Raw genomic sequence first — 72,089 nt, forward strand, 5'->3', positions numbered from 1 at the left:
TTAAAAATTGCCCAAAAGTAGTAACAAAAAAGAGTGACCAGAACTAGAATACATCATAGAGCTGATTTACGGTACACTCCAAATCTGAAATCCACATAAGTTAAAGGCAGAGGAGATTTAGTGTAACTTGGCATTCTGTTCCACACAGACACGGTGGGCCAAAGGGCTTATTACTGCACTCTACTGTTCTCTGTTGCCTTTTAAACCACAGATTATTACCTCATTCCACAACAGAATATGCTGCTGCAGAAATGCTTTTGCATGGGAAGACCCAATTGCAACCTAGTGTTGCAATTTCCATCTTTGAATCTGGAAGGGAAGATACAAGCAAATTAATCAAAGTCAGACAAACATAACTCTTACCAAAAGAGGAAAAGGTTCAAATTACATGATATAGTTTCCATAGTATCACCACCAGGCAAAAAGGAGATGAAAATGGTCTTTGGAAAGATGGTGGAAGTTCAAGATTCAAGAAGTATCTTCAAAGAGTTGAGGAAAGATTCATGTGGTTCACTTAATCTCAGTGCAAAGAGCCTAGCAGAATACTGTGAGTTATATCTTGCAATGAGTCCTACATTATTTAGGAGCCGGCACAAGACATGACTAAACAGAATCAAAAAATAATATCCTTAATGAGTTCAGAGATGGAAATTGCAACAACATTGGTAGTGTCTCCAGGATCAGCAACAGTACAGTAACAGAGTCAAAGAAAACTCAAAGCCCAGCCAATTGGTTAACTAATTCAACGCATTTCATTCTTTTCTTTCGAAAGAAAGCAGCGTAGTCTATGTAAAAAAGTATGAGGTTTTTGCATGACCCATTTAATCTTTTGTGTCGTGTGCAAGAATCTCAAGTAAACTAAGCCTGCCTCTTTGAGCACGCAATGTTTCCTGTTTATACTCTATGTGTTACTTCATAATAGACCCGTAATATGCATCCTGTATCCATTCATGTAGACTAGAGGTGGCAAACTTTTCTGAGAACGTATGCGTCGATTGGCAATAATCTTATAAATAATTTTCTTACATGCCATAGTTGTCTCCAGTAGAGATTATTATTGATTAATGAATTAGTAACAATAATTATGGACTTTTTTATCATCCAACTCATCCATATGAATTATGGATAAGTCATGGGGTAAAAAACTAATTTATTACTCACTTGGCAGTAAAAATAATCATTATGTAGTTTTTTTTAATTATGGGTGGGGGTTTAAAAAATCAAGGGGTGGCAATGTCAACAAAATTTTTGCACGTGTCATCTTGGGCATGCATGCCATAGGTTTGCTACCCCTGAAGCAGAAACTTCTGGAACGTTGGAGACATTAATGGCACAGATCAAAATCCTAGAGGCAGCAGGGTAGCGCAGTAGTTTTCACAACGCTTTACAGTGGCAGCTGTAAGATCAGGATTCAATTCCTGCCACTGTCTGTAAGGAGTCTGTACATTCTCCCCCGTGACTGTGTGGGGTTTCCCCCATGTGCTCCGGTTTCTTCCCACAGTCCAAAGTTCAGGATTAACGGTTAGGGTTTGTGAGTTTTGGGTGTGCTATGTGAGAACTGGAAGCCTGGCAACTCTTACAACGGCCCAGCAAAATTCTTGCTGATTTGATTTAATGCGAAATGATGCATTTCACTGTGCAAGTGACAAGCGTACTTGCTTTTATTATTCGCATGATTTTTTTTCTCTACACATTGGCTGTTTGACTGTCTTTTTTTAATGGGTTCTTTTGAGTTTCTTTGTTATGTGGCTGCCTGGAAGATGAATCTCAAGGTTGTATAATGTATACTTTGAACTTTGAAATAAACCTAATCTTTTTAATCATTAGTGGTTTAGGCTGGTAATGAAAGGGTTACCTTACCAAGGCACTGCTACCCCTCCTCCACTGCCATTCAAGGTTTTATGAATCCCCATAAGATAAACTACAAAAAAGAAAGAAAGCTAGTTAAATGTTTAAGTAAAAGATCCTCCCAATGCTTTCAGTGTGAAGGAATCCATGCAAACTTCCTGTGATGGGTGCGCATGAGACATTCATGCTCAGTCAGTATAATGGGATAAGAGGATTTAAATTCCTGGAGCAGCAAACAGTCTGTTGCATTTGGATAAATTCCCGGCCTGTGTGGATTGTGTGAATTCGTTTCCAGTGCAAATGTCAAGGCCGTTTTTCCCTGAGCTTTGAAAGGACAAGTAGTGAGTGTGAGTGCTCGCTCAAGAAAGGGCAGCCAAAAGAAGTTTTAAGGAAAGGACTTTCAGCGAGAGCTTTCACTTTTCTCCACCTCAACAACAGTGGAATGATCAGGGCATTCCATTCCAGTTAAGGTAGTGTAAAGTGACAGAGGGAACCAGACACCAATGAGCAGACTGGGAAGCAGATCAGGGAAGGTGGATTTTTAAGAAGTTTTCGAAAATGAAAAGCAGTGTGCTGAACACACCCACTCAGCCCCAGGGAACAGAAGGACTGCCTCCAAAACTTCTTACACTTTCCAGTAATCGTTACTCCTTGTTAATCCTGAGCTTTCTTTCGTTTCTTTGGTTTAAGATTTAACACATAATTACGAAGTAGCCCTGCATTTAAAGGGTTGCGAGCTTCATTTCCTGGCCTGCTCTCCACTAACGGGCCACAGGGAAGTGACAGGCTCCGGCTCCTCCCTCAGAGAGGAAGCACTCTCTCCTGTTCAGATTTCACCCTGACCCTGTCTCCTCACAAAGCAGTGGTGCCTCCTTTCCCTTGCTCTCTCCTCTCAGCCGGCATGGCCCCTTGGCTCTGTTGGCCCGTCTTCCTCGCTCTTACCTCAGCCAGAGGGAGCAGGGCTGAACTGCCGGCGGACAGATTCCCACTGGAGCCCTATGACCGCCTGTTCAGTACAGCGGTGGAGGCCTATTACCGCAATGACTGGCAAGGGGTGATCATCAACATGGAGCGGGCTCTGCAGAACAAGGCAGCCCTGCGGCAGGCAAAGGTCCACTGTCAGATCCTCTGCAGCAAGAAGGCAGAATTCAGCATCTCCAACAGCAGCCGGGACTTCTTCTTTGATGCGAACTTCTTCGACACAGTGCTGAAGAAGGCCAACTGCCTGAAGGAGTGTGAGAAGGAAAAACTCGGACCATACTCCATGTACCAAATCTCTGAGGAGCTACAGCTGGAGTTTCAGAAGAGGACCCCCTATAACTACTTGCAAGTGGCATACTTCAAGGTAACATTATCAGTATCACTTGCAACTTCATATGGATAAAACTCATCACCATTCAAACCTATTTTCATCTAGGCTGAGTATATTATTAGTTGTCATCAACAAAAACATTCTTTGTTAATTCAATCCAAGAAAACTACAAGTCTGCTTGATTAATGGGTTTAATAATATTTTATCTATAATGTGTCACTAAAACTGAATATTATCAGCTTTATCTCCTGCCTTGCATTTTTCATACACTTTAAGCAAAAGGCAGTAATTTTATGTGCTTACTTTGTTTGGGGGAGATAGGGTGGAGTACCATTTAAGCAATCTCTTTCTGAGCTGCCCGCCTTCTTTATCAGCAGCAGATGTTGATGTTAAAAATGTTTGGGTAGAAATGGAGAAAGTCAGGATTACAATCAGCTCACCCTTTTAGCATGGCAAGCAAGCAAGCGAAAAGGACCTGCAGGCTACAGGTAAAGAAAATCTCGTAACAATTTGAGCCCAGTTGAAAGTACTTTAACAAAAATGCCAGTTTTAAGAATTCCTCCTGCTCTTCCTTTCTCTTTCAACAATGAGAACACCCCCACACCCACCCTACACTCCACGGAACACATAGCACTGATTTCTGCCATATTGCAAACTATGTAGGAGTCAGATTTGAACATTGACTGTTACGTCTGGGTCCTTGCGGACATTTAGTCCCATTTGACTAATGTTTTCTTAAGTTAGACTCAAAAGGAACTTTCTACAATCCTCTACTGACAAGTTTACTCGATTTTGGTTTGCCTTGGGCTTTTACTGCTGGATTATGCTCACACAACCTGAAGAGACGGAGCTGGGCTACAATCCCCCCCCTTCCCCAGCCAATCCCCCTGCCTCCTAAGTGCCACGTAGGAATCCAGTGTCAGCTGAACTCTCTCTCTCTCTCTCTCTCTCTCTCTCTCTCTCTCTGCATGCAGCCTTCATTGCACAGGCTACAGCAAGAAGGCTGAAAACTCCTGCAGCGATTTGGATAGTTGGGCTTTTGTGCCTTATAATCAAATTTTAACAATCTGCCTATCCATCCCGCGGAAGGAATGCTCCAAGATAATATCTGACTTAAGTGATTTTTTTCATAGAAACTTGTGTCAGACAGTCGAGACATCAATTGTTCTAACTTGTGTTAAACTGTGAATTTTTGTCAGTTCTCAATACTGTATGATATAGTTCCCTCCCATAATGTTTTAGAGTCTTTCAATAATTTTAAATCCCTTAATCTTTAACTCCTTTAATTGCCCCTGTAAGATTAGCAGCAACTACATATTACCTATTATACTCAATAAATCATATGTCTGTGCAGTCACTTTCACAACCTCTGGCTGTCTGGAATGAGCAGCAAGCTAGTTTTGAAATGTAGCAAATGTTTTTATATAAAGAAAATCAAGGAGCTAACGAGCACTCAATATGAAGCAAGAGATAAACAAATCATCTCTATCAGTAAAGTCATCTGTCAGGGGCACAGGAGAGAAAGGATTGCCCTGGAGTTTAAACCTGTTGGCTTCCGATGGGCAACTGTGCTCATACTTCGAGTTATACTGGGCAATGTACATGGGGCCCCTAATGAACTAGGTTCTCCTTTGGACAGTTAATTGCAGGACCAATACTCCCGCAAGTCCCTTGCCTTGACCTGCTGGAGAGAGTTTATTCAAAGCAGACAGAGGGATATTGATTTAAAATCTCAGCCCAATCTCAGTCACTTCCAACAGAGGAACCCACTCTCAGTACTCCATTCTGAACTGATTCAAAGATCTCTAAAGATATAGTTGCTGGGAAGTACTGTGGTGTCCATTTGGGAAGGTTAACTTCCCATCTTGTGGCGACCATGTCCAAACTATAGGACGTACATTGTTTCAGATGTGTGACCTACAGATTTGTGATGAAGCAGACATTGAGACTGTTTCTTGGGTCATTCACTATCCATCATAGAAATTACAGGTCCTCCTTTGGTAACGGACGCCCAATTTAAACACAGCCTTCACATGCGAGCAAGCATTTGATGGATTGATGGAATGGATTTGCCAGCTGGCGGGGTGGTGTGGGTGGTGCGGGGCTGTAAGCACATTCTGTGTGTGAACTTGTTTTGTGACAATATCTGAATGGTTGAGTTAAACACTGGGTTTTGACTACTGGTAACTCGTGGGTCTGTGCAGATTATGAGCAGTTCTCAGGAATAGAATCCTGTTTTATCCCAGGGAGGACCTGTACTTAAATCCAACCCACCTTCTCACTTTTCAACTCATGTCCTGATGTCCATTACAGATTTTGTACAGGTGGCAGGTTCAGACAACCATCAGCAGAAGCCTTAGGGCTGGAACTAACAAGAACAGTTTTACAGAAGTTTGAAGTCTATTCACATGGAATTCCAGACTGCCGTACATTGCACTCTGTAATCAGTCTGGCATCTATAAATAACAAGGTTCATGTAGCAACTTGACTAGCACAAATCTTAGCCTCCTTTTTTGTAATGAATTTTACAATGCAGAATTCTCAGTTGTAGGTGGCAAGCAAAAATTCACCTGAGATTATCTCAGTTCCCTCACTAAAAACTCCCTCCCTCCAAATATTCCTTTCCTTCCATATGTCCCCACCTTTAAGACCCTTCTCAAATTCCACTCCCTCATCCAAGCTTTCCCTTGTCCTACATCCACCATTCTGATAATTCCTTTGTCAATGCTATACTCTAAATGGAAATTAATAAAAACAGCTGCAGATGCTGGAAACCCGAAATAAAAAGAGAAAATGCTCAGCAGGTAAGGTAGCATCTGTAGAAGGAGAAACAGGGTCAGTGTTTCAGGCCAGACCTGAAATGGCTGACCCCTCAATCTAAACCATGGTCTCTGGATCTCAATACAGTGAACTCTGGTTAATTTGGACACATCGGTACCAGTACATTTTAGCCCAATTAGTTGAAGTTTCATGGAAATGCTTAAGAAAGTATAAGAAAGACAAACTATTATTTAACTGAGTTACACATTAAATGAAATACAGAACAAATTTGAATACTACCAAAACTACTGCGGTACTACAAAGTTGCATTATTTCGATGGAATAATACAATAATTGTTATCGGTGAAGGAAATCATCCAGTGTACACTGCCATGTTCTTTAGATTGACTGTAAATTAACAAAATTACTGCAGATATTGGACTGCCTTCACACAATGCTTTCAATGATTGCATCCTCCAAATCTTCATTTTTATTGTAATATTCAAGATGATTGTCGATACCTTCAAATTCTTTGTAGTCCCTAAATTGTTGAAGTAGTGGAATCAGTTCCTTTTCACTCTTGGCTGTTTCTGGCATCTCCAAGCCTAAACGCTTGAAACCGCAGTGAGCAAAACATTTCTGAATTGTCTTACTGCTCATTACTTGTCAACTATCAGTGACAAAAATCCTTGCTTTTTGAACACAAAATGCGCAAGTGACACTATTTAAAACCTGTTCGCTCTAAGCACTGTGTAGTGTCTATCGGCCACATGATCTGCATACGACTGACACTAATTAGAAAATGTTTGGCACATGCTCCTGTCCCAATTAAATGGCATAGTGTCCGGAATAAATTTAGGGAATCCAGAACACAAGAGATCCTGCAAATTCTGGAAATCCAGAGCAACACACACAAAATGTTGGAGGAATTCTATGGATTGAGTTAAGAAATCACAAGGGATGTGGATTACAAATTACAGCAGGAGATAGAAAAGGCGTATCAGAAGGGCAATGTCATGATAATTGTTGGGGATTTTAACATGAAAGTGGATTGGGAAAACCAGACCAGTGCTGGACCTCAAGAGAGAGAATTTGTAGAATGTCTAAGAGATGGCTTTTTAGAACAGCTTGTTGTTGAGCCCACTAGGGGATTGACTGTTCTGGACTGGATGTTGTGCAATAATCTGGAGGTGATAAGAGAGCTTAAGTTTAAGGAACCCTTAGGGAACAGTGATCACAATATGATCAAGTTCACTTTGAAATTTCAGAAGGAGAAACTAAATTCCAATTTGTCAGTATTTCAGTGGAATAAAGGAAATTATAATATCATTAGAAGGGAACTGGCCAAGGTTGACTGGAAAGAGACACTACCAAGAAGGACAGCAGAGCAGCAACGGCTCGAGTTTCTGCGAAAAATGAGGGAGGTGCAAGACAGATATATTCCAAATAAGAAGAAATTTTCGAATAGAAGAAGGACACTACTGTGGCTGACAAGTGAAGTCAGAGCCAATGTGAAAGCAAAAGAGAGGGCATACAAGGAAGCCAAAACAAGTGGGAAGATAGAGGATTGGGAATCTTATAAAAACTTGCAGAAGGAAACTAAGAAGATCATTAGGAAGAAAAAGATGAATTATGAAAGGAAGCTGGTGACTAATATCAAAAAAGATACTAGAAGAATTTTTAAGCATATAAAGGGTAAAAGAGAGTCGCGGGTAGATGTAGGACCAATAAGAAATGATGCTGGAGATATTGTAGTGAGAGACGCAGAGATAGCAGAGGAACTGAATGCGTATTTTCCATCAGTCTTCACAGTGGAAGATATCTGCAGTATACTGGACATTCAAGAGTGTCAGGGAAGTGAAGTATGTGCAGTGAACATTACAACCGAGAAGTTGCTCAGGAAGCTTAATAGTCTGAGGGTGGATAAATCTCCTGGACCTGATAAAATGCACCCTTGGGTTCTGAAGGAAGTAGCTAGAGAGATTCTGGCATTGTACTGGATGACTGTACAATGTCTTTATTCTTTGGAGCTTAGAAGGTTGAGGGGGGCTTGATAGAGGTGTTTAAAATTATGAGGGGGGTTGATAGAGTTGACGTGGATAGGCTTTTTCCATTGAGAATGGGGGAAATTCAAACAAGAGGACATGAGTTGAGAGTTAAAGGGCAAAAGTTTAGGGGTAACATGAGGGGGAGCTTCTTTACTCAGAGAGTGGTAGCTGTGTGGAATGAGCTTCCAGCAGAAGTGGTTGAAGCAGGTTCGATGTTGTCATTTAAGGTTAAATTGGATAGATACATGGACAGGAAAGGAATGGAGGGTTATGGGCTGAGTGCAGGTCAGTGGGACTAGGCGAGAGTAAGAGTTCAGCACGGACTAGAAGGGCCGAGATGGCCTGTTTCCGTGCTGTAATTGTTATATGGTTATAATTTAGCAGGTCAGGCAGCATCTATGGAAATGAATTATCAGTCAACATTTCAGACCAAGACTCTTCTTTGAGACTGAGAAGGAAAAGGGAAGACAGCAAAATAAAAAAGGTGAGGGGAGGGGAAGAAGAACTTGCTAGATGATGATAGGCGAAGCCAGGTGGGTGAGAAGGGTAAAGGGCTGGAGAAGAGGGAATCTGAGAGGGGAAGAGAGTGGACAGTGGGAGAAAGGGAAGAAGGAGGGGCACCCGGGGGAAGTGATAGGCAATTGAGGAGAAGAGACGAGGCCAGAGCGGGGATAAGAAGAAGAGGGAAGGGCGGAGTGAAAAAAATGACCAGAAGTTTAAATCAACGTTCATGTCACCAGGTAGAAGGCTACCTGGACGGGATAAGGGGTTTTTCCCCTCTACCCAAGAGCGGCTTCAGTATGGCAAAAGAGAATGGGGATAGGAATCAAAATGGAAAGCTACCCCTCCAACTTACATCATCGCTCTCACCAATGCAGAGAAGGCTGCATCAGCAGCACTGGATACAAAAGACAGCTCCAACAGATTCACAGCTGACGTCAGCATTGGACTGGTTGGGGCCCTGAAAGGGGGTAAGGGAGGAGGTGAATGGGCAGGTGTAGCATTTCTGTTGCTTGCAGGGAGGGACAAACAGACAATGGAGTCCCTGCAGAAAGTGGAGCATGGGAGAAGGTAGAGATGTGTTTAGTGGTAGGATCCCATTGAAGATGGAGGTTGTGTAGAATGAAATGTTGGATGAGAAGGCCCATGGAGTGGTCTGTGAGGACAAATGGAACTCTATCCCTATTGTCGCCAGGAAGATGGGCTGAGTGTAGATGTCTGGAAAGTTGAGGAGATGGGTGAGGGCAACATCAGTTGTGGAGGAAGATGAAGGACATCTCTTATGTCCAAGAAGGGAAAACCTCACCCTGGCAACAGAAGCAGCAGAGACAAAGGAACTGAGAAAAGGGAACAGAATTTTTACAGGAGACTGGGTGGGAAGGGATATAGTCAAAATAGCCGTGGGAATAGGTAGGTTTATAAAAGATGCCATTAGGCAGTTTGTCTTCAGGGAGATTGAGAAAGGGGAGAGATATGTCAGAAATGGACTAAATGAATGCAAGGGTAGGGTGGATGTTGGAGGCAAAGTTGCAGAAATTGAGGAGCTCAGCATGGGTGCATGAAGCAGCACCAATGCAGTCGTCAATGTAGTGCAGGAGGAGTTGAGGTGCATTACCGGGGAAGGCTTGGAACATGGACTGTTCTACATAGCCAACAAAAAGGCAGGCATAGCTGGGGTGTATGTGGGTGCCAATGACTACCCTTTGGGTTTGGAGAAAGTGGGAGGTACTGAAGGAGGAATTATTGAGGGTGATGACCAGTTCTTTCAGACGGAAGAGGGTGGTGGTGGAGGAGGAATGGTTGGAAAAGAAGTGGAGAGCTGTGAGGCCTTCTTAAAGGGGGATAGAAGTGTATAGGGACTGGACATCTATGGCAAAAATAAAGCAGTCAGGGCCAGGGGATTAAAAATTGCCGAGGAGATCGAGAGCAAATGAAATGTGGTGGATGTAGGTGGGAAGGGACTGAACCAAGGGGGATAGAATGGAGTCATGGTACACAGACAGTGGAGCAGGAGTAGACAGAAACAATGGACAGTCAGGTAGGAGGTAGAAATGAGCAGCATAGGGGAGGGGAACTGAGTTGGTGCCAATAAATGGGAGTTCTCCAGAGCTGCTAAGGTCAGTGATGGTGTCGGAGACAATTTTCTGATGGGCTGGTGTGGGGTCCAAAGGGAAACTAGTCTACTTTGTCAATTTGATTTTGTTCTTCATGAGCTGTCCCAATTAACCAATGGCCCAATTAACCGGAATCTACTGTACCTCCACTAGAGGGAATATCTTCTCAATAATCTCTGTGCTTCATTATCATCTCTCATTCATTTGAATTCTGGTAAGTCCAAACTGCTCGATCTTTCTTCATATTATCAGTCCTGTAACCCAGGATCAACCTGGATAAATTTGTCTGTGCTGCCACCAATACAAATGGATCTTTCCTTAATTATAGACATCAATACTTTCACAGTTCGTCACAGACAGAATTAATAGTGGTCTACACGTTTACGAGATTATTTTCCTACTTTTACATGCCACAAAAGCCAACATTCTCAATAACCTGCTGTACCTGCATCCAGCCCTTTATACATCATGTACTGGAACCCCCAGATCCTTTGTACTGCAGCATTTTATGGTTTTACCTCATAATTTGCTTTTATATCTTTCCTCCCAAGATGAATAACTTCTCATTTTGTCACAATGTCCTGTCTATCAAGTGTCTTCCCACTCACATAACCCTTTGTCCCTTTGCTGACTCTTGAGCCCATCTCACAGTCCGCTAATTCAGCAGTACAATCCTTTGTCCAAGTCAGCCGTGTAAGTTGTAAATAGTTATGGACACAGCATTGAGCATTGTGGCACCCCACTAATTTAATGATTGCCAATCCGAATATGAAGCATCAACAACACACAGAAAATGCTGGAGGAATGCAGCAGGCCAGGCAGCACCAATGGAAAAAAGTATAGTCTACGTTTCCGGCTGAAACCCCATGTAGACAGTACTGTTTTCCATAGATGCTGCCTGGCCTGCTGAGTTCCTCCAGCATTTTGTGTGTGTTGCTCGGATTTCTAGCATCTGCAAGTTATCCTTTGTTTATGAAGCATCAGCATGTGCCATCCATGTGCATTATGGGCAACATAGTGCAGCCATTTGATCTTCCAACTTACACACCTTTGGGACGTGGGAGGAATCCAGAGCACCCAGAGGAAAGCAATGGGTCACAGGGAGAACGTACAAACTCCCTGCAGGCAGCACCAGAGGTCAGGATTGAACCCAGATTTTTAGATCTGTAGAGCTACCGGCTGCACCACTGTGCCACCCTGAGAAATCATGAGTTTGAAGCCCGAAGGATATTTCTGTTCACTGGTGCATGGCAGCTTGGGCATTACTGAGAACTTTAACTCTGAAATCCAAAGGCAATTATCCTAGTTCAGTATCACGTTTATCTTCTCAGCCTTTTGGACAGCCTCTGAAAGGGCTTTTCCCAAACAGTGCCCACTTGCCTCTCTTTCAGTGGTTGACCGCCACCTCTGTGCTCTATCTTCTCTTTATCTACCATGAGACTGCTTAAAATGTGTCCCCTTATGTCTGCGTTTCAGATTAAGATGTTGGACAAGGCAGTGGCTGCAGCTCACACTTTCTACGTGATGAACCCAGATCACCTGGAGATGCGTCAAAATCTGGAGTATTACAAGATGATGGCTGGTGTGAAGGATACTGATTTTAAGGATCTTGAAGCCAAACCCCATATGGTAATGACACACTACTGTTCTACTGAACTAACAGGTCTAATAATGCAAGATTCTGACTGTTAGCTATATCCCAGGAAGGGAGCAGCAATATAGCAGCACTGATATGATGGCTGACAGCAGTATATTTGGCAGAATAGTTTTTTCTTGGCCCCAGTGATCACCCCCCTCCTCCCGTTCTGTCTGCGTGGCACTTACACATGTTCCTCCTGGCTGAGTGGGATTTCCCTGAGGTGCTCCGGTTTTCTTGCTGACCCTTAGAGAAATTCCATCTCAAACCTTCCCCCACTCATTTCCACAAAAGACTAGTTAGGTTAAATGCCACTGTAAATTACCCTTAGTGGAGATGGACAGTGGGAAAAGAGGGTGAAGATATTGGGCATGTGAGAGAGAATAGGTTACAAGGTTCAAGGTACATTTAGTATCAAAGTATACATCTCTGAGATTTGTCTTCTCCAGACAGCCATGAAACGAAGAAAACCATGGAAGCGGGTTTCTGTACCTTCTCTCTGACAGTACCTCCTCTCTTCACCTCCTCCCACGTGCAAAATAAACAAATCGCACAAACAGCAACAGATACATCAACACCCCACCCCTCAACCCATAGAAAAATCATGCAAAGGGCAACAAGAACATCATCTCCCCTCACCCTACCATGCGCAGAATACAGGGAGGTAAGTAAGTGAATCGTTTCAATGAGGTTGCTCTGAGAGCCAGCAGAGACAGGATGGGCCAAATGGCTTTGTTCTACATGCCAAGAAAATAGGAAGTTTCTGTGAGGACTTGGCAGGGTTAATGCTGAGAGACTCACGAGATGGTAGACGCTGAGATCTGGAAAAACATACAAAAAGGTGGAGGAATTAAGCAGGTTAGGCAGCATCTATGAAGGGAAATGGACAGCTGGCATTTCAGATCGAGACCCTTCATCTGGACTGAAACATAGAGGGGAGATAGCCAGTGTAAAAAGGTGAGGGAAAGCGTGAAGCAATAGCTGGCAGGTGATAGGTGGATCCAGGTGAGGAGGGGTGATAGGTAGATGGAGGAGGAATAGTGACAGAAGGTGGGAGGTGATGGGTGGAGGCTACAAAGGGTTGACGAAGAATGAGGAGTAATGACGCAGTGTTCATGGGCAGAAACGGTTCCAGAGAAGAAACGGCAAAGGCGGGTTACTGGCGCCTTAAAACCAGTCACTTTGGGCAGATGGGGGCTTGTCAGCCATTCTTGGCTGTTCATCTAGGGGAAGGAGAACTCTGATCTCAAGCCTCTGCTGCCTTGTGGCTATACCCACCCATGTGTAAGGTTTCGAGAGGGAACTCCAAGGAAAAATCCAGAGCTGGAGTCCCTAAGGCAGACCTATATTGGGTTCAACGCTGACTGGAAACTCCCTCAACACTGCCGATGCCAAACTGTATCAGTCCCCTCTGCTCCTTTGGATCCATCAGCTGCGTGGAGAGGGGGAGCTTGCTGCGTGGGCAACAGCTTGCTCTCATCTTGTACTGCCCGAGCTTGCAAGACAGTGCTAACATAGAGAGCAAGAACACAACATCCATGGTTGACCCCGACCGGCAGAGGGCCTCAATCAGTTCATGGGTTCATAGACCACTCATAAATCTGAAGGCAGAGGGGAAGAAGCTGTTCCTGAATCATTATTGAGTGTGAGTCATCGGGTTCCTGTACTTCCTCCCTGACGGTAGTAATGAGAAGAGGGAATGTCCTGGATGGTGAGGGTCATTAATGACAGATTCCACCTGCTTAAGACACTGGCTTTCGAAGACGTCCTTCCTTGCTGGTGGGGAAACTTGTGCCTGTGACGCAGCTGGTTGGGTCTACAATCTTCTGCAGACTCTTGCAATCCTGTGTATTGCAACCTCCATACTGGGTTGTGATGCAACAGGTCAAAATGCTATAGAGATCTGCAGGAGTCTTTGGTGACATACCAAATCACCTCAAACTCCTAACAAAGTAGAGCTACGGGTTTGCCTTCTTCATGATTGCATAAATGTGTTGGACCAAGGACGACTCTCCAAGAGGTTGACACCCAGTAACTTGAAGCTGCTCATCCTTTCCACCACCAACCGACCCCTCAAGGAGAATGGTGTGTGTTCTCACAACATCCCCTTCTGGAGGTTCACAATTGATTCCTTGGTCTTGCTGACTTGGAGTACAAGCTTGTTGTTGCAACACCACTAAGCCAATTCATGACACTCCTCCATGCCTCCTCGTTGCCATCTGAGATTTTACCAACAATGATATCACCTGCAGACTCGTGGATGGCTTTTCAATCGTGCTCAGCCAGGTTTAGAAGCTTGATGGTTAAAACCAAGGGGAAGATATTGTTGAACACTGAGCTGCCATCGACACACAGCAGCCTGGTGTTTTTGTTTTCCTGTTGTCCAGGTGTTCCAAAGCAGAGTGGAGAGTCAGTGAGATTGTATCTGCTGTAGCCCTGTTGTGGCAGTGGGTGATTTAAGATGGCAGCAGACCATCTGATAAATTTGGGATGTGGACTCTGGGGATAGATATTTAGCATTTAGATTCAATGTGATTTGGAAACTCCTGTCACTGACCACACTTGATGCTCTGAGTTCTACCCTGGGATGTACAAGTTAAAGTCAAAGTCAAGTTTATTATCACACACACAAGTACATAGAAACACAGAAAACATACAGCACAATACAGGCCCTTCGGCCCACAAAGCTGTGCCCTAGAAATTACCTAGGCTTTACCCATAGTCCTCTATTTTTCTAAGCTCCATGTAGCCATCCAGGAGTCTCTTAAAGACTCTATCGTTTCTGCCTCCACCACTGTCACCGGCAGCCCATTCCACGCACTCACCACACTCTGCGTAAAAAACTTAACCCTGACATCTCCTCTGTACCTACTTCCAAGCACTTTAAAACTATGCCCTCTCGTGCTAGCCACTTCAGCCCTGGTGAAAAGCCTCTGACTATTCACAGTACATATATGCACAGGAGCAATGGAAAACTTACTCACAGGCACATACAGTATCATCATATAAGCAGTATTCACAAGAAAAATGTAAATTAAACATAAATTATACACAATTTTTTAACTAATTGTACGAAAACTAAGTCCATTTTACTGCAAAGTGATGGAGGTGGCCACAGTGTTGCTAAACTGTAGTGATTAGGGTTGTGCCATAGTTCAAGAACTGAAAGGTGAAAGGCTTGCAGCTGTTCTTATACCTGGTGGTGAAGGACTTAAGGCTTCTGTACCTCTTGCCTGATAGTAGTTGTGAGAAGGTAGTGGGGGCATAAACACAGATCGCTGAACGAGGTATTTAAGGCAGGTGTGTATTGTGTGTAGTTGACAATGTGGAGAAATTATATGATCACATTTCTGTTTTCTTGTTCTTCAGGAAGCTTTCCGTAAAGGAGTTCGGCTTTATACAGACGAGCAGTTTAAGCATTCAATCAGTTTTTTGGAAAATGCATTGGTGGAGTACTTCAAAGCGGATGCTGAGTGCCGAGCCCTTTGTGAGGGCCCATACAACTTTGATGGGTATAATTACATGGAGTACAATGCAGACCTCTACCAGGCTATTACAGGTACCTCCATTCTTCTTGTCTCCTTTTCTTCCTAAATCCAACGTGCTCCAGGGATCCTTCCTTAGCCTTCGTTGTCGGCTCCAATGAAACACCACTGTGGGAATGCTTCCGTGACCGCAGTGGCATTTTTCAGACAAGATAGCAGGTCATTAATGTAGATTCCCTCAAGAGAACCAACAACCTCCCCTGGCGTCATCCTGAAAATACTACCCAAAGGGTCCTGACCAGTACTTATCCTTCAACCACCATTACAAAGCACAGGTTGTCCACCCGTTCTCACATTGCTCTTTGTGGGATCCAGCTGTGCATGCATTGGTTCCGTGTTTCCTACTTTATAATAATTGTACCTCAAAGTTAGATTTATAAGATCAGCTTTATTTGTCACATGTACATCGAAACACACAGTGAGATGCGCCCTCTGCGTCAGTGAGGATTGAGCTGGGCAGCCCTCATGTATCGCCATGCTTTCTGCACCAACAGCTCACTAACCCTAACCATACGTCTTTGGATTGTGGGAGGAAACTGGAGCACTCGGAGGGAACCCATGCGGTCACCGGGAGGAAGTGCAAACTCCTTACAGGCCCCAGTGGGAATTGAGCCCCCAATATTACAGCTGAGGCTGTGGTAGCGTTACGCTACTGTGCTGCTCAACGGGATCTTCCTCTGCTGATGGGAGAGGGGCAAAGAGCGAACGTCCGAGGTGGGGTTTTGATTTTGCTGGCTGTTTTACTGAGGCAGTGAGAAGTAAAGACGGAGTCCATAGGGGATGGGGGAGGGCCTGGTTTCTGTGATTGAGTACATTGCCGATTGTCTTGCCGATGTGGAAGCTACTCCACAAATACATGACTTTACGGTCATCCTGGAGTCTCAGGGGCTGCTGTTCCTGCTGCCTTTCTCTGAATGAAAGGGAGACGATGAGAAGCTGTCACATGGAATCTGTAGTGGAAGTGGCTTTGCTGTTGGCTTATTACTGCAGCGTGTACCAAGACACAGTGAAACGCTTGTCGTTCATACCTTTCCCACAAACCAAATCGTTACACAGAGCATTGAGGTAGTACAAGGTAAAACAATAATGGAGTGCAGAATGAAGTGAGAAAATGCAGTGCAGTTAAACAAAGTGCAAGATCATGACAAGGTCAATTGTGAGGTCAAGAGTCCATCTTCCCATAGTTCAACAGTCTTATTACAGCAGGGTAGAAGTTATCCTTGAGCCTGCTATTAGGTTTTTATGTCTTTTGCCTGATGGGAGAGGGGAAAAGAGAGCAAGTCTGGCAATGGGTCTTGATTATGCTAGATGTTTTACTGAGGCAGTGAGAAGTGTAGACAGAGTCCATCGAGGGAGGGGAGAATGGTTGCCGTGATGTGTTGCAATGAGTTGCCCTAGCGTGACCGTTTGCCTGGGGCTAAGACGCTCAATGTCTCATTACCGAGCATTCTGCCATCAGCTTTGTCCTGGCTCAGTGACTGCCCACCCAGCAAACACCATGCACAAGATGGGAAACTGTCCCTTTCTGCTCAATGTTCAGCTCTGTTGTGAAATAATGAAAAATCTCTGTGCTTTGGACTTGATAAGTTGGATGCCTCTTTTGTTATCTTCATCGGAGCTCTCTATCCCGGCCAAACGAACCACTGAGCAGCCCCAGATACCCACTCCCACAGCCACTTTAAAAAGAGAGGGAGAGTGATTTCTACAGAATTAGTGCAGATATTCCCAACTCTTGCTGTACAGTTAGTACAATGTGGCCTAACATAGACTCTCATTCAGCAGGAATTTCTTTAGCCAGAGGGTGGCAAATCTGTGGAATTCATTGCCACTCACGGCTGTGGAGACCAGGTCACTATATTTAAAGCAGAGGAGCAGAGGTCGATAGGTTCATTAATTAGTAAGGGCATTAAAGGCTACGGGGAGAAGGCAGGAAAATGGGGTTGAGAGGGATAGTAATCAGCCATGGTGAAATGATGGATCAGGCTTGATGGGCCAAATGGCCTAATTCTGCTCCTATGTATATGGCCTTGTGGAATATCTCTCCTGGCATGGCTGGAACACTGGAACTCACTGCCCCTGCCGGGGACATCATGCAGTGTTAGCACCAATCATCAGGGATTTGGCCACGGATCCTTGCATAAACTTTACCAAATCTCACTGGAGATCTACAGAATTGTACAAACATCTCCAAAGCAGGTAAGTTTTTTACATTGGTATGACATAGATCGGATGTGTAATTGAGCATTGAATTCCACCTTCTGCTGTCTGTCTTCAGATCACTATATTCAAGTGCTGAACTGCAAACAGAACTGTGTGACTGAGCTGGCCACCCGGCCTGACAGGGAAGCACCCGTCGAAGACTTCCTCCCCACCCATTTCGACTACCTTCAATTCGCTTATTACAACTGTAAGTGCTTTGGGGTGTCTGTGACGACCTCACCTCACTTTCTCATTTTGCTCAGGTGCTGAGAATGGTTCGCTTCTTCAGTGAATGACATCGTGGTGACAGATCCCGTAAAGGTGTACTCTTAGTTGTTTCCTTCTCTTCCCTCAGTTCGCACTGAGAAAGAGTTCCACGGTTACTGAGACCCAAAGTGTGAGCAGGAATTTGGAGGGGCATGCAGACAGGTCCTGAATATCAGGGGGCAAATTTTTGTTAGCACGTTCCCAACATCACTTTATATTTCAATGACACATATCCTTTGGGTCCATGCTGGAGTACTAGCCCCATGGACTCATAGAGAGGTAGGCCCTTTGGCTCACTGAGTGTGAGCCGATTAACAGCCACCCATTTATTCAGACTCCACTTAAAAAGAAATTTCCCCACATTTCCATCAACTCTCCCCAGATTCTACCAGTTGTCTACCCTCCAGGGACGGTATACAGTGGTTAATTAACCCACTGAGCAGCATACCTCTGGGATGTGAGAGGAATCTCGAGCACCCGGACTAAAAACCCATTGTAGTCATAGGGGAAAGGAGCAAACTTCAAACGGACAACAGGAGTAAACTGGGGTCTCTGGAGTTGTGAGATAGCAGTTTTACAGCTGCGCTACTGCGCCACAAACTTTAAAGTATTTATTATGTGTTTGTGGGTAAGGGTTGTTGAGGCTTGGCCCTTGTGCACACCCCTGCCTTACCACACATGTGACCTGGAGTGTGAATCTCGTCAGCATATCTAGTTGTTCTGGTACTTCATGGCTGTGTCGTCCCTCGAGCAGCATTGTGAAATGGACAAAGCAGGGTGGTGGTTATGCTCCCATCCATCACCTTCAGCCATTAATTCAGATGACTGAATTAAGCCGCTCTTTGGTGAAGCAAGAGGATCCATTTTCAAATGTTTTCTAAAGACATACACGTGGTTTGCACTGTTTACTGGATATCGAGGTATATTTGTAAAAGGAGCATATCTAGGGCTATGACAAAAGAGTACGAGCGTGGGACTAATTAGATCACAATTCACAAAGACTAGTACAACCACAAGGGGCTGAATGCCCTTCTGTGAAATATGATTAAATGATTAGCACAGATTTGAAAATACTGTAATAAATGTTATGATGTGTTTCTGGTCCCTGGTTGCTCCCTTTTTGTTGCAATTTTGGGTGACTTTGAATCGGGGTGGCCCGTAGGTAATGAACACTGAGCTGAACTGAATATGCCTAGACTCTTTCGACTTTGTGCTTTATGTTCTAGGTTTTTGTTTTGGTTTTCGTTTGCACAATTTGTGTTTTTTATCGCATGTGGCAGGGTGGGGGAGGGGGGCTGATTATTTTTCTTTGAACAGGTTCTGTGGTTTTCTTAGTTTCATGGTTGTTTGTGACAAGACAAATCTCAGGGTTGTATATTGCATCCATGCTTTGATAATAAATCTTCCTTGAACCTTCAATTTTTGAATCTTTCAGTTAAACACTGGTGCATTTTGAATAATATTTGCCGTAATCATCTATGGGAGGGAAAAAATGATAAAACTGATCTTTCCTGCTCTCAGTTGGACTATTAAGTTAAAAAAAGGCTTCTGTTTTGTAAAAGTGCTTATCCACATTCTGTGAACTCACTGTTAATTACTTCTCTCGTTTCTCATTTCAGCTGAGAATTATTCCCAGGCCATTGAGTGTGCCAAGACCTATCTGCTTTTCTATCCAAATGATGAAGTGATGAATCAGAACCTTCAGTATTACCAGGCAGTGCTGGGAGAAGATTTGTCCGAAGATCTCACGCACAGAGAGGTAGATAGAGTCCAAATATAGTGCTGCTCGTCTAGCTCATCTAACCCTTAATAACGAAGGGTTATAATAATTCAGAGGATCAATTTTGCAGACACTCCTCCACTTCCTTACGATTATGCCGGAGGGTGTCAGCCCCAGGATGAAGTTGAGGAGATCATGAGTGGTGTCAGCCCCAGGATGAAGTTGAGGAGATCATGAGTAACATGTATTCCTCCTTTGTTGTAAGACCTGGTGGCTTACCCTCTTGCTCTGAGCATAATGTAGAACACAGGAAGCCAGTCAGAGTAAAAATCATCCGAAAACAGATCCCCCCCAGTCGCTTTGACAATGTTCTGCCCTATATCACCAAAGAGCAGATTAAGTGGTTGCCAATACTTAGGGCTATTTCGGTTCCCAATTTTGGCTGCTGAGCTTGGTAAAGAAATTTGAAGCTCTCAGAGATGTTTCTGAACAATATGACAGGTTTCTGAAGAAACAGAAGGATTGTAGTTTCTTTCTGTCGTTCAGATTCAAAGGCTGTTACACAATATCTTAAAAACCACTAAAAATGTCTTCTTCTATCCAATTGGAAATATTCCTCCTCCACCACTAAGCACATCTTTCCCTCTCCACCCCTCTCCGCTTTCCGCAGGGATCGGTTCCTCCTCAACTCCCTTATCCACACGTCCATCCCCACTGATCTCCCAGCCGGCCTGTTCCTACACCTCATCTCTTGCAACCAGTCAGGGCCCCAAACAGTCCTTCCAGGTGAGACAACACTTCACTTGTGAGTCTGTTGGGGTCATCTATTGCATCCGGTGCTCCTGGTGCGGCCTCCTCTACATCGGTGAAACCCGACGCAGATTGGGGGACTGCTTCGTCGAGCACCTCCACTCTGTCCGCCACAACAGACAGGATCTCCCAGTAGCCACCCACTTCAACTCTGCTTCCCATTCCCATTCAGATATGTCCATACATGGCCTCCTCTACTGCCATGATGAGGCTGAACTCAGGTTGGAGGAGCAACACCTCATATACCGTCTGGGTAGTCTCCAGCCCCTTGGTATGAACATTGAATTCTCCAGCTTCCGGTAATTCCCTCCACCTCCTTTCCTCTATCCCTATTTCACTCTACCCCCTCCCCCAGCTCCCTCATGGTTCTGCCTCCTTCTTCTACCACCCATTGTTTTCAGGGCTATGACGTCAATGCTTCCCCTCCCCCACCCCTTTGTCTTTCAAATTACTGGTCTTTCAACTGAAGCTACAAGCATTCTTCAAGTCCTTCCCCATCTTTCATTCTTCAGTCCTGACGAAGGGTTCCGGCCCAAAACGTCGACTCATCGTTTCTGACTGATGCTGCCCGACCTGCTGAGTTCATCCAGCGTACTGAAAGTGTTGCTTTGCTCTTCCTTCCTCCTCCATCCCTTGTGGATTTTCATCACAACCATTTAGTAATAAATTTTGCGATTGATAAGATTAAGTGCTTTTTAACATTTTAACTAATCTGCCTGTCACCAAGAAAGCTGGCATTGCCCAGTTACTGTAGTGGTGCCCCTTCTCTTGACCCAGCCAGCTTCACCTTAGGATCAGGGTGGCCGTGATCACAAAGGGTCCCTTGTATCCACTGTGTAGTGAGTTACTTCATGTTCCTGCATGAATACTACAGGTTATTGTGGTTTACTCACCTGCAATAATTCCCAATCACTTCCCACAGTATATTCAGACCTACATCAACAACTCACTGCTGGAGAAAGAGCTGCTGTACTTTGCCAATGAAGTCTTTGGAGTCACTTTTATCGACCCGGTGAGTGTCCATTCCATATTGCTTGCACATCACCAAGGTTTGCTTCACAAATAGTCCTCCTTTTGTTTTGAATATTTGCACTGATAAATGAGACACACGATTTTTGTTGTGCTCGTGGGTTCTTTAGCTTTGCAATTTGGAAAGGCAAGTGACAGAGGTGAAGCAATCTCAGATACCCTCCATCAAAAGCAAGAAACTCACACCGCATGGTGCACTTAGTTATTACAGATGCACTTGCACAGAACACTGTGCTGCTTCTCTGCTGCAAAAGGTAATAAACCCACACAAACCATGAACCCTTTGGGCCCTCCGTTGGTTGGGGTCAACCATGGATGTCGCATCCCAGATGTCTACCTGATCTGCAAGCCAGGGTGTTGCCCATGCAGCAGGCTCCCCCTCTCCATGCAGCTGATGAATCCAAAAGAATGGCAGAGACCGATACTGTTTGGCACTGGCAGCACCGCAGGAGTTGCCCGTCAACGTTGAACTCTATCTAGGACTGCCTTAGGGGCTCCAGCTCTGGGTTTATCTTCAGGCTTTATTCCTGAAGCCTTCCTGAAAAGTTGGTATAGCTGTTAGGCAGTGAAGGTTTGAGATCAGAGTTCTCCTTCTCCTAATGAGCTGCCAGCCACTGTCAGATTAGCAGCCAAGCCACAAGTAAAGGGCCAGGATTTGGACTTGGTTGTCAGAGGCTATTTGAGGTGCCCGCCATTGGGAGCATTTAATAGGTATTGGGAGCTCACCAGCCCTGGCTATAACAACCTTAAATGAAGTATTTATGTACATATAATTATCTAATCAGTTGAATATGTGAAATAATACAATCAAGTGGTTATCATATAAACATTGTAGGGCACTTCCATTTTTAGCAGCAGAACGCTGCGTACCATCTCACATTTCTTTACCACACATTTTGTTATCATCGACACCATTCTAAGGTGGACTCTGAGCTTGTGGATCTCATAACCTGCTGTTCAGGCTGGACACGTAACTAAATACAAAAAGCCATTTCCCCTCCCCTATTGTAACTGCCTCCTACCTGTATCTAGCCATGAAGGAAGCAGCAAAGGCAAGAAAGATAAATAGAAGAGATAGAAGCATGGATCCCATTGAAGCTTTCCTGTGGAATCCTTCATATAAAAGTCAAAGTGGCTTTTGAGCAAGGTTGCAATTAATGGATACCCTGGCCATCTGAACCTACTAGCGTTCCTTTGTGACTGGTCACAAGAACTGACTGTGAGGTTGGGAGGTGCTGGTCATAAGCTGATCATTGTGTGAGCTGGGGACAATATTCTGCAAGTACTTAAAAGAAAATCAGTTGTGGTGGGGTGGGGTGGGGTGGAAAGGCTTCAGCCAATCCAGTGAAAAGTGTGAAACTGATCTGGCTATTTGTTAAAATCAACCGACCACAAAATGGAAGACAAAAACAGAACATGGTGGAAACACTCAGCAGATCTGTCAGCATCTATGAAGAAGGAAACAGAGTTAACAGTCTGTTTTCAGCATTTTCTTTTTGTTTCTGATTTCAAGCATTTGCAGTTTCTTTTTTAAAAATTTTATTTATTGAAATTGGGAGAGATCTTTGTCTTTTTTCAACTATCTCACAAGACCATAATGACACCAAGGTCTCCAGTAAAGAATTATTAATTTTTTTCCTGCATTTTTAGGACAAGTGGACTCCAGAGAATGTGATACCAGTTAAACTCAAAGAAAAACAAAAGTAAGATTCAAAACCTCACTATGTTTCCATAACCTGCTTACCTTTTAACCCAGACCCCAACACTGAGTCTGATCATGACAATTGCAGTTAACACATGGTAAACTTGGTCCTGTTTTGACAGTCTGTCCTGATCCACTTGTGTCCCTCCACAACCAACCTGGAGTGAGAGCTCAGTGGCCTTTTCTGCTCATTGCTGGCAGATTGATGGGCAGTGACATCTTGAAAGATTTAGATTTACTTGGCTGATAACAGAAGGATTGAAGGCTCCCAAACGGAGTGCGGACTCCATTGAAACACTCTATTATTATTATTATTATTATTATCGTGCACTCTGCAGAATGGCATGTTGTGCTGCTCACTTACTTGTGGAGATAGACTCAGAGGGCATTACAATATTTTACATAGAGCATTGTAGAGCACAGAAACAGGCCTCTCAATCCATTATATCCGTGCTGAACACAACACCAAATTAAACTAACTCTCTTTAAAATTGAAGTACCACGTTCCCACTGCTGTCTGTAAGGAGATTGTATGTTCTCCCTGTGACCGCGGGGGTTCCTACTGAGAGCTCCACTTTCCTCTTACAGTCCAAAGACAAATCGGTTGATAGATTAATCGGTCATTGTAAATTATCCTGTGATTAGACTCGGGTTAAATTGGGGGATTGCTGGGTGGAACAGCTCAAAGAGCCAGAAAGGTCTGCTTTGTGCTGTATAACAATAAATCAATAAATAATATCTTATGTTTCTATCCTGGGAAAAAGATTCTGACCATCTACCTTATTTATGCCTCATAACCGTATAAACTTCGATCAGATTTTCCGCCAGCTGCTGATACTCCAGCAAAACAACCTCCTCTTATAGTTTATTCTCTATAAGCCAAGCAGCACATTTCTGAACCTCTTCTGAACCCTTTCCAAAGTTTCCACATCCCTCTTGCACTGGGGCTGCCCAAGCTGCACACAGTACTCCAGTGCAGTCTAACCAAAGTTTCATGGAAGTTATGGAAAAAACTTAACTGAATCTTGTAACAGGGCAGAAAGGGAAACTGCTGCCCGGATCTCCGAAGAAATTGGGAACTTGATGAAAGAGATTGAGAACTTGGTGGATGAGAAAACCAAGGAATCATCTGAGCTTGTGAAGATGGTGAGAGAGGGTGAGCATCTGTCATCTGTAATGTCCGGTTACTTGCTGATCTTGGGTGGGAGTGAATGGGGAGTCATACTAAATTTGCTTAATTGTGTAACATGGGTGTTATTGACCTATCTACCCTTGAATAAACTGTTTCACTGCTTTCCTTCAAATGATCTCAATCCATTTTCATGTCCACATGCAGGTAACATCTGTAGTAAAAGAAGCAGAATTAATGCCTCAAGTTGAAGTTGCTTTGATCGAAGCCATTAACTCTGTTCTTTTCCCTCTCCAGATGTTGGTTATTTCCAGCATTTTCTGTTTTTATCTCTTATTTTCAGTTTCTGTAGACTCCTATTTTTTGTCAATGATCTTTTTAAAGATATTATGCACACTGAAGCTTTTTCCTGCCTTTGAAACCATCTTCTGCTGCTTGCTACCCATGGTCTATATCTCAGTTGCTTCAGCATGTTTAAACTTAGTTTTTCTTCCCCACATTCTCTATTTCATGGCTACAGAATTCATCTTGCAGATGGCTGCTATAACACAAACTCACCTATCAACAAACCTCCTCCCACACCTCCACGTGATATGCTGCCTAACTATTCCCAAACTCCTGTGCTCCTGCTCTAGGGGGTCCATTGTTGTATGACAATGTCCAGGTTGTCATGAACGCACGGCTGTTGAATGGAACTCAGAGGGTGTTGCTCGATGGTGTGATCACGGACAAGGAGTGTGAGGAGATGCGCTTCCTCTCCAATGTGAGTATCTCCATCTACTGCGGCGCAACTCGCAGATCCGGCGACCCAGGTTTGATGCCGACCTCCGGTGTTGACTGCGTTCAATTCAGATGTTCTTTCTGTGACCATGTGGATTTTTGGTGATGCTCCCATTTCTTCCTACATCCCAAAGACAGGAAGGTTGGCAGGTTAATTTGACCAGCATAAGTTACCTATAATGTGCAGGTGGATGGCAAAGTCTGAAGGGGATTGATGAGAACGTGGAAGGAATAAGTAGGGACTAGCATAGCGTTTGTGTAAATGGACCAAAGAGCAAGTTTCCATGCTGTAGAGTCCAGTGACTATATATGTGAGCAAGTACACAAAGGTATGTGGGAGATTGAAAGGCTAATTAATGTTGGTTTAGACCTTATCACCTACAAACCTTCAATAGTTGAATAAAAAAGATTGCATTGTTAAATGCCATATAACATTTCATACTTTAAGATTACTGGTTGCAATGGAGTTAAAGAAGTTAAAGAAGAATATTCAAATGGTTGAATATTTAAGTATGCACACCATCAGGATCTAACAGTGACTGCACTAACTGCAAGGTTCTGATGTAGACCATCTGAAGGCAGACACAGGAAGGGATCACCTTGAGGGCATGGCCTCCCAAACGCCTCACTGCCTGCATGCACTGTGAACTCTGTTCTCCAGGGCTTGTTCCAATTCCTGGCTGGGGATGAGATGAAATCATTGGACAGAAGGTACCCAGCACAGGAAAGAGTTCAAAGGAGGTTCACAAAGGTGATTCTGGGATTGAAAGACTTATCATACGAGGAGCTCTGGCCTTGTACTCACTGGAATTCAGAAGAATGGGCGGGGGATCTCATTGAAACGTATTGAATGTTGAAAGGCCATGATAGTGTGGATGTAGAGAGGATGTTTCCTATGGTGGGGGAGTCTAAGACCAGAGAACGCAGCCTCAGAATAGAGGGACGTCCATTTAGAATAGAGATGAGGAAGAATTTCTTTAGCCAGAAAGTGGTGAATCATTGGAATTTGTTGCCACATGTGGCTGTGGAGGCCAAGTCATTGGGTATTTTTAAGGAACCCACACAAAATGCCAGAGCAACTCAGCAGGGCTGGTAGCATCAATGGAAGAGAGTACAGCTGATGATTTGGGCCGAGACCCTTCGCAGAGGTTGATAGGTTCTTGATCAGTAAGGGCACGGGGTGGGGGTGGGGGGCGGGGGGGCGGGGCGGGAGACGGAGAAGGAGAAGGGAGGAGATTGGGGCTGAGAGGGAAATGGATCAGCTATGGTGAAATTGTGGAGCAGACTTTATGAGCCAAGTAGCCTATTTCTGCTCCTATACCTTATGGTCTTATGGTCTTATTTCCCAGAACATCAGTATGCGGTGTCTGCGTCTATTTTTATACGCCTTTCTGCTGGTTTTCCGGGTGTTGAGTGGTGTTGGAGAGCTTATACATTGTGAAGTATGAGAATCACAGTCTATTACTCTCCACCAATGACTCGATATTTGCAATGCTCAGCTCAGCAATTGAATGGATTTCTTAAACAGTAGAGGAGCACTATCAAAAGCTTTCAGCCAAGTGACAGGGATTCCACTGATTGAAGGAGCTAAGGTCAAGGGCAGTTTAATACATTAGGATGATCATGATATGATAGCCTACTGAACAGAGAAGTGTAACATTTCTTCTAACAATGTTTAAACCCTTCATTTCCTCATGCTGGACGCTAGGCTGCAGCTTCAATGGGCGATGGCTACTATGGGAAGCCTTCTCCTCACACACCCAATGAGCGATTCCAGGGAGTGACAGTACTCAAAGCATTAAAGGTGAGTGAGTCTGCACTGTTAGAGACGAAGTCTATAGATCATAGAACATAGAACAGTATGGCACAGGAACAGACACTCCTGTCCATGTTGCCTGTGCTAAACACAAGGTAAAATGAAATGAAATCTTCTCTGCTTGCAAATGGTGGATATCCTTCCATTCCCTGCATATTCATGTGCCTACCCAGCAGCTTCTTAATTTCTACCATTGTATCTGCTTCCACCATTACCGCTGGCTGCCCAATCCTAGTATCTACTACTTTCTGTAAACACTTGCGCACCCATCTCCCTTAAACTATCTCTCTCTCACCTTAAATGATTGTCCTTTAGTATCTGATGTTTTGACCCTGGGACTCCCCCTAGTCCCCAAAATCTGGTGCTGATGCCATTACACCACTGGCCGGCAGCTTTCTCTGTGCTGAGCACTTTGTTCACTTCCAACGTTTTAGTTCAGACACTGAGCGACCAGCAGCAGCTCTGTCCTTGTGCAATTATGAATGGTAAAATGTCCTTAAAGCAGAATTTTTCATTTTATCACACTCTCAGGCACTGAAATTTCACATCCACTGTCCTTTCCATGCCAAGCTAAAAGTAAACACCTAATCAGCTGTTTCATTCTGACTGAAGCGGAAAATCAAATTAATTTAGAAGAACAATAATTAAACCGAAGTAAAACAGATAACTGAATAACCAGTTGTGCCTTATGAACAGTAAATGCTCGAAAAATTTAGTGAATCAGTTAGCATTTGTGGAATGAGAAAGAGTCCAATGTTTCAAGGCTGAGGCCCTTAGAACTGAAAGACCAATTGTACATGTCTGGTCATTAGCCTGATCTTGTTAACTTTGATTTTCTCTCCAAGGATGCTGCCTGTCCTGCTGATTATTTCCAGTATTTTTCATTATTATTTGGTTTAAAATTACTGCATTTTGTTTTGATTTTCAACTAGTCATACAATATTTATCTTGCATCGATACTTAAGCTGGAGCAACGCCATGTAATGCCTAAAATTATATTGATTTTCCCTAGTTTCCACTTATTGCCTGATTAACACCTGGCAGACATTAAAGTCCACCTTTCATTTTTACATCCATGACCTTCCGAACGGGAATTGGGAAAATCCAACACACTATTGCAGTCTGACACATCCTTCCTTAAGTGTTTTTCTGGTTTCAGAACACTCCAGATCAAACTAAGTAAACTATCAGAACATTAACTCAGTAGTTTTGGAAGAAGAGAAGCAAGTATTAGAAATGATAAAGTCTTGAATAGTTGAAGGAATAAACTTCAGCTAACAAATTTAAGCCCTTTATCAAATACATTTTTGTAACTTCAGCCATTGCAAGCTTTTTACTCTTTCAGTTTCCGACACTTTAAGTCACTGCATTATTTATTTGTTGTAAGTAATTCATGAGGTTTGTGTTCTTGTTCTGAATGAATCGAAGGGTGATGATTTCGCTTTTCTGGTTTTCTCTAACATGTACAAATCTGCCTTTCTGGCAGCTTAGTCAGGAGGGTAGGATCCCACTTAAAACATCCAAGCTGTTTTATGACATCAGTGAGAAAGTTCGAAGGATCATCGAGTCTTACTTCCGGCTGGAAAACCCACTCTACTTTGCCTACTCGCATCTTGTCTGTCGGACTGCGGTGGAAGGTAACAACCTTTGACTTAACTCTAGAGTTACTAGACTGAGTGGTAACAGCTGTCCCCGTTTGCTGTTAGTTCATTATGTTTCATACCACGTGTCAGTCAATGCTGAACTCTCTACTGTGCAAGTCCCTTCACCTGAAGGGCTGAAGTTGATGGAGAAAGTGGCGCAACACCAGCTTCCCAAGGACAGTTAGGTACGGGCAATAATGCTGGACTTGCCAACAATGCCCACATCCTGGTAAATAAAATAAAAGGAGCACATATACAGGAACTACTTGCTAATGTTTACACTGTGTGCACCACGGCCTCTAGCAGAACAATGAAAGAGGGATTTAATCTGCATAATCGGAATCGGGTTTACTGACACTGACATATATTGTGAAATTTGTTCTCTTGTGCCAGCAATACAGTGCAAGATGTAAAAAAATGACTACAAGTTACAATAAAAATTAATAAATAGTGCAAAAGAGTTATAGCAAGGTGGTATTCATGGGTTCACGGGCCATTCGAAAAATTAGGGCTGAGGGGGACATGCTGTTCCTAAAACAGTGAGTGTGGGTCTTCAGGCTCCTGTACCTTTTCCCCGATGGTAGTAACAAGAAGACAACATGTTCCAGGTGTTGAGGGTCCTCAATGATGGGTGCTACCTTCTTGAGGGTGAAGGAATACTAAGTCATTTTGACTTTCCTGCTTCCCTCTATCTTCAGCATAAATGGACACCATTTTAGCCCAGTGTGTCCCTGCTGGCCTAATGGCCAGTGGCCAGTGAAGAGCTGGATACACAGGAGAGTGTTTGCATTATATCACCCAGGACATAGAACAGTACAGCATGGGATTGGCCAATCAGCCCACAATGTTGTGCTCATCCTGATGCTAATTTGTACTAAATGTCCTCCCCCTATATATCATTCAAATGCCTCCATTCCTTTCATATTCATGTGAGTATGTAAAAGCATCTTAAACTCAGCCAGACTGCTAGCTTCCCATGCTGTCTCAGTGATCCATTCCATGCACTATACTCACAAAATGCTGGAGGAATTTAGCAAGTCAGACAGCGTCTGAGGAAAGCAATAAACAGTCACCATTTCAGGCTGAGAGCTTTTATCAGATAGAACATAGAACACAGAATATTGCAGCATGGAACGGCCTTTGACCTCGTGTTGATCTTTTAACTTACTCCAAGATCAATCTAACCCTTCTCTTCCACATAGCCCTTCATTTTTCTTTAATCCACATGCCTATCGAAGTCATTTGAATATCCCTAATGTATCTAGCTCTACCACTGCCCCGAGCAGTTTGTTGCCTGCACAAAGCACTCTATGTGAAAAAACACCTCTGACATCCCCCCTTTAATTTCCTCCAATCACATTAAAAGTAAGTCTTCTCGTATTGTCATTGCTACCTGGGAAAAAGGCTCTGGCTCTCCACTCTGTCTATGCTTCATATTATCTATACGCCTCCCTCAAGTCAATTCTCATCCTCCTTCACTCTGAAGAGAAAAGCACTAACTTGCTTAACCTATCCTCATAAGGCACGCTCTCTAATCCAGGCAGCATCCTGGTAAATCTCCTCTGCACCCTCTCTAAAGCTTCTACGTCCTTCTTATAATGAGGCGACCAAAGCTGAACACAAAACTTCCAAGTGTAGCCTAACCAGTGTTTTAGAGCTGCAACATTATCTCACAGTTCTAATGTAAGACTCTTCTTCCCATTGTGCTGCTGGCATTTAGGCCTCCATCTCTGGCTGCCTTCAACAGTATGACTCACTGGTTTACAATTCCCAGGGTTTTCCTAATTATCTTTCTTGAACAAAGGCATAACATTTGCCACCATCCAATTTTCTGGTACTTCACCGGTGGCCAGTTCTTCCAGCATTGTGTGTTGTTCAAAACTTCAGCATCAGTAGGATCTCCTGGTCCACACACAATGTTAAAGATAGGAATACTGAGGGAAATCTACCCACAGCAGAGGATAACTTGATGTCTCTGTTGCTCAACATTGTACACTGCTAAGGTACCAAAGGATTACAGGGAACTCACCAGCCAACCTCCAGCTCTCTATGGATGCATCTAGTTGGATTGTGTTCACTATAGATTTGTGTTGGTTGATCACACCCACTTCTGCACTCTTCTGTTTGCTTTCCTCACATTTCCTTTGACTTGTTTCTCAGATAAGCTTCAGAAACACAGGCCAGGTTCAGAAACACCGGCCAGGTTCAGAAACACTGGTCACGTTCAGAAACACTGGCCAGGTTCTAGCAATGCACACACCTGGCCAGCTGCAGCATACTGTTGTTGAATTCTTTGGTCTGCTTCCCTGTATTAGGAACACAGGAGAACAGAGAAGACCTGAGCCACTCCGTTCATGTGGACAACTGCATTTTAAACTCAGAAGCTCTGGAGTGTCGAAAGGAGCATCCAGCTTACACCGAGCGAGATTACAGGTAAAAGTGAACCTTCGTTATCAGTGTGTAAAGAAATCTTCACATAATGTCTTTCACAGCCAAAGTATTCAGAGATAACAACATATTTTTCAGCTTTTCCAACTGCTGTAGTGTGCACAGAAAGCTCCCACAAATATTGACATGGTAATAAATAGAATTTGGCTTCATTAGTTATTGAGTAGCAAGTGATTCAGGTTTCCAAGGTAAGCTCAATGCTCAAATTCATCAAAGTCAGAACCTTAATATCAGTGTAAAGGCAACGTCTTTGACTGTGTTACATTCCTTACTAATTCAACGAATGTTATCTAAGTTTTTATGTCACTACTCTGTGGTGGGACTTAAACCCAAAGTGTCCTAGCTCAGAGGCAAAAGCCTTTGTAACTGAGCAGATTATACCTTGACCTACTTATGTATGGAATGATGCGTCAGATGATAAGTAAACAAAATCTTTTCACTGATTCTTGGTGAAAATCATAAACCAATTCCCCAGTTAGTGGAGAATAGAATTGAGACTGGTATAGATAAGTCACAATCATATTAAAAGACAGGCCAGGCTTGAGGATCTAGGAAACCTCTCCTGCTCCTGTTCTCATGTATTCTCATGATGATTTGCTGTCTTAAAAATACTACAGGAAAGGAAGTTGTTCTGGATTAAATTTCCTGTCCTGTCCCAGATGTGCTGAAAATAAGACTCCACTATTCCCTGAGAATAACTCTGACTCATTAACCATCATCAATTAACTCTACACAGCTTGATCATTTTGGATGCTCCAGCATTAAATTCACAATGTGATATTGCGAGAACAGTTCAGTAATAAATCCATTATGTGGCATCACTGAGTGATTCTATAGTAAGTCCAATGTGTGGTATCCCGACATAATAACCCCCCTTGTGTAAACTTGCCAAGTGCCAACCCTCCACGTTCGCTGGTCTCTAGTGGTGAGGCTCATGAAGACTAAGGATCTGGGCATTGTTTTTTCCTGAGTTAGCTGCCCTCAGAAACGTTCAATATATGGTTTCAACACCTTAGGAGTGATGTCTGACTTGACACTTCCATCATTGACCTTTACAGGAACCAATGGAAGACTGTCACCTTTTGTCTGAAAATTCTATGTAGTTTATTACAGATTATCAATAATCATAATTGCATTTTATTCTAGTGCAATCCTTTACTTAAACCATGATTTTGAAGGTGGAAACTTCATATTCACGGAAATTGATGCAAAAGTTATTACAGTAAGTTTCTAAGACTTATTTTTCTCTTGTTTTTGGTCATCAAGAGTAGAGTATTAACTCTGGAGATGAAACTTATATTTCTTCTGTCATTATCAAGGTCATGATTACCCTGTGATTAAATCGTCTGTCTCAGATCTACATCAAACCATTTCCCCTTATGATTTTTCATTTCCAGTCAATTTATCCAAACCCTTCTCTCTGATTGATATGGTAATTCAATGTCTTGTAGGAGGCCCATACCATGTCATTTCAAGTGGAGGAGAGAGGGCAAGACACAAAAGTAAACATCTAACCCCTTGGGCCAGCTAGTCCCCAACTAGTTTATTTATGCAAGAATTTATGAATTGTGTGCTTTGTATAATCAGCAGGACGATCTCTAATCTCAGGTAGGTGGAAGTGAAACTGGAAAAAGGTTTGGGATCTTGGAGGATCCAGTTTCACAGGCTTCCCATCTCACATTCAGTCAAGAAACATTCCTAGTGAATTTCTGGGAGCAGTTCCAATTCCCTTTTCTTTCCATGCAGGTTCCTGGTGTACATACTGCATGCAAGTAGGAGTTTTGTTGTGGCTCAAGGCAGGGGGATCTCTTCCTTTAAAATATTGGCTTCAGCTGTTTATTCTTCACTCACTTTGCTCTTCAACCTACAACCTTCTAATTCTACAATGAGATTTGAACAGTGTTGTGAGACATGCACCTTTTACACATATGGTAATATGTTTGGTATCTACTCTGAATATTCCACTGAAGCCATTTTGGATCAATGTCCAGCAATATTGACTGGGCTGGCAGAGTTTCATCATCTGGAACTATCAAAGGAATTAAAATTAAATTCAATATGATGACATCTGTTGAGGAGCAGAGGGATCTTAAAGTCTAAGTTCGTAAGAGGCTACAGAGGTTGACAGGGTGATTTAAAGGCATATTCCATGCTTGCTTTTATTAGTGGTTGCCTGGAATATGCTGCCTGGGGTAGTGGTAGAGGCAGATACATTAGAGACTTTTAGATAGGCACAAGATTTTGAGAAAAAAAAGAAAATAGACATTGTGTGAGCAGAGGGGAATGACTTAGTTGGCCACTTGATTACCAATTTATTTGGCTCAGAACAATATTGCGGGCCGAAGGGCCTGTGCTGTGCTGTACTGTTCCAGTTCTACTGGGTGTTTTATGTTTATCCACATGAGGCAATGAAGTCATGGTAATTAGGTTCTCGTTATTTCATCTGGTCCAAGCTGGAATTCTCACACCCTCTCCATTATTAACTCTGCCTCTTTCCTAATATATATCTTCCACTAACTCTTAATTCTTAGCAAAGATCAACCGTTGTGAGTGTCTCTAGCAGGACACCATGAATAACTCTTTTACCTTTGACTCCTGGCAATGTTCCCTTTAGATTATTGCTTTTTAATTGCAAATTTTTGCATGCTACCTTGGACATTACAGCTTTCACTTCCTTTGCACAATCTTTTAACTTTTTAAGTTTCAGTTTATTATCATAGGCATGTGTGTTCAGGGTCTAAATGGCATGAAAGTTGTCTTTTTATATAGCAGTAGCACATTACAATACACCTTGAAAGGAAGGTTTGGTGAACTGTCTCCCTTCTGTCTGAGGATGAATAGTTCTTTCCCCTTACAGTTGGCTGATTTTGGAAAACATTTGGTGGTAACTATTAATACTAATTAATTTAGTTTTGATTTGGAACTGCACACTGTGATTCCTGACCTTTCATCTTAATGGAAGCATGTTATTGAAACAGTTTCTAACGATCTCTCTTTGTCCAGGCAACGGTGCAGCCGAAGTGTGGCCGTGTGGTGGGCTTCTCCTCGGGAGCAGAGAACCCTCATGGAGTCCAGGCCGTGACCAAAGGACAGAGGTGCGGAGTGGCACTCTGGTTCACGCTGGATCCCCGGCAGAAGGAACGGGTATGGCTCAGCGAATGAGAATACTGTCAAATTCCGGCAGGCTAACCTGCAGGAATGGAGCTGGTGGAGAGAGCGGGAGTGGGGGTGTGGTGTGGGAGAGCAATAATGGGGCGTGACAGTGCGGTACAATGTAGTGGAAGGGGTTTTGGTTCAGGGAAGATGATGTGGTGCATGGTATGTATTAGAGAATATGGTGTGTTGTAGAGAATATGGTGCGTGGTAGAGGATCTAGTTTGCAGTAGAGGGTCTGGTTTGCAGTAGAGTGTCTGGTTTGCAGTAGAGGGTCTGGTTTGCAGTAGAGGATCTGGTTCGCAGTAGAAGGTCTGGTTTGCAGTAGCAGGTCTGGTTTGCAGTAGGGGGTCTGGTTCGCAGTAGAAGGTCTGGTTCGCAGTAGAAGGTCTGGTGTGCAGTAAAGGGTCTGGTTTGTAGTAGAAGGTCTGGTTTGCAGTAGAGGGTCTGTTTTACAGTAGAGGGTCTGGTTTGCAGTAGAGGGTCTGGTTTGCAGTAGAGGAACTGGTTTGCAGTTGAGGATCTGGTTTGCAGTAGAAGGTCTGTTTTACAGTAGAGGGTCTGGTTTGCAGTAGAGGGTCTGGTTTGCAGTAGAGGATCTGGTTTGCAGTTGAGGATCTGGTTTGCAGTAGAAGGTCTGGTTTGCAGTAGAAGGTCTGGTTTTCAGTAGAAGGTCTGGTTTTCAGTAGAAGGTCTGGTTTACAGTAGAAGGTCTGGTTTGCAGTAGAGGGTCTGGTTTGCAGTAGAGGGTCTGGTTTACAGTAGAAGGTCTGGTTTGCAGTAGAGGATCTGGTTTGCAGTAGAGGATCTGGTTTGCAGTTGAGGATCTGGTTTGCAGTAGAGGTTCTGGTTTGCAGTAGAGGTTCTGGTTTGCAGTAAGGGTTCTGGTTTGCAGTAGAAGGTCTTGTTTGCAGTAGAAGGTCTGGTTTGCAGTAGAGGGTCTGGATTGCAATAGAAGGTCTGGTTTGCAGTAGGGTGCAAAACAGTGCAATGTTGAAGGTTGTTCTGGAAAATATGATGATCACATCCAACCTCTGCTTCAATCCTCAGCACTGTTGTTTAAATAAAGTTACCATCTTAAACATCCTGATGTGCCTCGCACTAATGACTTTAAGTGGTAGCAATCTGATAGAGTATGAAGTAACCCTCCCAATTCCAGGCTCAAATATCTGTTCTTCTGCCCAACCCTTTCGTCAAGTCCTTGATATTTTTGCTTTCCAGTGGTCAGTGATGATGGGCTGCTATTTGGTCTTGGCGGGACCAGATCTGTTGCTGGGACCTTCCATTATGGCTGATTTATTAACTATTTTTACCCCATTCTCCTGCCTTCTCCTCATAACTTTTGACACCCTGACTGATCAAGAAACTAGCAACTTCCGCTCTAAATATACTTGATGATTTGGCCTCCACAGCTGCATGTGGCTATGAATCCCACAGATTCACTCCCTTCTAGCTAAAGAAATTCCTCTTCACCTCTGTTCTAAATGAACTTCTCTGTACTCTGAAGCTATTCCCTCCGGTCCTAGACTCCCCCACTATAGGAAACATCCACTCTATTCAGACTTTTCAGTATTCGATAGGTTTAAATGAGATCCCTTTCTCATTCGTATGAACTTCAGTAAGTACAGTTCCAGAGCATCAAATGTTCTCTTTTATTCCTGGAATCATTCTGCTGAATCTCCTCTGGACACTGAAAATTCCAACATATTTTTTCTTCGATAAGGGGCCCAAAACTGCTCACAATACTCCAAGTGCAATGCCTGATAAAACCTCAGCATCAAATCCTTGATTTTATATTCTCAAAATCGGTGCTAATATTGATTGCATTTGCCTTCCTTAACACCAACTCAACTTGCAAGTTATGCAAGTCCCTTTGCACCTCTGATTTTTGAATTTTCTCCCTGCTTAGAAAATAATCTATGACATTATTCCTTCTACCAAAGTGCATGACCATACATTGTGTACACTATATTCTATCTGCCACTTCTTTGCCCATTCTCCCAATCTATCTAAGACTTTATACAGACTTCCTGCTTCCTCAACATTACCAGCCCTTCAACCTATCTTTGTATCATCCACAAGCTTGGCAACAAAGCCATCAATTCTGTCATCCAAATCATTGACATATAGTGTGAAAAGAAACGGTCCCAGCATGGACCCCGGCAGGACACCACTAACCACTGGCGGCCAACTAGAAAAGGCTCCCTTTATTCTCACTCTGCCTCCTGCCAGTCAGCCAATCTTCTTTCCATGCTAGTATCTTTCATGTAATACTATGGGCTCTTATCTTGTTTAGCAGCCTCATGTGCAGCACCTGGCCAAAGGCCTTCTGAAAATCCAAATATACAACATTCACTAACACTCCTTTGTCTGTCTTGTTGTTATCTCCTCAAAGAATTCCAATAGATTTGTCAGACAAAATTTCTCCTTAATGAGACCATGCTGATTTTAGCCTTTTTTTTATCATGTACCTCCAAGTATCCTGAAACTTCATCCTTAATAATGGCCTCCAACACCTTGCCAACCACTTAAGTCATGCTAACTGGCCTATAACTTATTTTCTTCTATCTCCCTTCCTTACCTTAAAGATTGGAGTGGCATTTGCAATGTTCTAGTCCTCCAGAAAGATTCCAGACTCTAGTGATTTATGAAGTATTATTACTAATGCCTCCACAATCTCTTCAGCTGTCTCTTTCTGAGCCCTGGGCTGTAGACCATCTGGTCCAGGTGACCTACCTGCCTTCTATTTAACTTCAGACCTTTCAGCTTACCAAGCACCTTCTTAGTATTAGCAACCACACTCACTTCTGCCCCCTGAAACCATTGAATTTCTAGCATGCTGCTAGCATCTTCCACAGTGGAGACTGATGCAAAATACTTATTGACTTCGTCTGCCATTTCATTGTCCCCCATTACTATCTCTCCAACCGTCTGATATCTACTCTTGCCTTTTACTTTGTTTAGCTGAAAAACTTTTGGTATCTTCTTTGATATTATTGGCTAGCACCTTCATATTTCATCCTTGCTCTCCTTATGGCTTTTTTTTTGTTGTTCTCCAACAGCATCAGAACCTCTTGACCATGTCTGCATGCTTTTATGCATTGAGTTGCTTCACATGATTGGCTGATTAGATATTTGCATTAACAAGCGGGTGTCTAGGTGTATCTAATAAAGTGGCCACTGTGTGCAAGTGTTGTAAAAGAAATATTATATCCCCAGTGAGGTTTGTGGATTGGATTCTATAGTTCATGTCATGATTTGTTTCTGGTTTCCGGTCACTCCTTTTTAATGCTATTTTGTGCGAGTTTTGATCAGGACAGGCTAGCTCTGCGGTCTGAAGTTAACGGACAACACAGCGCTAGACTGAACTGAACTGAATATGGCTGGACCATTACAATGTTTTGTGGTTTGGTGTTTTATGCTCTGTGTTTTATCACTCAATTTTTTGTGCGATTTGTTCTTTTTTCGTGCATGGGGGTTTAATGTTTTTCTTTGAACAGGTTTTCTTCCTTTGTTTTGAGGCAGTCTGTGGGAAGACAAATCTCAGGGTTGTATACTACATTTATAGTTTGATAATAAATGTACTTTGAATCTTCATAAGCTGCCCTGTCTATTGACTGAATGTGACCAAGAGAAAGCCAATAGTCAGAGAAAGGTTGAGATTAAGCTGTCAGCACGGGAAAGGCAGGAACAGACACTTGGGAAAAGCAGTAATGACGCTACTGTGATGTGGCAGACATGCTGAGACTCGTGCTTTTCGCACCTGCTGAGCGTTTGATGTGCTAATTGCTCTGTGGCTCTCCCTGCCCTCAGGAGAGGATCGAGGCCGACGAGTTGGTGAAGTTGCTGTTTGGGATGGAGGAGGAGCTGCAGCAGGACGAGGGCGAGGTCAAGGAACCTGAGCCCGATGACCACCAGCCAACTGGGGCCCCAGCCGCCGTGCCCACCAGCAGGCCGCACGCTCAGGACGAAGTGAAGCCCGACGAGCTCGCTCCAGGGAAACAGCCCAAGGTGGAAGAGCCAAAGGCAGAAAGCAATGGAGACCCTGAGCCTACAGTAAAAACAATGGACTCCCGTCAGGAGCCAGCACCTGCTGCTTCAGATCAGAAAGCCACACCATCTCTGAATATGCCATCTACAAAGCAGGAACTGTAATTCTGTGTACAGCTACTCACAATAGGGCCACTTGGTGCTTTGCAACCTGACACAAGAGCTGTTGGTTTTGATGTTTAATCATTCCTGGTAATTGTCTCCCAAATTAGGAGCTCAAAAGTGTGGATCTCCATTTCCCCCTTGGCTGATATCCCCATCCGGTTTGATGGTATTGATAGCCCAGGCCGAGCATCTTATTCACCATATTCCCTGAACTTCTCCCATAATCTGTTGCCTCTGGTAATATTCATCCAGCACATGACCCGAACCCCTATACCTGGGTCATCAGTAGCGTGCAGAGTTTCCCCCGAGCACGTTAGCTCTCGCAGAGGATGGGACGGTCAGACGCAAGTAGTCAGAGCTACCGGTCGCTGGTGTGCAACCTTGTCCAGCACCAAAGCCCCAGTTCCCCCTTGGCAGATGCTGGAACAGTTCCAGATCACTTCCATCTACATGGATTGGGACCTCAGTCATTTGAAATGAAGGTGGAGTTTCTGTCAATATTTGCAGCCAGTATCTTTAAAGGAGGGTTAAACTCCTGCTGTATTGACCCATCCTTGTCTGGTACACTCCTGATTCCTGGTCAGTGTCTCGCAGACACTTTCTTGTCCATTTCTTTGCTCCATTGTTCCCTAATCCTCCACAGAAGCCTACAAATTCCAGCATCTGTAGTCTTTTGAGTCCCTATCCTTGTTCTTTGCTTGCAACTCTCTGTATGGTGATGTGTTATATTGTGTGTGTGTGCGCGCGCGGTGGGGAGGGGGTACTTCAAAACCCTCAAAATGCTGCCTTTATCTGATTTTTGACACGGGGGGAGGGTCACGGTGACAGTCAAGTAATAGCTCTGAAGTTCCGCAAACACGACAACTGTAGCAATTAGGATCTTCGCTGGTCTTTTGAGGTGCTATACAGTGCAGCCACTAATGGAGGCCTAGTAAGGGCAAAGAAGGATAGAGTCTTTAAACATTTGCTTACTTCTTATCTAAGATATAAACAGAAGATACTGGACATCATCTGCAAATCAGGCGGCTCCAAAACTTACTGCCCGTATTTCTGATGTGCAACTTCCACAAGTGTCGATATCTTTAAATGAGAGGTTGTGTTTGCGTGTATGGAGACGGATTATCCCAGAGAGGCCAGCGTATTGCAGCTTGCCAGCACGTTGCTATTGATGCATACCCATCTGTGTTTACATTCCCTAAAACCTCCTGCACTTCATCAGTTGTGGTGACGTTACCCACATCCCATCCAACCCTTTTTAAATGTATGTGCACTCAACTCTTTAAGTTCTTAAAGAACTTAATTATTTCTTTATCTATCTTTCCTCTCCTTCCCTCTCTCCGCTTCTCCTTCTTCCCTCCTGCCTCTCTCCCTCCCCTCCCCCTCCCTCTCTCCCTCCCCTCCCCCTCCCTCTTCTCTCTCTCTGTCTCTCCCCCCTCTCTTCCCCCCCCTCTCTCTCTCTCTCCCCCCTCTCTCTCTCTCTCCCCCCTCCTTCCCCACCCCCATCCCTCCCTCCCCACACACACAGATAGTCGGTCATACATGCACAATCCTTCATTACAGCAGTGTCTATAGTAAGTCAGTCTGTCAGTGGGTGCCGTCCTGAATCTGGGGTTGGCGGCTATGCACCTCCATCTTCTTCGATCTTGCGACAGCGCCGGGTACAGCCTCTCCTCCAGTTTGTTCTCGCTGGCCGCCTTGGCACTGCCAGCTGCCGCCCCCCGCCAAACTCCAGCCCGATGCCGTGTCGGCCTCCAGCCACGGCCGTTTCTTCGAACTCGGCCCTTCCTTAGGTGGAGGCCCTGGGCAGGTCCAGACACACGGTGCAGCGCCCAAGTTCATCATGTCTCTTCTAACTAGGTGCATAGCTTACGATTCGTAGATATATGGTGAGGCTTTAATCTCTTCCACGGAAGATGGCCGTTGGCTCACAAGGAGTTCATCCACCCTTTGTCAGGTCCTTATTTTTTTTTAGTCCTACTGGGTGTCCTCACACCCTCCTCACCAGACTAAGTCAGGTGGGGGAGCCGGCCCAAGTCGCCGACCACTCGACCACGGCCCCCGGCCGAGCACCGGGCACCCGCCCCCCAGCGAATCTCTCCGAGCGCCGGGCGCCCGCCCCCCACTGAATCTCTCCGAGCGCCGGGCACCCGCCCCCCACTAAATCTCTCCAAGCGCCGGGCGCCCACCCCCCACTGAATCTCTCCGAGCGCTGGGCGCCCGCCCCCCACTGAATCTCTTCGAGCGCCTGGTGCCCAACTGAAAAACTATAATAAGTACCTATTCTTTTAAATGCTTTACAGTGCCCATAGGTTGTGAACCTCATTATATAATTCTTTCTTTAATTTCTCTTACTTCTACATATTACATACATAGTCATTGTCTGACTCATATGAACCTGAATGTATGCACACACTTACATGCAAACACAATTGCACAATCCTTTCCAGTAGGAATTGCTCAGTAGTGGTCAGCAAGGAGAAACCAGAATAAGTCCAACTTTCCTGGAGAGATTGGCTAACTGGACAAGTCACAACGACTGAGCATTGGCCTCAGGAATTGTTTCCGCCCCCCACTTGCGCCAGTGGAAAATGGATACCATGACACCAAGAAGATCTGATACAAACCCTACTTCCACTTATTTGTATAAATTCATTTCAACTACTGACAGACCTTTAAGGTAGAAATTACCCACTAATATAAAAGCAATGTTAAATTCAGCCTTTTCCAAGTGTTCATGCCCGTATCATGCAAATAGACCAACTGGTGAATAAGGACTCCCAATCCAAAGTGGGCCGAGATGCCTGGCTTCTGAGTGCCAAAGTACTTGAGACTTTGGAGCTTCTGAGCTGTGTGCTGAAGTTCTGTCCTCCCCCAGGTTAATGAGTTCTGCAGCCTGCGGTTATTTGCTTGTTGTCTTAAACCCAGCACCCAGTCAGGGTGTGTCACGCAGGTGAATCCTGTCAGTTTTGTTTTGCCTCGCCTTGTTCTGACATGTTGTTTTGGTGTCTGCCGTTCGTCAATTGCCCACAATCTCATCACCAACTGATGCCTGACTGTGAGATACAAAGGTGTGTCTTTCCTCACACTTGTTTACATACATCTCAATAATCAGGCAGCAAGACAGAGGGCGGGGCTGGCCGGTGGTGTAGTGGCATCAGCACTGGACTTCGAGGCAAATGGTCCCGAGTTCGAATCCGGCTGGCTCTTTGCAAGCTTCCCACCTGCATTTGGTTGAACATCAAGCTAGCAACTCAGCCTCGCAAAAAAAACAGTCAAATGCAACTATGCTGCCCAATGCATCACAAAGTGCAAAAAGGACCAACTAAGTAGAGAGTTATGGACTGTCAGGATGTATATTGTATACATTTTTCTGAAAATAGATGTATCTATTGAACCTATTGTATAGGAGGGAGGGGTTTATGTAGGTCAGCACAACATTGAGGGCTGAAGGGTCTGTACTGTTCAAAAGTATTACCCACAGTGGCACTGAACCACAAAGACTGGCAAATTATTTTGTGTGGCTACTGCTTGTTGCTATGTGAATTGGTCTCTTTCTTCCCCTCCCTCAGTTTTGCTGTTCTCTGTGCCCAGAGTCCTCTAAGACAAGCAAACTGCAGTGGCTCATAATTTCAGATGTTGTGGAAGAAGAAATAAGGCCTCCTGAGGCTTTTGCTCCTGATCACTATCTAGTATCTGGGCTTCACGTGAGGGTTTGGATGCAGCAGCGTAAAGCCTTGCAGAGATGAGAAGGAAAAGCTTGATATGTTATTTTTACTCATTAGTTTTACTCATTCTTAATTTTAAACTCAACCAACAAAGTTCCAAGTCAAATCCAATCTGACAGGATGCCCTTTCTGCAGAGCTATCAGGCTTTGAAACATTAAGTAACTGGGAATATACATCACGCTCACTGTCTCAGGAGAATGCAGTTACAGAGATACCTTTACTTGACCACGTCTGCCTTGTTTCCCCTTGATGGGCCAGGAATTTGTGATTTATGCATTGTACTATTTTCAGTAACACAACTACTGTATTACAGTCCAGCAGAAGCCTGACCGTGGTTTGTCTAAATGCCCAAATGTGTTCAGGGGTGTAATTTGTCAATGTTTCTGTATTGAGCTCTTGTGGAGTTTTATTCACAAATAAATGGTACTTTTTTTGCTGTTTTTATCAGTATGATTCCTGCTGCTTTCCTTCTCAGGCAGTCCCTCAGGGTGTGAGATTACTTGCCTCCATTCTGAGGTCTGAGGTGTCCGGGTTATATCACTGTGGAGGTCAGAGCTTCCTCCACAGATGGGGCGGTGGGTGGACATCTTGTGAGGTAGGACACTCCTCCTACTGCTCACGTAGGACATGGGAGTGTAGTGGGCAGCAAGAAAGACTATTAAAGCTTTCAGTGAGATCTGGATAATCTGGAAAAATGAGCTAAAATGGCAGATGGAATTTCATGCAGTGTGAGTTGTTGCACTTTGGGAGGGCAAACCTGGGTAGGACTTACACAGTGAGTGGTAGGGCACTGAAGAGTGCGGTAGAACAGAGGGATCTGGGAATACAGGTCTCCATAATTCCTTGAAAGTGGCATCACAGATAGATAGGGTCGTAAAAAAAAATGCTTTTGGCACTTTGGCCTGCATAAATCAATGTATTGAGTACAGGAGTTGGGATGTTATGTTGAAATTGTATAAGACATTGTTGAAGCCCAGCTTAGAGCATTGTGTGCAGTTTTGGTCACCTACCTACAGGAAAGATATCAATAAGATTGAAAAGGCACAGGAAAACATTAAAAGGATGTTGTCAGGACTTGAGGACCTGAGTTATAGGGAAAGGTTGATTGAATACACTAGGATTTTATTCCCTAGAGCACAGAGGAATGAGAGGAGATTTGATAGAGGTATGCAAAATTATGAAGGGTATAGATGGAGTAATTGCAAGCAAGTTTTTTCCACTAAGGTTGGGTGAGACTAGAACTGAAGGTCATGGGTTATGGATGAAAGGTGAATTGTTTAAGGGGAATATGAGGGGGAATTTCTTCACTCAAGAGGGCAGTGAGCGTTGGGAATGAGCTGCGAGCGGAAGTGGTGGATGTGGGTTCAGTTTCAACACTTAAGAGAAATTTGGATAGGTACATGGATGGGAGGGGTACGGAGGGCTAAGGTCCGGGCGCAGGTCAATGCGTCTAGGCAGATTAATAGTTTGGCATTGATTAGATAGGACAAAGGGTCAGTTTCTGTGCCGTACTGTATGACTATGACTTCTGTGCTCTCAACGCACAGCCTCAAAATTCCCAATGAATGATCCTTCTTGAGTTTGAGTAGTCATGGGCAGGGTTCCTAAGAGTTAGTAGAGACTCTGCATTTCATTAAAGGAAGGTTTGAACACATCCTTGAACCTTGGACCTCTCATGCACTAAAACATGAACTCTTAATCTCCCAATCTACTTCTTTGTGACCCTTACACTTTACTTGTCTGCCTGCATTGCCATTCATCTGTAACTCTAACTCTATATTCTCCATTCCAATTTCCTTTTTACTACCTCAGTGTATGGAATGACCTGTCTGGATGGAATCTTCTCACTGTGTGTGCCTTGGTACAAATGAAAATAATAAACTGAAGAAGATAGCCCCAGCAAACAATGCGACCAACAGTGACATCCTTCAGACAGTTCACAAAACTACTTCCTTTACCTCTTCTTTCAAATATGATTCTACTGTGATTGGAAGTTGTGATTTACATTTTGTCGGTGTGTCGATTGAGCGATCAGGCATTTTGTTGTCTCCGAGGGAACTCGGTGAGGTTTGGAATGGAGCCCGTGGCCTGAAGGCCAAAGAACCTGGAGACGGGGTGCGAGCCCATGATCGACTAAATTTCTTGCTGATCTCGCTGAGCAAGATTGAAATCAATGAGGACAAGAGCAGAAGGTGAGCCGGTGTTACCGTCTGCCTGTGTTCGATCAGTCTCTTGCTTCCCCTTGGCAGAGGATGGTGCTGGAGTCTTGGAACCCAGGCAGGGTTTAATTGACATGGTTATGGCTTGGACTCTGCAGTCCATTTACATGTGTTTCTGGTTTCTGATTACTCCTTTCTTATTGCTATTTTGTGCAATTTTGATCGGGACAGACTTGCTCTGCTGTCACGAAAAATGGAACGGAGCTAAATTGACCATACCTAGACTCTTTCAAAGAGTCTGTGTTTTGATGCTGTACGATCTGTGCCTTTTTCGCTCATTTTTTGTCACTTGCATGGCTTCTTCTTTTTTCTATGTGTGTTTGAATTTTTTCTTTGAACGTTTTCCATGGTGTTTCTTTGTTTTGTGGCTGCCTGTGGGAAGAAGAACCTCAGGGTTGTATACTGCATAAATACTTCTATAATAAATGTACATTGAAATCTGAACTCCAATTCCATTTCCTATCTTCACCTGTGAATCTCTTCCTATCACAAATCTCAGAATAGAGGTTCTGTTTGGGACAAGGATACAAGTGGCATAGTCAGCCCAATGAAGCTGACGGAGGGTAACTATGAACCCCGTGCTAGAAAGGTTGGTCAGAGGGAGCCAATGATTTTGGTGCACCAAGCCTTCCTGCTGGTATGGTGAATTTTGCAGTGACAGATATTTCCTGTTCCTCTATATGCTTAATGTAAGTGATCCAGGTCTTGGAAGCAAAAAGGATCACTGTTACTCATTAGGCCAGGACTGAGGGAATCATCTCTACAAAATCTTTTTCTCAATCAGCCAAAGGCTATCTTGGGGCATAGAAGGAAATGGCAAATTTCATAAACTCAAGAAATTCGTAGATGCTGGAAATCTGGAGCAACTTGGAGGAACTCAGCAAGTCAGGCAGCATCTATGGAGGGGAGTGAACTGTCGACATTTCAGGCCGAGACCCTTCATCAGATTTCATCACTGGTGGCTGCCTTGCCAAAAGCTGGCTCCTAACATATGGGAGGTGGTTCACATTTTCCAAACTCTCACCAGTGTGGCCCAGATTACCAGAGGGCTTTAGTCTGCAGATGTTCTGTGCAAAGCCCTTCCTCTCAACTGCCTCATTGAAAGTCTCAACCATGGCCTAGAGCACAAGCAAACACAGGCCTTGTCCATAGGCTGGAGTTCAGGTGATTTTGGTTCTGGAGTTTAGTCAAGATTGGTTGAATAGTTTCCCATTAGTTCTGAAAATTAGCACCACTTCCCCAGGAAGTTTGTTGGAGATGAGTTATAATATTTTGGTGAGTAAGACAGAGAGATATGTTGCGGGCAAGAAACAGCCTTATTTGACTCTGGTCTTCACTGAGAATGGATCTGTTTACACCTACTTCCTTAGTATCATGATTAGCAAAGTGTTGAAAGCCCTGCACAAAACATTAGTTATGCTTATTATATGTTGTTCCGATCACCAGACCACAGGAAGGATGTGCAAGCTTTAGAAAGGGTGAAAAGCAATTCAAATGTATGTGTTGTCGCTTTGGAGTGTATCAGCTATAAGGATAGGTTGGACTAACTTTTCTCTGGTGTATCAGAGGGGCAGACTGATAGACCATAAGACATAGGAGCAGAATTAGGCTATTCAGCCCACCGAGTTTGCTCCATCAATAGAAGTATACAGTATTGTAAGAGGGATATCATCAGAAGAAGGATCCTGTTGAAGTTTGTCTTCCTTACTCTTCTCTTGCCAATTACACCTTGGAAGAAGATTATGTCCATTCACATCATGGTGCTGATATCATTCAGGAGGTTCCATTCTGTTAAGGCGTATCGATTATCATTTTCCTTTAAACTGGACATCGTGCCTCCCTCATTACAAATGATGGCAATACTCACATTACCAAACTAGGAGAGCCGACATGCTGTTGGGACTGCCCGTAAGATTCCTGACATTGTTGGTCCAAGCAACACTCACGACACGCTGGAGGAACTCAGCAGGTCGGGCAGCATCCGTGGAAAAGATCGGTCGACGTTTCGGGCCAGAACCCTTCGTCAGGGCTCCGAAGGGTTCCGGCCCGAAGCGTCGACCAATCTTTTCCACGGATGCTGCCTGACCTGCTGAGTTCCTCCAGCGTGTTGTGAGTGTTGCTTTGACCCCAGCATCTGCAGATTATTTTGTGTTTATTGTTGGTCCAAAACTTCATGTTATGCAGCGGAGGAATGGAAAACAAGAAAAAAAAACTGCAGATGCTGAAAACCTGACATATAAACAGAAGATGCTAAAAACAGTCAGTGGGACAGGCAGCATCTGAGGTAAAGAGAAAAAGTTAACATTTCGGGTCTGGGACCTTTCATTTAGAACATTTGATGGTGAATGTCCCTTCAACAGTGTTATGTTTTGCAACTTCAAAACATTAACCTAATTCAAGTGAAGATGGGAGTCCGGGAATGCAGGTCTAGTTCATTCCCTACTTCAAGCGAAGTGCACATATAACACATGGTAGCATGATCACGTATGTAATTAATGTATTTTTACATATCACGTGTAATTAATTATTTAAATGAACAAGAATGCTCAATCAAGCAATAAATATCCAAGATCTCTCAAATATTACTGAAATTTTAAATACACAAGTAGCTAGCAACAAATAGATGTAGAGAAGGTAAGAGGCCAGGGAGAGGGGTCCAGATGGGTTGGGAATCATTGAGGTGGGAGAAAAAGTCCACATTTTGGGCTGAAGATTCCTGGTCACAGTAGGCATGGAAGCAGAGGCAGTAGGAGAGGAGTTCTATTTCATGTCAAGTCAGAATTCATTAAGATGGGGATGTAGATGATAGAAGATAACATTTCTGTTGAGGACTGATTGTTCAACATCAGATAGAAGATGGTGAAAACACAGAAAACGGGTGGAACTGAGAGAGGCGGGGTCAGGAGAAACGGCAGAGGGAGAAAGGTTAGAAGGATTATTGGAATCCAAGATCTATTGACATTTGTGATCTTAGATGTCAAAAAGGAAGAGGAAATATGTCTGTGGTAGCACCAAGTATGCGGAGATTAAAGTAGGACTGCAGATCATAATAGCTTGGAGACAGAGCGAGCCAGTGCTGTTGAAGACAGACATGAGGAGCATGCATGTGCTACAGAATGTGATAAGAACACAGCCTCAAGAAATGCTCGGTAGTTGATAATTGGTAATAGGCTTATTTTTCTTCTAAGTACTGAGAAACAGAGAAAAACTTCGTTTTGCAAGCTATCCATACATATCATTTGGAAACACAAGTACATTGAGGTTGCACAACTGAAAGGTCGATAACAGAACGTAGCACATAATGTTACAGGTACATAGAAAATGCAGTACAGGTAGACCATAAAGTGCAAGGACCACAACGAGGTAGATAGAGGAATCAAGAGTTCAGCTTTACCATACAAGAAATACGTTCAAGAGTCTTATAACTGCAGGGTAGAAGCTGTGTTTCAGCTTTGTGTTACGCGTTTGAGATCTTGGGTTTTCCAAATGTGTGGGTGAACTGTCAGTAGAAAGGGACACGTGCTGAGTTAGAGTTAAGGACATTTGCTGAGGAGGGAGATGTGTCTGTGGAAGTGAGTCTTGGTCTACACCTTGTTGTAGACCAGAAGTGAAAGGGAAAGCACTGAGGGTGAACAAGGCATAAGGGACAGACAGGAGTCTCCCCAGCGGTAGGGGTGCTTTGGATGGACCAACAAGGTGAATGTACAAAGGTGCCAAGTCCCCATTTGTAAAGGAAAATAGTCTCCAAGTGTCTTGGCCAATATACCCTCTTCAATCTATAGTACTGATTGGCTAATCGTGTTAACATTTGCTATTTCTGGGATTTATTGCCCACAGATTGATTGCTGTATTGGTCTATATTACAACAGCAAATGTGAGCCAGAGGTATCACGAGATAATACTTGAATAGGAGACTCATGCAAAATTCTGGTGGAACTCAATAAGTCAGTCAGCATTTATGGAGGGAAATAAACAGTCGGTGTTTCTTCAGGATTGGAAAGTGAGGGATTGGATGCCAGAATAAGAAGGTGGGAGGACAGGAAGGAGTATAAGCTGGCAGATTAGATAAAAGGGAAAGTGGGTGGGTGGGGAAGTGGGTGAAGTAGAAAGCTGGGAGGGGGTAGGTGGAAGAGATGAAGGGCTGAAGAAGAAGGAATCTAATAGGAGAGACAGTGGACAATAGAAGAAATAGAAGGAGGAGAGGAATGTTCTTGTTCTGGCCTATGACGACTCATTTCCAGTCCTAATGAATGGTCTCAGCCCAAACTGCTAATTGTTTATTCCCATCCATAGCTGCTGCCTGACTTGCTGAATTCCTCCAGCATTTTGTGTGTTTTGCTCAAGGTTTCCAGCATCTGCAGAATCTCTTGTGTTCAACATTTGAATGGGAGTTCTTTCAAGCTATTCTGTCAGATGCTTGAACTAAATTCTTGCCATGTCTACACAGTGAATCATAGGTGGTGTCTGTGAATCTGAGGCCACCTTCTGGACTGGAAGAGAAGCACCCAGAAATCATTGGCCTTGGGCAGGGAGGACTGTGTGTATCGTGCCGGCAACTCACCAAAGGCTGTAAAGCCCTTGAATAATTCCACAGTGCACAGAACCAAAGGCAGAAGCTGCTGAGGTGATACCTAGTTGGACAGGGTACGGTGGGGAAGAGGATGAGGGATGGCTGTCAATGGCCGCTGTTAATTTGTTGGGGTTGTGATGGGGACCTGGGTTACAAGTACATTTTGTAGTGGAGGGAAGGGACAGGATGGGGATTGGGAGTCACACATACAAAATGCTGCGGAAACTCAAAATGTCGGGCAGCATCATTGGAAAGAAGTAAACAGTTGCTATTCCGGTTTGAGACAACACATCAGGTCTCAGCTCACAACCTTGACTGCTTATTCTTTACCATCGATGCTGTTTGACCTGCTGAATTCCTCCAGCGTTTTGTGTCCGTTACTCTGGAATTCCAGCATCTGAAGAATCTTTTGTGTTTAGTTTGGGAGTTAAGTTGGGGAGGAAGGAACGACCTACAGGTCAGACTGAACTGGACATACTTTCATCATAGAGTGCCCAACAGTAGCGGGTTCCCTGTGCAGAACACCACAGCCCGGAGCCTGGTCCGGTTGGTCCACTATAGCTATTGACGAAGCAGGTCTCTCATTGTTGCTTAATGCTCTGCCATCTACAAGCACAGGGATGTGAATACAGTTTGCAGAAGTGGTATCCGGATGTTGTCAGGTGTGTGGGAATAACATGGCAATTACTGGAGCAGCACTGGTCCAGAAATGGAAGCAGAGATCCACCATGACAGCAGGGAAAGCTAAATTCAAGGCAATGAAAAAGATATGGAATTCACTGGTACTGGTATTGGTTTCTAACAAGTAATTGCATTGTTATACAAACTCATCCTGTTCACTAATATTATTCAAGGAAGGAAACTGTCACACTTCCTCGTCCTTCACCATACAACGTGTCTTCAGCCATCTCTCTCAGCCTTACTGCATTTATTTATCGACTCTTTCCTTGATCTCTGCCTGTTCCCATGGTGCTTTACACAACATCTGGTTATGTTTCCTTTGCTTGGTATGAATGTTGCACTTTTGAAGCAGGCAAGAATCTCCGACTGGCGCAGTGAGAGACTGAAGATGTCCTTGAACACTTCCACCAGTTGGTAGGAACAGGATCTCAGTGCCCTACCAGAGTCATCATCAGAGCCTAATGCCTTGCAAGACTTCACTGTCTTGAAAGATGTTCTGATGTTCGCCTCCAATACAGAGATCAGAGGGTCACCAGTATAGTGTATTCAATATTTCAGTAATATTTAAGTAATATTGTAAACCTACTGTTTGATCAAACATTCTTTGTTTGTTTACATAATTCCTTATGGGTTATATGTAAGAAGTATGTGAATGGCATGCGTCATTACGCCGCCAAGTCATATGTGAACACTTCACCAAAAAAATGGAAAACTAAGCAGGCAAGTCTCCCGGCTCCTGTATTTTTCTTTCAATTAGTTTGCAGAGTTACGAAACAGAACAGCGGCAACAAGGAAGCTTTGAAATGCACCCAAGATGACTACCAACCTGTTGAAGAGGAGTATGTTTTCTTTGGAAGGGGAGAGAAATGTTCGAAATTAAAAAAGCCAGAAAAAGGACCAAATTAACAAGCAATGAGTACAACCAAGGATTCATAAACAGTGAGTACTGGGTGATAAGAACAAAAAATCTTAAAAAGCAGAAATGGCAGGCTACATTGGAAAGATAGACATGTTCAATTTCACAACCAATACCTGGATGATGTATACTGAACAAATTGAAAAGTACTTTGAAACAAATGAAATAGCCAATGGAAAACAAGTGCCAGTGTTGCTGAGTGGAATAGATGAAAAAGCATACGGTATGCTTTGACGCTTGTCTGCTCCAACCAAACCAGCCGAAATGAGCTTTTCTGCTATCATGATCATAATGCAGGAACATTTAGAACTGATACCATTGTTGATTGCAGAACACTTGGGGTTCATAAGTGGAATCCAAAGGAAAGGGAGTAAATTTCAGCGTATGTGGCTGAATTGAAGAAATTGTCCAAGCATTATGAGTTCAGTGATTGGCTTAATGAGGCACTGAGAGATTGTTTAGTTTGTGGAATCTTACAAGAAAACATTCAAAAACTGCTCCTAACTAATGCACAACTCACATATAAAGGAGCAGTTGAAATTGCCATATCAATGGAAACAGCAGCCAGAGACACAATTGAACTGCAGTCAGGAATAAAAGTGAATGTGAACAAAATTGCAACATCTAAACAGAAACCTACCAGGCAGAACAAATTGTGTTACCATTGTTGCAGGGGCTCACATACACTAGATCAATGCAGGTTTAAAGGCGAAACTTGCAGAAAATGCCGCAAAGTAGGTCACATACAAAGTGTACGTCATGCAGGCAAAAATAAACAGCACAAGAAAGAGAAAAGGATAAAAATCCAAGTTGCAGTTTGAAAAAGAGCATGCTGTTGATGAAAAATATGATAATGATGAGAGTGATGCAGAACTTGCTACCCTTGAGATTTACAATGTGAAAGCTATCAAGAGACAAGCAATACGGCTTACACCAGAAGTGAATAGCAAGTTAATTAAAATGGAATTGGAGACTGGCTCAGCTGTTCCAGTCATTCCACAAAATGAGTTTGAAAGACATTTCAAAGATGCTGAACTGAAGCCTGCAGATATCCAACTAAGAACTTAAGCTGGAAAAAGAATAATTCCTGTGGGAAAGACATTTGTAACAAAGAAATACAACAACCAACAAGCCACATTGGGCTTGTATGTGGAAAAAAACAGTAAGGCCAGCATTGAGGGGTGTGGTTGGTTGAGGCAATCACAACTTGATTCGCATGCAGTACCTCCTACAAGAGAACCAACTGAACGTGAATTAAGATGTTGGCACAGCAGTGTTCAAAGATGGCATTGAAAAACTCAAACATATCAAGGGTAAAATAGTGTTAAATGAAAATGCCATAGCCACATTTTACAAAGCCTGTCCGGTTCCTTATACTACTTGTGATGAAGTAAAAAGTAAGCTAGCTCGGAATTCTTTCCGAGGTTGAGTGGAGCCCATGGGCAATAGCTGTTGTCTCAGTAACCAAGATGGATGAGTCTGTCAGGATCTGTGGTGATTTTAAGGTCATTATCAACCCAGCACTGAAAGTAGATCAATACCCTCTGCCCAGAATAGAGGATATATTTGCAAATTTTTCTGAGAGAAACGCTACAGCAAAATAGACATACTTAAGGCCTATCTACATTGAGGTGAAAGAAGAATGCAAAATGTTTCTCACCATAAACACTATCAAGAGCTTTACAGCTATAATAGGCTTATTTTTGGAGTAGTGCTCTAGCAGACAGCTATGCACCAGGTGCTGTAAGACAGCCTAGGGACTCAGTGTTACCTGGATGACATCATTGTTACCAGAGTGCATGACAAGTAACATTGCCAATATCTCAAGACAGTGTTAAAAAGATAAGAAGATTATGGGCTCAGAACATGACACTACAGATGTTAATTCTTTAAACCAAGGATCACCTACTGTGGTCACACCATTGACGCTCAAGAATTTTCACAAGAGTGCTGAGAAAATTCAAGCAGTAGTGGATGCCCGAAGGCCAAAGGATGTGTAACAGTTGCAGTCCTTTTAGGATTTGTTGATTACTATCACAAGTTCCTGCCAAACCTGGCTACTGCACTCCAGCCCTTGAACTAATTACAAATCAGTAAGAAGTGGCAATAGACAAAGCAGTGTGAGGTGGTTTTCAAAAAGACTAAAGAAATAGTGACATCATGCATTATGATTCATATCATCCATTGAAACTTGTCTGTGATGCCTTGCCATACAGTATATGTGCAGTCATGTCACATGTTATGAGTGATAGGAGTGAATACTTCATAGCCTTTGCATCTAGTTTTCTTACAGCTGTAGAAAAGAATTATGCACAGATTGACAGAGGGGACTTTAGTGTAGTTTGAGGTGTAAAACATTTCAATCAGTATCTGTACTGGAGAGAGTTTACTGTCATTACTGATCATCAACCACTGGTGTCCATTTGCAATCCACAGAATGATGTTCCACTAACAGCAACAGCACAAATGCAGAGATGGACTATTTTTCTTGGAGGACACAATTATAAGGTCAAATTCAAGAGGACAACTAATCATGGAAATGCTGATGTATTGTCCCATTTACCCTTGCGAAAGGAAATACCTGAAAAATTTACAAAAGTGAACACTCCTCTGGAAATATTCCCCCAATTCACGTTGAAAGTCTCCTTATTACTCAGACACGATCCAAACGGAAACTAGAAATGACCCCATGCTGTATCAGGTCTACATGGCAACCCAAAATGGCTGGAATGTGTAGCAGAAATTCCAGTACTTCCTTTTTCACCAGTCCTGGAATGAACTTGCCCTTGACAGGGGTTGCCTTATGTGGGGATTGAGAGTTGCTGTACCATCCAAGCTGAGATCTAAAGTGTTTGAGGAGCTACATGCTGGTCATATAGACATGGTCAAAATGAAAGCATTGGCTCAGAGCTTGGTCTAGTAGCTTGGGATAGGTCAGCAGACCCAGCAGCTTGCCATGCACTGTTCAGGATGGCAACACATCCTGGAGATGCCAAGAGTAGCACCTCTCCACCGGGGAATGGCCTGCATCCCCACTTGGGAATCCCTAGCAGAAGTTTCATGTCAATTTTGTCAGACCATTCATGAGCACAAAATTCCTGGTAGTAGAGTCTCCAGCTACAAAGTGGCCAGAAGTGTTAACAACAGTCTTCTCTACATCCCTGCACACTGTTGATGAGTTGAGAAGCGTCTTCTCAAGGACTACTGTTCCAGAGCACTTAGTCCATGACAATGGACCACAGTTGTTGTGGAACAGTTTCAGTCATTCCCAAAAATGAATGGAATGAGACATATTACAGCTGCACGGTACCACCCAGCTATAAATAACTTGGCAGAAAGGTTTGTCCAGAGTTTGAAGAATGCACTGCAAGCAATGACAGCAGAACATACTACATTAACACTGGATCAGAAGCTCGCCAATCTCCACCTTAAATATTGCAATGCAGCACACTCCACAACCAACAACTCACCAACTATGCTGTTCCTGGATCGTCCCTTGCATTCACGCTTGGATCTCCTCAAGCCCAGTCTCAGAAGGAGTATGCAGGACAAATGGCTGAGACAAATTGAAGGCTCCTCAAACAAGGAGGTTCGATATTTCACTTCTGGACATGCAGTCCTGGCAAGAGACTGCCTAGGTAGCTAAGAGTCGATATTTGGAAAGATTAAGGACAGAACTGGACCACTCTCCTACACGGTGGAGATTGTGTCTGATACCATCTGGAGATGACACAGCGATCAGCTGAGGAGAGCAGAGTCAATTGCTAGAGAAGAAAGGTGTCCAGAGCTGTCAGAACCACTTCCTGCCATCTTAGAGTTGACTCCTACTACCACCACAGAGGTGGCCAATGAACCTGAGATTGTTTCACAGCCACAAGTCTCACCTGCCAAGCAGAGGAAAGGCATCAGGAAAGGCGTTATCCCAGAAAAAGAAAGGAGGACAAAGCTGTCAGTAATATGAAGAGAAGGCAATACGTTACATATCTGAGTTGAGATGCATTGTATTTTTTTACTAATTTTTTATTGCAACACCAACAAATTACATTCAATACAACCAATTGCCAGTTACATTTTGACTGTTTAACCCAGCCACCCCCCCAACCTTCATCACCATCCCCCCTCCACCCCTCTCTCCCCCCATCCCTCTCCCCTCCATCAACCAACTGAATAGTAGTGCATACACAGGCAAAGCATTCCTATTTTAACAAAAGATCTTTTAAGTTAGATATCAAATTTGTCCACATTAAGATTGTATTTGGTCGTGCATCATTTACTCTAGCTGATGAAACTTCCAGGTAAGAAATGTCCAAAAAGCTCTGAAGCCAGTGAGTATTTGAAATATCATGGAGAGGTTTCCAACACTGGACTACAATCGTCTTAGCTGAAGTCAGGCCTGCCAGCCAGACTTTGCATGTTTTTTTCCGTAAGGTAAAGGTGGGAGTCATCATTTTGAAGATGTACAGTGGGGTCCATTGGTAATTGTACCCCCGTTAGTTCTGTAAGAGTACTGATAACCTTCCCCCACAAACCAAAAACCCCTGGACATTCCCATACAATATTTATAAAGATGCATTCTATATTGAGTTGGAGGTTATAGCTAAGCAGGAAGTTTGTTGTGTATTTAATATTTCAGTAATATTTAATATTGTAAAGATATTGTTTGATTAAGCATACTTTGTTTGTTTATATATTTCATTATGGGTTATATGTAAGAAGTAGGTAAATGGCATACGGCATTATACCACCACATCTCATGTGAGCACCACACCAAAAAAAAAAAGAAAAGAAAACTAAGCTGGCAAGTCTCCTGGCTCCTGCGTTTTGCTATCAATTAGTTTCTGGAGTTAAGACATAACAAGCAGATGTTGCAGGGATTCACACAGATGTACTTTTATTCTCCTTTTCAAATTGAGCATGAGAGCCGTTGAGCTTGTCTGCGCTCAACGTCAATGCTACTAAGGCATCAGTCTAGGAGGAATAAGTGAATGGATTTCCTTGCATTGGAAAGAGCATGTTCACATCCGGCTTGCTTCAGTGAGCTGCTTTATGAGAAGTGGTGCCCTAACTCAGAAAATGACAAGGATCTTGCAGTTCTTCGGACTGCAGTTGGTTAGATCCTCATCATTGGCATGGAAGGAACTGATGATATTGGTTAGCTTTTTCCACCACTGGACCTGAAAGAATTGTGAAACTTGTGAATTGTGATATTGGCAAACTCATTTATAATGTTTTGGTTCAAAAAAGGAATAGGACGAGCTTCCTTATAAACTAGCAAAAGTAGCGCAGTGCCTTTAAAGACAATGTCTAAATCTATGAAGCAATTATAAACAGAAAAAAAATGATGAAGTAATACTTACAAAACTGGTGATCGGTGAACACTGATCAGTGACCATCAATGAATCAGTGAACACGTCCAGAAAAGTGTCACAAACAGACCAGTAACATCAAGATCAAGAAGGACCCAGCCACCCTGCTCATGGACTGTTTGTTATCCTATCTGAGAGGAGGCTATGTATCATCCACACCAGGACCACTAGGCTCAAAAACAGTTACTTCCCTCAAGCACTAAGGCTGGTCAACACCTCCATTCACTATCACTCCCCTCCACACACCCACTAGCACTACTTTATCATTTCCTGTCAGAGTCACCTTATGTACAGACACTTTTGTGCCTAGCATCACTTTAGATTAGATTATGAGAACACTCAGTCCTCTTTTATGGTCATTTAGAAATGCATACATGCATTAAGAAATGATACAATGTTTCTCCGGAGTGATATCACAGAAAACAAGACAGACCAAAGACTAACGCTGACAGAACCACATAATTATAACATACAGTTACAGCAATGCAAAGCAATACCATAATTTGATGAAGAACAGACCATGGGCACAGTAAAAAAAGTCTCAAAGTCCCGAGTCGATCGACTCCCGAGTCCCTGATAGCAGGGGGCAAAAGGGAGAAACTCCCTGCCATAAACCTCCAGGCACTGTCAACTTGCCGATACCTTAGAAGCAGCCGACCCCAGCTGACCCTGAGTCCATCCGTCCGAAAACTCCGAGCTTCTGAGCAGCCTCTCCGATACAGCCTCCCGGGCGCCATCCTCTGCCGAGCGCCTTCGACCTCTCCCCGGCCGCTGAAACACGCAAAGCCAAGGATCTCGGGGTCTTCAGGTCCGGAGGTTCCAGTTACCACACAGTAGCAGCGGCAGCAAAGCGGGCATTTCAGAAGTTTTCCAGATGTTCCGCTGTGCTTTCATGTCTGTCTCCATCAAATCAGGATTGTGCACGGTCCCCCACTTGACAGATAACAGATATTCATCACCGAAGTGGCTGCGCATGTTGTCGTCGCGCCACCATCTTCTCCCCCCTCCCGGGAGGGCACACAATCAACCTATGTATATAAGCTATGTATTTGTATTGATTGTATTTTTTTATTATTGTGTTCTTTATCTTATTTGTTTCGTTTTGGTGCTGCATTGGATCTGGAGTAACAATTTTTTATTGTTCTCCTTTAGACTTGTGTGCAGGAAGGATATCAAACAATCTTGATTCTTGAATAAGTATGGCGGCTGAGAGCTGATTATACATAGAAAATCTTCTACTTGGTAAACCTACAGATGAAAGGTCCCGTTAGCAGTTACCATAGTGATATGCTCAGCATGACCTTACACTTACCCAAGGATTACATGGTTCCCAGCAGGCCTCAGATTTCTTTAATATGGAATGCAGAACACAAGGACAGACTATACTTGGGATCTGTGGTGTTTAAAAGGGACTACTTGACAGTTTGCAGCGAAGTGCCTACAGTTCGCAATTTCTGGCATTCATGATAAAGGAGGCTAACTCTGCAATAGATTTAATCAGTTTTATCAGTCTGGAAGTGATGCAATTGTTTCCCCTCTTACTTTATACTTACTCAGTATTATACTAGTATAGTGTGCTAGTATTACTTTGTGACTATATGTGCTATCATAACTACATGTGCTGCGTGCTGTGTATGGTTGTATGTACTGTGGTTTACACTTCGCTCCCTGAGGAACACTGGCTTGTAAATTTGTATATATGTGTATGGTTGAATGGCAATTAAACTTGAATTTCAACTTGAATAGTTTTGGTTCGGCACAGACTAGATGGGTCAAAGGCTTGTTTCTGTGTTGTACTTTTCTATGACTCTATGACTTTATATTATCTCTTTGATCAAAGCTTTTGTTTTCCTGTTTCACCTTCATAAAGTATTCTCTTTCTCCTACTTCTCCATTTTCAGAACTCCCTTTCTTTTTGTGATTTACTTTGTAATTTTATTCATTTTGTTATTAACCCTTTCCTTTCCTGTGCTGAATGTATCGGTGCAGTGTGAAATACAGGCAGCTTAGTCTCTCTCTCTGGGTATCCTGAGACAATGGATATCTAGAGAGTGGGCACACAGCACTCAATGTTCTATCACTTGTATTGTAGGAAATCAAAACTGATATACAGAAAAATGCAGTTCTCAAAATTTGATCATTTAATCTTGCCACCTTTCACATTTCCTCTGCATTTTAATGTTTGCTTTACCTCTAAATTTTTTGTGTCTTTCGCTTTCACTGATGCTGTCCGACCCACCCAGGACATCCAATACATTCCATTTTATTTTGTGAAAACACAAAATGGATTTTGAGCACATTATTGAGGGATGACAGCCCAGATTTATGTTACGTTATGAGCTGGAAAAGATGATGCATGATGTATTACTGGTTCATTTTCTTTTACTTTGACGAAAAACAAATATTTTGGTTTGAAAGGAATGAAAACATTTTGCAGAAGCAGAATCAGATTTAATGTCACTGGCATATGCTGTGAGGTTTGTTGTTTTGCGGCAGCAGTACATTGCAATACAGAATAATAAAAACTGCAAATTACAGTAAGAAGTATATATATTTAAAAAGTTAAATTAAATAAGTACTGCAAAAAGAGAAAACAAAAGTTTTCAACGTCCATTCAGAAAGCGGATGGCAGAGGGGAAGAAACTGTTCCCGAATCGCTGACTGTGTGCCTTCGGGTTCCTGTATCTCCTCCCTGATAGTAGCAATGAGAAGAGGGTACGTCCTGGATGATGGGGGTCCTTAATGATAGACATCACCTTTTTGAGGCACTGCTCCTTGATAGTGTCCTGGCTGCTGGGGTGGCAAGTGCACATGAGGGAGGTGACAGAGTTTACAACTTCCTACAGATGATTTTGATCCAGTGCAGTGCCTCCCCTCCCATACCAGACAATCATGCAGCCAGTTAGAATGCTCTCCATGGAATATTTGCAGAAATTTGTGAGTGTCTCTGGTGACATACTGAATCTCCTCAAACTCCTCATGAGATCTAGCCACTGTCATGCCTTCCTCGTAACTGCATCGATATGTTGGGCCCAGGATAGATCCTCAGAGGTAGTGATACCCAGGAACTTGCAATTGCTCACCCTTTCCACGTCTGATCCCTCGGTGAGGGCTGGTAGGTGTTTCCTCGCCTTACCCTTTCTGAAGTCCACAAACCATTCATTGGTCTTACTGATGCTGAGTGCAAGGTTGTTGCTGTGACACCACTCAACCAGCTGATCTGTCTTGCTCCTGTACGCCCTCTCATCACCATCTGAAATTCTGACAATGAAAGTTCTGCCATCAGTAAATTTATAAATGACACTTGGGCTGTGCCTAGCCACACATTCATGGGTGTAGTGAGAGTAGAGCTGTGGGCTAAGCACGCATCCTTGAGGTGTGCCAGTGTTGATAATAAGTATATAGGATCTGTAAGGTCTTCACAAAGATTTGGAATAGTAAGGTGCTCAATGAATGTAAATAATCTTATTCTCAGAAAAATTAAATTGGGCCAATTGTCTTCACTGGGCACCTAAATTCAAACTCTTCCTGTTAATTTGAAGAATAAATCTTGAAACAACTTGCATCCATACTTTGATAATAAATATACTTTGAATCTTTTGACCTGCCCATACCATGATCTTCTGTAACGCAAGCCTGCATCATTTGCACATGCATGAAGCAGCACCACTTGGAACTTTGTGTTTATTTACCTTATTTCACATAACTTCCACGAGAGTGAAACTTACGCTGCACTACAAATTGTTGGCACCAGAATCTGTGTTGGCATGTATGGGATGTCCCCAGTGCAACATCCATGGGTATGCTGGTTGTTTATGTAAAATGATACATTTCACTGTATGGGATAAACAACTCTGAATCTCGGGTAGTGATTTGTAAATTCTGTAAAGGCAAATTTCTATTACCTAATCAGCTGTAACACAAGATTCTTCTACACTTATGTTTAAATTTTGATTCACAAGGGGAGATGGGCTGATCTTTTATTAGTTGGGCTCGGTAGCATAGTGGTTAGTGTGACGCTATTACATCGCGGGGTGTTCTGGGGATCAGAGTTCAATTCTGGTACCATTCTGTAAGTAGTCCATACATCCTCCCCATGGAATGCATGGGCTTTCCCCCGATGCTCCCTCCTACAATCCAAAGACATACTGGATAGGTTAATTGTCCTGTTATTGGGTTAGGGTTAATCATGTTTGTTGGGGGTTGCTGGGCTGGGGTGGTGTGGCTTGAAGGACTGCAAGAGCCTACTCTGCACTGTATCACTAAATAAACAAATGTTGCCACGGATTTAAGCAAATCACTGGGTTCTTACAGGGTATCTTCAACCAACAGTCCAGAGAGGGATTACTTCTGTGAAGATGTGTCGGGTAAATATCCCTGCCAACAAAATAAACATGTTGAGCTGCAAAGTTTGAGGAGATAAGTATTCACAACCAATTAAGTACTTGTGAGGTAGATGTGGGAGACAAGACAGGAACTTACACGCTGCTTCCAATCAGTTCTAAGAGTTGATAGAAAATAAATATTAGCAAAGTAACTCTGCACTCTTCTCTGAAACAAGATCCATTTTTTTTCTGCTTGCAAGGGTGGATTGTACCTCAGTTTGTCCAAAAGAAAACACCTCCAGTAGTGTAGCATGACTCACCTAAATGTCAGCCTGGAGAATATGCTCATCCGTCCAAGGCCATACGAATCGTCAAGGCTCAGGAACTTGAAGACTCGTACGGCCAGATTTGGGAACGGCTTCTTTCCAACTGTGATAAGATTGCTGAACGGATCCTGACCTGGATCTGGGCCGTACCCTCCAAATATCCGGACCTGCCTCTCGGTTTTTTTGCACTACCTTACTTTCCATTTTTCTATTTTCTATTTATGATTTCTAATTTAAATTTTTAATATTTATTAATCTTTACTATTCTTAATATTCTTAATATTTAATATTTGTAATTCAGGGAGTGGGAAGTGCAGAATCAAATATCGCTGTGATGATTGTACGTTCTAGTATCAATTGTTTGGCGACAATTAAGTAAAGTAAAGGGTGAACACTAAGATTCTTCGAGGCCTTGGCTGGATAGAAATTGTGGGATTTCTTTCTACCTTGGTTTTGGAGTCTATATGACTTGGAAGTTAGTGTCTAGGGATAGGGGCAGTTAGGAATAAGATGAAGAGAAATTTCTTTGTCCTTCGGGTTGTTAATCTTTGCAGTTCTTCACTCAGAGGACCGTGGAAGCTCAGTCAATGGGTAAATATCCTCAAACCTGAGATCGATAGTTTTCAGTCTCTGTAAATCAGGCGGTAATAGATTGAGAGTGTGGATCTGCAACAGAAAATCAACAATGACCTTTTGAAAATCAAAAATCTGCAGATGTTGGAAACCTGAGATAAAAATAGAAAATGTTGGAAACAGTCAGCAGATCAGTTAGCATAGGTGAAAAGAAACAAAAGAAAAACAACAATGTAAAAGACCTTGCTTTGGAAAAATACTTGAAATACCTGAAACATTCACTCCATCTGCCACAAAAGGCAGAATTTCCTAGTGGCCACCCATTTTAATTCTGCTTCCCATTCCCACATCGACATGTCAGTGTAACGTGAAAGACCAGAAGCGGTCGAAAGCTGCTTCTACCAAGCTGGTCATCGATTGGCCTGTTTGAAGGATGCAGCAGCTCTTTCCCGTTGGCTGCCATGTGTGCCATGACACCGTTGTCCAGTTTTAGGCACCTCAGGGGCTTTCCCTTATCACCAGGCACTCATCTTCACATTGAGGTCACAACCTGTGTTGAAGAACCATTGGGAAAGTGTACTGCAGATATAGGAGAGCCCACACACACTTTTAGCTAAGTATCTGTTTATTGAATGTTTAGTTTTGTAGCTGTATAACTTGGGGGGAATTAATGAGATAACTGTTGAGTCTGGAGTGTTACTGAATGTTTAGTATTGTAGTTTGTTTAATTTAGAATGGCTTAGATGTTTGATCAAATGTTTTACCGTTTGTCTGTCAATAAATTATTGATTTGCTTGTTTGTAATCATTGTCTTCTGTCTCACTTACCAAACCTGTGAATCTGCTTCCTCGTAACAGTTGGACTGACCTCCTCTACGGTCACAATGAGGCCACGTTCAGGTTGGAGGAGCAACACCACACATTCTGTCTGGGTAGCCTCCAACCTGATAGTACGAACTTTGATTTCTCTAACTTCTGTAATCTTCCCCCTTCTCTCTTTCTGCATCACTATTTTGGCTCCCCTCTTGCCCCTTCTCTTCTCTTCACCTGCCCATCATCTTCCTCTGATGCTCCCTCTGCTTCCCATTCACCCATGGTCCACCGTTCTCTCTTATCGGATTCCATCTTCTTTAGCTCTTACTTCTTCAACTTAAAACCTCCCAGCTTCTAACATTATCCCCGCTCCCTCACCCATCCCCCTTCCCTCTCACCTGGTTTCACCTATCACCTCCCAGCTTGTACTCCTTCCCTTCCCTCACCCAACTTCTTATTCTGGCTTCTTCCCCTTTGTTTTCAGTCCCGATGAATGGCCTCAGCCTGAAATGCCAACTATTTATTCCTCTCTGTAGAGATTGGCTGACTTGCTGAGTTCCTGCAACATTTTAAGAGAGTTGCTCTGGATTTCCAACATCTTCAGAATCTCTTGTGATTATGAACCTGAAACATTGGCTTTGTTTCTCTTTCCACAGCTGCTACCTGATCTGCTGAGTGTTCCAATACTTTTCATAATCTGTTGAATAACAATGTGGATTTAAGTGAGTAAGGCATCATAACGTCCTTATGTTCTAATTTATAAACTTAATTGTGGAAGTAATGAGTCTTCACCGAGCTACATCAGGCATGGTTTGCATGCTGAAAATTGTCCATTATGCACCTCTGTGAGCAGAAGCTCGAATGGAAGATTCAGCCCAAAGGACAAGCCTAAAATGCTTACAAAAAGTAATGGACACAGCCCAGCCCAGCCCAACACGGGTAAAGCCCCCCTTACCATTGGGTACATCTACATAAAGTGCTGTCCCAGGAAAGCAACATCCATCATCAAGTCCCCCCAGCATCCAGGCCATGTTCTCTTCTCACTGCTGACATCAGGAAGGAAGTGCAGAAGCCTCAGGACCCACATCACCAGGTTCAGGAACAGCTATTATCCCTCAACCATCAAGCTCTTGAACCAAATGGAATAACTTCACTCAACTTCACTCACCCCAACACTAATCTGTTTCAAGAAACTATGGACATGTTCTAGAACTCTTCATCTTAAGCTCTCAATATTTATTGTCTATTTATTATTATTATTATTATTATTTTGTTTGTTTTTTTTGAATTGGCACAGTTTGTTGTCTATTGCACATTGGTTGTTTGTCCGTCTTATTGTGTGCATATTTCCCAAAAATTCTATTGTGTTTCTATTTGAATGCCCACAAGAAAATGAATCTTGGGGTAGTATATGGTGACTTACAGTATGCATATATACTTGAAAATAGTTTGATATTAAATATCCTTTGAACTTTGAAGCCTTTATACAATCCATTAACGATAATCACCTACTTCTGCAGTGCTAACATTAGTAAGTAAGGCTCTGAAAGATTAACACCATCAAATCATAATTTATATCACTTCAGGCCACTTCCTCTGGACATAGTGGTCTTTAAGACATAAATATTAATTTCCTGACTAGACAGGCTATACTTTATCAGGATATATCTGTCATAAATTAGGTGGTGTTGCAAGGCTCTGAGTTCAGTTGTTCTGACCTGTTTAATATTTAGTCCAAGGTGACAGGATTAGCTTTTAAACTATTCCATTGTACCATGCACAACCTGGCCTCTCCTCAGGATTATGACAAACAACCGAAGTCAACATGTCAACTGCAACACAAGTGAGTTTATTCAAGAACCCAGCAGTCACAAGAGACCTACTCTCCACACTCAGTCAGTTCCTGCTGAAATAGCTTCTTAGAATCAGAATGAGATTTGTTATCACTGATATGTCATGAAATCTGTTGTTTTGTGGCAGCAGTACAGAGCAAGACATAAAAAATACCATACAACAGCACCTCTAGCAGAATAGTGGACAGGAGATTTAATCATCAAAATCAGATTTTAATTTCATTGGCATATGTCGTGAGATTTATCATTTTGTGGTAGAAGTATGTTGCAAGACATACAAAATAGTATCAGTTACAATTATAAATAAATAAATAAAGAGTACAAAAGATGAATGGTGAGCTCGTGTTCGTGGGTTCATGGACTTTTCAGAAATCTGATGACAGAGGGGAAGAAGCTGCTCCAAAACTATTAAGTGTGGTTCTTCGAGCTCCTGTACCTCCTCCCTGACAGTGAGGGTCCTTAGTAACGGATGCTGCCTTCTTCAGGTACTTTCTCTTGAAATGTCCTTGATGGTGGAGAAGGTTATGCCTGTGACACAGAACAGTACAGCACAGCAACAGGCCCTGCAGAATAAAGATGTAGACCACTTTCTAAATGGGGAGCAAATTCAGAAATCAAAGGTGCAAAGGGGCTTGGGAGTCCTAGTGCAGGATTCTCCAAAGGTGAACTTGCAGGTTGAGTCAATGGTAAGGAAGGCAAATGCAATGTTAGCATTCAATTAGAGGGAACTAGAATTCAAAAGCAAGGATGTAATGCTGAGGCTTTATAAAGCATTGGTAAGACCACATTTTGAATATGCAGAAGAGTTTGGGCCCTTTATCTAAGAAAGGATGTGGTGACATTGGAGAAGTTCCAGAGAAGGTTCATGAGAATGATTCCAGGAATGAAAGAGCCTCAGATATTGCTACTTCTACCACCAGCTGTGGCAGCACCTCCTATGTAACTGCCAGTCTCTGTGTAAAACGCCTGTCTGTCACATCTCCTTTAAACCTTGCCCCATCACCTTCAGGAGACCAGAAATGCACACAATACTTATAAAGTTACACCATGACCTTCATGCTCTGCTGTTCTGTGCTCCAATTAATGAAGGCCGGTATCCCATTTACCTTCTTTTCCACCTTGTCTACCTGTGCCACATTTAGGGATCTCTAGATTTGCACACCAAGGTACCTCTGTTTCTCAATACTGCCCAGGGCCCTGCCAGTCACAATGCACGTCCCACCCTTATTGGACCTCCCAAGCTGGAATATCCTGCTTTTATCGAGATTAAGTTTCTTCTATCTTGGTCTCCTAACCCGTAAGTTTATTAATATTGTTTGGTTACATGAGACCATCATCTTTAATTTCAACATCACCACAAATTTTCATGTCATCTGTAAACCTAGTAATCAAACAGTACCTCCTACATTCATATTTAAATTGTTATTGTGGAATGACAAACAAGAAATGTTCCAGTACCAATCCCTGTGGTGCCCCTCTGGTCACAGGCTTCCAATCACAGAAGCAACTCTCCACCATCACCTTCTGTCTTCTATTACCAAACCAGCCTTAGGTTCATTTTTCCAACTTGCAGTGCAACCTCTGGGCTCTGACCTTTTGGACCTGCTTTCCACAGGGGACCCTAGTCAAAGACCTTACTGAAGTTCATGTGGATTAATCAAACATGCTGCCCTCATTACATTACATTATTCAATCACATTATTCACAAAGGATCTCTTAGCAACAAAGCCAGGCTGACAGCCCCTAATCAATCCTTGCCTTTAGTGTAGATTTATCCTGTCCCTGAGAACCTTTTCTAGCAAATTCCTTACGCTGATGTTAGACTTGCAGGCCGAGAGTCACCTGACTTATTCTTTTTGCCCTTTTTGAGCAACGGATCCACCTTTCCTGACCTTCAGTCCCCATTCATCTTTCAACCTCCTTCCTTACCTCCCATAGGCAGTCTGGAATACATCTCAATCAGCTCTGTGGATTTATCAACCCTTATGCTTATTAAGGCATTTACTATATGTCATCTGTAAACTTAGTAATCGTACAGTTCCTCCAACATTCATACTTAAATTGGTAATGTAGAATGACAAACAAGAAGTGTCCCAGTGCTAATCCCTGTGGTACGTTACTGGTCACAGGCTTCCAATCACAAAAGCAACTCTCCACCATCAACTCTTATTACTAAACCAACCTTGGATCAACTGTACCAACTTACCAATGTTCCAGAATATCCCTGTCCTCTTCCTTAAAATCTCCGACGACAATGTCCTTCTCTTTAGTGAGCAGAGCTGAGAGAGGGTGATTATTTGATTGCACTGGTGTTGCAATCGAACAGAAATATCACAACAATCTGTTCAAGAGGGACGATATTCTGTACTGAAGCGCTTTTGCTGGTCCCAACAGCAAATTAACTGATGTACGTGCAAGCTTAGTGCACAGTTCATTTTACCAAAAACACTCAGACTTTACAGACGACATTGAGCAATTAATGCTGAGGGCTCTGTAGTTCATTAAACTGGATGTTTCCTTGGTATTAGGATTAAACAACCAAAGTAAACAAAGCCACAGCTGATGTTAAATCCCAAGAAAATCTCATTTCAGGAAGAAATTGCATTTCTCACACGCTGCTGGAGATCCTGGTGCTATGTGCTCCATGTGGGAATGACTCAAGACCTCAGTTACCTTTTTCTGAAGCAAGATGTTGGGGTCAAGGATGACTTATTTACACTCCATTTAAGATATGCATGAGCCATGGTGGGGCCCAGGTGATCAGCTGGACAGGCGGTGTACTCCTGCCATTCTTGCTGGGCTTCAGTGGTTACTTACTGGGGTTACTTATGAGTAGGTGAGGAGAGGACAAAATAATTACCTCACTGTGAAACAACTCCAATGAAGTGAAGACTATGGCATGGTAATTTTACCTTCATTTGTGGGAGAGGAGAATGTGTACAAGACTAATATTTTAATCTTAAATAAGACAACTATGAGATATGAAAGGAAACAGCCATAGTGAACTGGCAGATTAGGTTAAATGATCAGATATTCAAAGCACTGTGGCAGACGCTTAAGAGGATTTTTTGGAATACCCAGGATAAATAACTGCCAACAGAAGTAAAAATCCAAGCAAAAAATAATCTACTGAAAGAACTCAGTGCATCAAACGGCATCTGTAGAAGCAAAAGGATTTATGAGTCAGGAGAATTTCCAAGGTTGGGAAGAAAAGAAGCAGGAAATGTCATGCTTGGTAGCTTAATATCTGCTGTAGGGAAAATGCTGGAAGACATTGTGGCTGGACCCTTAAAAAAAATCCAAGCAAATAAGACAAAGGTCACATGGTTGAGTGAAAGGGAAATCACATTTGCTAATTTTATAGGGTTTTTGAAGAAGTAGTACTTGTCATTGTCAAACTGGAGGTGGTGGATGTAATAAACATAGATTTCCAGAAGGCACTTGATAAGGTGCCTCAACAAAGTATATCACAGTAAATGAAAGGTTATGGAGTGGGATGGTGAAACTATGGCACATGTGCCTAAGGAAAAAGGAAATTGTCTTTTAAACTCATGAGAGAGCATAGTCCATCAACTTTTTGCTGTTGATGTTTCTGTAGCGGGCAATTTCTTTTTTACGAGGTCGAGTTGCTAGCTGGACGCTCAACCCCGCATGGATGGAAAGCGTGCAAGGGAGCTGGCTGGATTTGAACTCAGGAACCTTCGCTCTGAAGGCTGGCGCTGATGCCACTATGCCACCAGCCGGCATGTGCCCAAGGTGGCACGTTCGGAAGTTTTGATAGCATGCGGCAGTACTCGTCCCACGTCCCCACTCTTTCACCCAACCCATTATAAAAAAATGCATAATGTTTATCTTTACTGACAAATGAAGCAGCAGATGTGTTTTTACAACCCAAGAGCAGTGAGAAATATTCACAGGAAACATCTCACACCAGCTTGATACCAGCTAGACGGTTTTGCGAACACTTGACATTGGATGAAATGTTTTAAAATCATCGCACACTTGAAGTACAGTACAAATCAGTATTTGGATAGTAAATGGTTGCAATAATAATATTATTTAGAAATTTTGTTATTTTCAATTTGTCTTTTTAAATGATTAATATTAATTTTTGAACAGATTTTATAAAATGCTTCATTTATTATAATATGTCTGTTATAATTAAATGAATAGTAAAACAATGAATATATGTAAATAAGCAGCAGGGCTAATTCTTTCTCCTTAAAAAAGCTCATAATTATTGATACTATTTTATTAATCAGCGATAATCTCTGCTCAAACTTATCACGGCTTGCAAGAGAATTTTTAGAAGATAACTGCCAATTTGGGGACACATTCTCAAAAGGGTTCGCCACCTCTGGTGTATGAGGGAACATATAGCATAGATTGATGATTGGTTGGTTAACAGGGAACAGTATGGGTATAATAGGTTATTTGCTGGTTTGCAAAATGTAAATGCATGATGTGCTGCTGAGGCCTTAACTTTTTGCAAAGGCAGATGCAGACTCCAATGGTAAAGTTCGTTAGGGATTATTATGGATTGATGAAATAATGGATAGCATTATTGTGCATTAATTAAAATGAGAACCAGTCTTCAGAAAATAAATCCTGTTCACAATTTAACATTCAGGCTATTGAAACCAATCATTGGCTTGGGGGCTTACATAATCCAAAGCCCAATTGGGATTGTTCCACTCCTTTTCTATAGCTAACCTCTACCTGATGATAATATAATCAAAATCTCCTTAATATATCCCTATCTACTAAAACTTGCACACCCAACCCCATTCACTACAAACAGAGCATTCAGGTTCCATAACTGGATATGGTGAGAAGGCAGGTGTATGGGGTTGAGTGGGATCCTAGATCAGCCATGGGCTTGAGGGGCTGAATGGCCTTAATACTGCTCCCTATGTCTTATGGTCTTATGGGAATTCATAGTCCTCAAGAAGTTAAATTTTCTCTACCTTTAAAATGTAGAGCATAGAAGAATACAACACAAGAATAAGCCCCTCAGCCCACAATATTGTGCCGAACCAGCTAAAAAGTTAATTAAAATAAAACCCAAACTAATTTCTCCTATCTACTCAATGTCCATATCTGTCCATCTTCCTCATATTCATGTGCCATCTTTTAAAGGCCTCTAATGTATTTGCCCCTACCATCATACCGGGCAGCACATTCCAGGCATTCACCGCACTCTGAGTAAAACCGCCAATGGGATCCCACCACTAAGCACATCTTTCCCTCCCCACCTCTCTCTGCTTTCAGCAGGGATCGCTCCCTACGTGACTCCCTTGTCCATTCGTTCCCCCCCCACCATCCCTCCCCACTGATCTCCCCGCTGGCACTTATCCTTGTAAGCGGAACATGTGCTACACATTCCCTCACACTTCCTCCCTTACCACCATTCAGGGCCCCAGACAGTCCTTCCAGATGAGGCGATACTTCACCTGTGAGTCGGCTGGGGTGATATACTGAGTCCGGTGTTCCCGATGTGGCCTTCTATATATTGGCGAGACCCGACGCAGACTGGGAGATCGTTTCGCTGAACACCTATGCTCTGTCTGTCAGAGAAAGCAGGATCTCCCAGTGGCCACACATTTTAATTCCACGTCCCATTTCCATTCTGATATGTCTATCCATGGCCTCATGAAGCCACACTCAGGTTGGAGGAACAACACCTTATATTCCATCTGGGTAGCCTCCAATCTGGTGGCATGAACATTGACTTCTCAAACTTCCGCTAATGCCCCACCTCTCCCTCGTACCCCATCCGTTATTAATTTTCATACACACATTCTTTCTCTCCCTCTCCTTTTTCTCCCTCTGTTCCTCTCACTATCCCCCTTGCCATCCTCTGGGTTTTCCCCCCTTCCCCCTTTTCTTTCTCCCTGGGCCTCCTGTCCCATGATCCTCTCATATCCCTTTTGCCAATCAACTGTCCAGCTCTTGACTCCATCCCTCCCCCTCCTGTCTTCTCCTATCATTTTGGATGTCCCCCTCCCCCTCCCACTTTCAAATCTCTTACTAGCTCTTCTTTCAGTTAGTCCTGACGAAAGGTCTCAGTCTGAAACATCGATTGTACCTCTTCCTAGAGATGCTGCCTGGCCTGCTGTATTCACCAGCAACTTTCATGTGTGTTGCTTGAATTTCCAGCATCTGCAGAATTCCTCATGTTTGCTATGAGGTGTTATGTAGTTAAACCATTTTTTCCAGTATGAATAAAATTGTTCCAACTTATGATTAACAGATGCTGTTATCTTCTCCATTTTGTAAATGTCCATTGTAATCCATAAGCCTTCTTAACCACTTTATCGACCTTTAGCTTTGCCTTACCTGTTGCACCTTCACCTGTTAATACAGGCAGGAGATTTAACAGAAGTTTAAGGAACCTAATAATATGTCTTTGTAATAAGGAACCAGGTGGGGGTGGGGGGAGAGAGAGAGACTGCACTCAAATAAAAATGACTTGCAGAAGGCCGAAAGATCATATTTATTTCTAAAATGATAGTAATTACAGTACTCAATTATGAATCGTCAACTGTTTGTTCATTTCCATAGATGTTGGCTGACCTGGATTTCCAGCAAACAGATAATAAAGAAATTTGTGAAATATTTTGTGAATGAGTTTCCAGGACCAAATATAATGATACACTCATCTGTCAACAACATGTTCTGGGGAGGATGAATGCATAATCCTTATGGAATAGGTACATGGAGCTCAGAAAAATAGAGGGCTATGGGTAACCTTAGGTAATGTCTAAGTAAGTACATGTTCGGCACAGCATTGCAGGCCAAAGGGCCTGTATTGTGCTGTAGGTTTTCTATGTTTCTATAATCATGCCCAGTTCTGTCCAAATGAGGAAAATGAAGGAGCTAACTTTTGAAAAGGCTTCAATCCTTCAGTCTATGAACAACCTGTCAGTACCAGGCAAATTAATGAGCAGGGTGATTTGTTTCCATGACATTAGGCTCAATATGACTCAGTGATATTAACTGCTGGATACTGAATATGCTTTCACAAATAATTTTGCTTGTCACTAACTAACCCATTTTTAAGAGCAGAAGAAGTAATGAAAGGCAGAGTTCCGATATCCCAGTGGGAAGCCAGACGTGGAGGGAAACAGCGGCTTATGGAGCTTTCGTTACCCAGCTTGTGCTCCCTCAGTATCTCATCGTATGGAGCACACAATCACAATTAATTCTTTTTGATACATAAAGGTGCTAGTTCACTGATATGACAGTTACATGCTGATAGCCTTGCTCATATGCTGCATTATAGAGTGATGGAATCAAAGAGCAAATGCAGCTCAGGAACAGACCCTTCAGCCCATCTAGTCTATGATGAACTTCTATCCTACCTAGTCCAGTTGACCTGCACCAGGGCTGTAGCCCTCCCATCCATGTGCCTATACTAACTTCTCTTATATGTTGCAATTGAACCCCCATCCACCTCTTGCACCAGAAGCTCCTTCCACACTCGCACCGCCCTATGAGTGAAAAAGCTCCCCCCTCAGGCTCCCCTTAAATATTTCTCCTTTCACTCCTAACCTATAACCTTCATTTCTCACCTCACCTCTCCTCAGTGGAAAAAGCCTGCTTGCATTTACCCTATCTGTACCCCTCATAATTTTGTATACTGCTATCAAATCTCCCCTCATTCTCCTATGCTCCAGTGAATAAAGTCCTATCCTACTCAACGTTTCCCCATAACTCAGGTGCTCAAGACCCGGTTGGCAACATCCTCGTAAATTTTCTCTGAACTAGCCTCCTGGTTTATGCAGACCAACCCCACCTCCTAGACTGGAAACAAGAAACCCCATCTAGTATTGTGCTCACGACAGTGGAATTAAAATGGAAGTATCGCACACTCCTGATGTTCGAGCTGACATGCCCCTTGATACCTTTCATGCCAAGAAATCTATCTACAAATTTACAACTCATGTTCTCAATATTTATTGCTTATTTATTTGTTATTATCATAATATATTTTTTAAATTGTTTTTGCACATTTTGTTGTTTTTTGCACATTGGTTGTTTGCCTTGTTATGTGTAGTTTTTAGAAACATAAAAACATAGAAAATCTACTGCACAATACAGGCCCTTCGGCCCACAAAGCTGTGCTGAACATGTCCTTACCTGAGAAATTACCTAGGGTTACCCATAGCCCTCTATTTTTCTGAGCTCCATGTACCTATCCAGGAGTCTCTTAAAAGACCCCATCGTATCCGCCTCCACCACAGTCACCGGCTGCCCATTCCACACACTTACCACTCTCTGCATAAAAAACTTACCCTTGACATCTGCTTTATACTTACTTCCAAGCACCGTAAAACTGTGCCCTCTCGTGTTAGCCATTTCAGCCCCGGGAAAAGGCCTCTGACTATCCACACGATCAATGCCTCTCATTATCTTATACACCTCTGTCAGGTCACCTCTCATCCTCCGTCGCTCCAAGGAAAAAAGGCTGAGTTCACGCACTCCCCACTCCAGGCAACATCCTTGTAAATCTTCTCTGCACCCTTTCTATGGTTTCCACATCCTTCCTGTAGTGAGGCAACCAGAACTGAGTGTAGTACTCCAACTGGGGTCTGACCAGGGTCCT

General features: G+C 43.1%; 1 protein-coding gene across 1 annotated transcript; it reads left to right on the forward strand.

Annotated features, from left to right (window-relative positions):
- Window positions 1-2,496: 2,496 nt before the first annotated feature.
- Window positions 2,497-42,284, forward strand: p3h1 (prolyl 3-hydroxylase 1). Its single transcript, XM_072244961.1, has 15 exons — window positions 2,497-3,193; window positions 11,559-11,711; window positions 15,088-15,277; window positions 17,539-17,670; window positions 19,349-19,488; window positions 21,182-21,271; window positions 22,939-22,991; window positions 24,025-24,146; window positions 24,755-24,882; window positions 26,608-26,703; window positions 28,202-28,352; window positions 30,674-30,791; window positions 31,953-32,028; window positions 33,810-33,950; window positions 37,773-42,284. The coding sequence occupies exons 1-15, from the start codon at window positions 2,750-2,752 to the stop codon at window positions 38,112-38,114; spliced, it is 2,376 nt and encodes a 791-aa protein (XP_072101062.1). The 5' UTR covers window positions 2,497-2,749; the 3' UTR covers window positions 38,115-42,284.
- The last annotated feature ends 29,805 nt before the right edge of the window (window positions 42,285-72,089 follow it).

The sequence above is a fragment of the Mobula birostris genome, chromosome 27, assembly GCF_030028105.1.
Source record: "Mobula birostris isolate sMobBir1 chromosome 27, sMobBir1.hap1, whole genome shotgun sequence".
NCBI classification, from domain to species: Eukaryota; Metazoa; Chordata; class Chondrichthyes; order Myliobatiformes; family Myliobatidae; genus Mobula; species Mobula birostris.

Coding starts and splice junctions, on each gene's coding strand:
- p3h1 (XM_072244961.1), top strand. CDS start 2,750: ATGGCCCCTTGGCTCTGTTGGCCCGTCTTCCTCGCTCTTACCTCAGCC. Junction 24,147..24,754: donor TGTGAAGATGGTGAGAGAGG/GTGAGCATCTGT, acceptor CTCCTGCTCTAG/GGGGTCCATTGTTGTATGAC. Junction 28,353..30,673: donor CTGTCGGACTGCGGTGGAAG/GTAACAACCTTT, acceptor TCCCTGTATTAG/GAACACAGGAGAACAGAGAA.